Source organism: Meles meles, chromosome 14 (genome assembly GCF_922984935.1).
Source record: "Meles meles chromosome 14, mMelMel3.1 paternal haplotype, whole genome shotgun sequence".
NCBI classification, from domain to species: Eukaryota; Metazoa; Chordata; class Mammalia; order Carnivora; family Mustelidae; genus Meles; species Meles meles.
In genome coordinates, this window is record NC_060079.1 from 64,286,202 (window position 1) to 64,358,290 (window position 72,089).

Sequence of the window (72,089 nt, forward strand, 5' to 3'; positions counted from 1 at the left end):
TATAGAAATATCCAACAGGCACCTAGAAATGCAGGACTGAAGCTCAATGAGAAATTAAAGAATGAAGAAATTGATGAAAGGGTTAAATGTCTGAATTGAATTCAGGGTGCAAACATATGTTGGGGTGATGCAAGGAATAAAGTACAGTGAGGGAGAGCATAAAAATCGGTCAGAGAAGCATGAAGAAAAGAATGTTGGTATAAAATATCATAAGGTCCTTAGAAGAGAATTATAAAAATGGGGAAACATGGATCAATGTCAAATGCTGCAAAGTCAAGGGAAATGGGGATGACACTTGCCATACCTATGTTCAATAGCTATTAATAAATATGTTGAATAAATGAGATCTCATGTGACTTTTGAGAATAACTTTCAAGAAAAGAGGACAGACAGAAATTCAGTTTTAGGTTTTAGCTAAGCCTATGTAGTAAAATGAGTCCCCAGGGTCAAGGTCAAAGATGTGATATGCCTTGCTTTCTGACCGTAGTATCTACTTTGGTATCTGGAAGTTATGGAGGTTAATGAGTAATTGTAGATCATGGTGATAAGTGGAGAATATAGATTTTTTAAAAAAAACTATCACTAAATGACTCCTCTGTGCTAGTACTCTGGTAGATGTTTTAAATATATTCATTTCTTTAACTGTCATGTGTTCCTAAATCCACTCTAAAGATTAGGAAAAATGCATTTACACACTAAAGGTAACGGTTTAAGTTTAAAGAGATCACAAATATTGAAATCAGATTTTAACTTCCCAGGTTTTAAAGGCTATATTCTTTACAATGTGCATGTCACATTTTTTCAGGAGCACAGTAAGAACCAAATGAAGACATGAATAGAGTCGGGGGATGACTTTTGAACACGTAGTGGTGATAAATCAAGGGCTAAGAAGAAGTTAACTGCCTAAAGAAAGAAATAGAAGCATTTTCGTTAGGAAGGACATATAGAGAGACATATATGGAAAGGTAGAAAGAGGGAAGACAGCTATCTGTGTTCAGCTGTCATAATGGATAGCCCAGAAATGCTCTCATGAGTATGAAGTTCCACGGAGAAAGTTGTTTTTAAACCCATATCTAATCCATCCATAGATGAGAAAGTTTAGGAAGAACATGATAAATGCAGACTCAGAGAAAGTAAGGATGAGCAGTGGTAGATGGAATAGCTAAGGGAGCATGTAATAAATTTCTAAAGGAAGAAGCATACCATGCTCCAGATGTCTTTTGTTATGTGATTTTCATGAAAGATGAATTTAAATTAAATATGTAACTGAAATGCAGACAATGAACAAATATGCCTTTTAATCTAAGTATACACATTCATCTATGTCTTATAGATACATAAATAAGAAAGTGGCACATTTCCTCAAACCCTGCTGACTTGCCCTAAAATGGTGACCTATCTGCACACAATAAGATGTTAGATGAAAATAAATATTTATATTATTCAGCATAAATAGTAATAGTGACCTAATTCCAGTATAATTTAATTTTTATGTCATACAAATGTGAAGATGTTAAAACAGTGTATCTGTTTTAAATATATTGTTAAATAAAACATGTAATCTGTTTTTGCTATCTCAAGAATCATTTCAAATATTTGTAAATATTTTATAAAGCTAAATGTAAACTAAATAAAATATATTTTCATATCATAATTAGAAAAAGTTTACATTGATAAATTCAATATAAATCCTAGAATTATTATGCAATTACTTTGCCTGAATGAAATGTCATACTGGATCTTTTTTTTGTCAGTTTCAACACTGACAAAAACTGGATAGCATTTTTCATTTATTCAGTGATGACCATATTGTAAAATGGAAAACTAGCCAATTAATTGCCATTCAGGCTTCTGTCTCTGCAGTGGTGGTGGGCAGAGAAAGGATTAAGTTAAGAAAGGACAACCCAGGGGCGCCTGGGTGGCTTAGCGGGTTAAAGCCTCTGCCTTCAGCTCAGGTCATGATCCAGGGGTTCTGGGATCGAGCCCCACCTCGAGCCCCACATCAGTCTCTCTGCTGAGCAGGGAGCCTGCTTCCTCCCCTCTCTCTGCCTACTTGTGATCTCTCTCTGTCAAATAAATAAGTAAAATCTTAAAAAAAAAAAAAAGGACAATCTAATATTTTCAAATTCTCTTGGATTCACTGCTTAAATATTGAGAATACCTATTATATGGAGATTTCTTTTCTTTATGGTAGCTGTCAATTCCAATTCTTTCACAAAATATCCATATAAAAGGTCTGCAAAATACTATAATGTGATTGCATAAATTGTAAATTGATTCCTATTCCAATGCCTTCTAAAGAATTAGGAGATAAACTATAAATGACTCTTAATCTCACAAAACAAACTGAGGGTTGCTGGAGGGAGGAGGGGTTGGGAGGGGGGTAGGGGGTTATGGACATTGGGGAGAGTATGTGCTATCGTGAGTGCTGTGAAGTGTGTAAACCTGGCGATTCACAGACCTGTACCCCTGGGGATAAAAATACATTATATGTTTATAAAAAAAATTGGAAGGGGAGGCAAAACATAAGAGACTATGGACTCTGAAAAACAACCTGAGGGTTTTGAAGGGGCGGGGGTGGGAGGTTGGGGGAACCAGGTGGTGGGTAATAGGGAGGGCACGTATTGCATGGAGCACTGGGTGTTGTGCAAAAACAATGAATACTGTTACGCTGAAAAAATAAATTTAAATACTGGAAAAAAAAAAGAATTAGGAGATATATATGTATACCCTAATAATAATATACATGTATATCTATTATGTATAATATATGCATATATGTAGAATCTATTGCATATAATTATATATAACTATGCAGAATTAAAGAACATACTGATTAAAATATTAAATGTAAATACTAAGTTATATATTTTGTTTAGCAGGTACAAAGGTTTAAAAACAAGAGAGACCATGGCCAGATCAGACAATGCAGGTCAGGCTGAGACTGGAGCACCACGGCACGGAGTTTGGCAGATGGCAGGTGGCAAGTGAAGAGATGAACCTGGATAGACAAGCAGAGGAGCTTTCTCAGGGAATAAAAACCTCTCCCTCTCACAGTGATCCAGGTATCCCCCAAAAGCCACAGAGATCACAGGTGGTTGAAACTACAAGGCAAGATGCTGTGAAGCCCAGAACAAGAATGTATCCTTTGTTTTCTAAGAATAATGATTCCCAATTAAAAATGTTAAAAATGAAGTCCTATTACATTAAAATTCTAAGAATTGTTGGGGTGCATGGGTGGCTCAGTCAGTTAAGCATCTGCCTCAGGTCATGATCCCAGGGTCCTGGGATCCAGTTCTGCATAGGACTCCTTGCACAGCTGGGAATGTGCTGCCCCCTTCTGCTTGTCCCTCCCCCTGCTTGTGCACTCACTCTCTCACTCTCTCTTTCTGGCAAATAAATAAAATCTTTAAAAAAAAAAAATGTTTCAAGTAACTGTTAAAAATAAAATATTATGGGGGTGCCTGGGTGGCTCAGTCATTAAGCCTCTGCCTTCAGCTCAAGTCATGATCCCAGGGTGCTGGGATGGAGCCCTGCATCCAGCTTCCTGCTCAGCTTCTCCCTCACCCACTCCCCCTGCTTGTGTTTCCTCTCTGGCTATCGCTCTCTTGTCAAATAAATAAATCTTTAATTTTTTTAATTAAAAAAATAAAGTATTATGTATTATATTAAAATTCTAAGAATTGTTGGGGTGCCTGTGTGGCTCATTTGGTTAAGTGTCCATCTCAGGTCATGATCTCATGGTTCATGAGACCCAGCCCCAATCTGGACACAGCATTGACTGTGTGTGACTCCCGGCTGGGAGTCTCCTTGAGATTCTCTCCCTCTGCCCCTCCCCCCACTCGTGCTCCTTCTCTCTCTCTGCCTCTCTGTCTCTCTCTCGAATAAATAATCTTTAAAAAATAAAGGAGGGGCGCCTGGGTGGCTCAGTGGGTTAAAGCCTCTGCCTTCGGCTCAGGTCATGATCTCAGGGTCCTGGGATCAGCCCCGCATCGGGCTCTCTGCTCCTCAGGGAGCCTGCTTCCTCCTCTCTATCTCTCTGCCTCTCTGCCTGTTTGTGATTTCTGTCTGTCAAATAAATAAAATATTTTTTAAAAATAAATAAAATAAAGGAAATAAAAAATACAATAAAATACTAAGAATTGCTGTATGAAATACTCACTTGAGCTTTATCTTATAAAAAGCAGATGTTAATAGCTGTTCAAAGTACATGGCAAGAGAATGATTTTCCGATTTTTTAAGAATTCTTCAGTTAAACTGTACTATCCAAACACCGTAGTATCATTACCCATGTATCTATAGACTTTGTGTAGGTTTTTAAAATAATAAATATCTTAGATATTGATAAACTGTCTCCAGCATTCTGCCAAGATTTTTTGTGTTTTGAGCCTTGAAATGGTGGTTGAAGACATCGATACCTTGGGGATTCAGTTAAAACACTTCAGTAATTAACCAGAGCAAGCTGTCAATGAAGTCAGCTCTGATTAACTAAAGGGATCCTAGAAAGGTAAAGCCTGGATTTAGATAAAAATGTTACATGAAGGAAGCAAATTTGATGAAAATTACCATTTACCTTGTCTTTATAAACTTTTGCCAGCCATTTGACAGCTCTGTCTAACCCACCTTTTACTCACACCCTGTGTCATTCAGTTACCTGAATGTCTCACGTGTCAGCAGGGAGAACTCAGGTTATAAGATTATCTCATTTTTCAGTCTTTTTTTTTTTTTTTTACCTTCTGGTCCCCAGGGGTCAAATGTATAATATCTTATCAATAAGAAATTCCCTATAATGGTATTGTGATACAAATAATGATACTGAGCATTAAGTGAATATTAATACTTTTAACGGGGGATTTGTGGAAACAACACCATAACAGATTATTGAAATTTTTAGCCTTACAATCTAAGTTCTTGGGGAAAATAGCTGGAAGCATGACTTCTTTAACCTTTCAAATTCCAGTGTTCACCTGTACAGCAACAATCCCTGAATTTGTATTCTGTCTTCCATAACACTGGCTGTTATTCATCACAGGAGATAAAGCGCAGGTATTGTCCCAAGGAGAGGCCACAGGATGTTTTCAATTTGCCTGCCTCCCGAAGGGATAAAGGAAAACAAACAGGGTTCCTTGGGGCAGATTCAAAAAATGAAGATGTCTGAGGAAGGCCAAACTTCTGAATAATTATCCAGCTAAGAAAATTCCTCCTTTCTATAGGAAACCTAAAAGGAGAAATTCTATCAGCCTAAGTGACAATTCTTAATCATTAGATGACATACTATTTAGCACAAGTGATTTCCTGTTTGTTACAAATACATTTAGTAGGGGAAAGTGACATCCCCAAGGTAAGATCTGAACCCAGAGCTATAGCTAGCGGCCCCCACCCCTACCCCCTTCAGCGTACCTCAAAACCTAACAATCCTGCCTTTTTGGCTTCTAAGAAAAACCCGCTGGAGGATGTCTCTCCTCTGACTTCTGCCAGTGTAGATGCTGCCAGAAGCTGCATGACAGGGGTTAAATTCCATCCAGGCCCCTAGAGTCCATTGAAGTCACTGCATCCTTTAACACTGAATTAAATGTTGTTTGGCTAGATATTTGTATCTCTGTGCTTTTGCTGGGGGTGGAGGGGAGAAAAGAAAAAAAAAAGTCATACTATTCTGATATCTGCTATGCTTTCAGGAACTCAACAACTTGCCTAATTTTACATAGTCAGTATGTAGGAAGGAAGACAAAACTCTAATTCAAACTGCTGCTTGATTGCTAATACCTCCTATTGCCCTTTATTAGGTGCAGGGCACTTTCTATGTCCTGAAATTTCCATTTCTCTCCTCTCTATTCAGGACACCTGGATCCTATTAGAAACTATGCCATCTACAAGATTATTGACTTTTCAATACTTACAAGCTTTATGACTTTTAAAATATCTTTGGAGGGGCCCCTGGGTGGCTCAGTGGGTTAAGCCTCTGCGTTCTGCTCAGGTCATGGTCTCAGGGTCCTGGGATCAAGCCCCACATTCAGTTCTCTGCTCAGCAGGGAGCCTGTATCCCCCCACCCCCACCCCACTCCTCTCTCTGCCTGCCTCTCTGCCTACTCATGATCTCTCTTTGTGTCAAGTAAATAAATAAATAAATAAAAATCTTTAAAATATCTTTGGATCTCAGTATCATCATCTATTAAAAAATATTGATTAAACTATACCTCTCATATGCATCTGAGCCCAACTTGTGGCTCCAACTCATGACTCTGAAATCATGACCTTACCTGAAATCAGGAGTTGGATGCTTAATCGACTGAGCCACCCAGGCGCCCCTGAAATAAGGAACATTTCAAATGACACCACAGAAGGCTATCTGTACAATCCAGATTAGGAGAATGATCCAAATTCTTCATCAGATATTTCACAAGAATAAAACCAGGAGAGATAGAGACAGAAAAAAGAGAGGATCGAGCCCCACATCCAGCCTGCTTCCCTTCCTCTCTCTCTGCCTGCCTCTCTGACTATTTGTGATCTCTGGCTGTCAAACAAATAAATAAAATCTTTTTAAAAAAGTAAAAGAAAATAAAAGAGGTTTAGAAACATATTAACAACGTGTTATACATGAACTATTTGGATCTTAATTTGTAAAACAACAATAAAATTTGTGAAAAAATATCAAGAAAATTTGGTTTCTTGACAGCACTAAGGAGCTACTCTTAATTTTAAACTGTGAAATGATTTTATTGTTATGCTGAAAAGATGACTATTTATCTTAAAGGAGCACTCTGAAATATTGTGGCTGAAATAAAATGCTGTGTGATATTTACCACAATATGTGTGTGGGGATTGAATGGGGAGGGGTATAGATGAAAAATTTATCATAAAAGTTATGAAAATTATGGAAGACCATGAGTTATGGATATATGTTTAAATTTTCAATAATAAGTGTTAAAATGTATCCACATCATTAAAAGTAAATATTGTTAGGGCGCCTGTGTGGCTCAGCCGGTTAAGCATCTGCCTTCGGCTTAGGTCATGATCCCAGGTCCTGGGATTGAGTCTAGTGTCAGGATCCCTGCTTAGTGAGGAGCCTAGTTCTCACTCTCCCTCTGCCTGCGCTCTGCCTACTAGTGATCTCTGTCTCAAAAATAAACAAATAAAGTCTTTAAAAAAAATTAAATATTGTTGATAAAAAGAGTACATGGGATTTTTACCCTAAAGTTAATTTCAATCTAATTTTAAAAATGATGAATCTGATCTTTATATGCTAAAACTGACAACTTTAAAGACAAAGTCCTTGGGCACAAATAAAGTATTTATATAAGTAGTCAGCATTTGAGTACTTCAGATTTCATTGCCCATATATTAAACAAGACTTTTTACATATTTTGCCTATTTTTCTCTTTATTAACCTGTTTAATCTCAATTTAACCTCCTCTGAAAAGCCCAAAGAATCCTTTACTTCCTTTAGGATATAACAGGAGAAACTTTACTACCACAGCTTCAAGATATAAACTGTAATCATAGATTTGAACTTAACCAAAGCAAGAAAGGCTACATTCTTTCACTCATATTCATTCAATAAAAATTCATGGATCCCTAAGGGACCCACATATTTGCTAATACAGAAATTCAAACTGGGTTTCTTTTTTGTTACTTAACTTCTGGCATAGTTTCCAGAAATATTTTTCAGGGGAAAGTGAAATCTTCCTACTTACAAATAATATTAAAGCTTCACTTTTGTACAAAAGCACACTTAATTTTTTCTAATTTAACTTATTGAGAGCTTCATTTATACATTATATCTTGATATATATCTTTCATGTAACAATTTTTTAAAATGTGAGTCAACATATAATATTCATAAACAAAAATATCCCATTAATACCAATTACCTCTTCCAGTGATCACATATTTTTGTGGCAATGTTTTCAAATTTTGGAGAAAAGTTGCTTTATTCGAATCCTTAAAATTAGGTATTAGACACCAAACCTCTAAAATTATAAGTTCTAATCAATTTATATTTTTAGACATTTTATAATTTTTATTTTTAATGTTATACTAATTTTATAATTCTATACTAATATTGATGGTTATATTAATGGTAAAACAATGATATTCATGTTAGAAAATGTACTATGGGCCCATGTATATTAATTCCTAAAAGACAAGCCAGGCTAATGTTACAATGTTTCCATGGGTTGCACCTGTTTGTCTTTAGGAATAATTATGATGGAAGATGTTTATAATTTATATGAGACTTATCATGAAAGCAAAATTATTCACTATTTGTTTAGTAATTTACATGTGTTTTTTATGCAGTTGGAAGTAATATCAAAGAATTGTTACTGCTTGCTCAGGAATACAGTATCAATCGTATGATTTTTATGTTATTGACACACACTATGAGCTAAGAATTTTAACTGAAAACATAGAGAGAAATTGGGAACATAAATGCTTATAAATTTGTGCATTTTTTTTAAAGATTTTATTTATTTATTTGACAGAGAGAGATCACAACAAGGCAGAGAGGCAGGCAGAGAGATAGAGAGGAGGAAGCAGGCTCCCTGCCGAGCAGAGAGCCCCATGCAGGGCTCCACCCCAGGACCCTAGAATCATGACCTGAGCCGAAGGCAGAGGCTTTAACCCACTGAACCACCCAGGCACCCCAAATTTGTGCAATTTTATATAAATTTTTGATCCAAGGAAATTTTAAATTAGGCCTAAGTAAATTATGGGAAATATATCAAGTAATATCAAACATTTAGCATTGTTTTAAAATTATTGTTCATTATGTAAAAGAAGTCACAAATCTTCCTGTCCATATATTCTAATATCTGATTTTTAGACAAAGCAGTTATTCTAAAACAAGCCTTACATGATGGAATTCACTAACTTCTAAAGATCTAGCAATTTAAAAATGTTTGCATGGGGACGCCTAGGTGGCTCAGTTGGTTAAAGCCTCTGCCTTCGGCTCAGGTCATGATCTCAGGGTCTTGGGATCGAGCCCTGCATCGGGCTCTCTGCTCAGCAGGGAGCCTGCTTCCTCCCCTCTCTCTCCCTGCCTGCCTCTCTGCCTACTTGTGATCTGTCTGTCAAATAAATAAATAAAATCTTAAAAAAAAAGTGTTTGTATGATACCTAGGTGTATTGCCATGGCTATTGTGGACATAATTGTCCAACATTCATGTAAAACTTAATTTGCCAAAACACTGATTCTCAATATGGTTTCTGCTCTGCCGTGACTTGCTCCTTAGCCGTTAATTGGTGTGTGCTCACTTGATACCACATAAATAGCAGAGGAGGCATAATATTAGGTTTGAACAATGGAGAGAATTTTAGGGCTAGGATTTGGAGGAAGTAGTTTCAAGGCCTGACAATTTATTGGACAAGACTTTCAACCTCCTTAAGTCTTGATTTCTCTTTTTTATGACAAAATAATAAAAATACTTAACATTCATGGCTTGTCCACTTATTTATTGGATTTTCATCCAGGTAACATCTACTGATCCCTTATTATAAGCTGCTTATATGTGATACTTGATTTTGGAGACAAAATTATCATTAAATTTTAAAGTTCAAAGAATTCATGTGAAAATAAGCCACTAAGACAAACAAATCCTTATGTCCTGATGTGATAAGTACAATCAAAAAGGTATGCACAGTTTGTCTAAAGCAAAGGGAAGGCAGAAATAAATGTTGTGGGATGGTCAGAGAAAATCTCCCCAAGGGAGATGATATTTTTAAGTTTTGAGGGACATCTGAAGGGAGGAGTTGCTACATAAAGAGGTAGAAAGAAAGCACAGACAAAGCAGAAAGCATGTGAAAAGATACGAACGCCTTTCTTCAGAGCCTGAGTATTGATTCATTGCCTAGATTCAACTTAGACAGTAATATTTTTTTATCAATTCTAAGATGTATATTTTTTCACATTTTTACATCATGGAAAAGAGAGTGCATTTTACAGTCGATGATGTCTTATAATCACTATCAGTCAGGTGACTATTGTTAGAAAGTTGCATAAAAACTTGCATTGATGCCTTCTATTAAGGTCAAGCAAGAGCCAAAATCAATGCATCTCAGATCTGGTGAGACACAGAGAGAGAAATGATGGAGATGGAGATGGAGGGGATAGACAGGGAGAGTGGGAGGGAGACGGAGAGAGAGACAGGGGGACTGAGGAAGAGAGAGAAGAGGCATCTACCGTCTCACTATGAATTTCTATGAATGCTCTCCTATTTTCCTTTTGCTCTTTCTTATTCACGCTGGTTAACTTTTCGGCTATCAACCACAAATAGCTTCTAACAGTCCTGACGGACTTGGATAGGATTTTCAGCTTAAATTACGTGTGGAGGAGAATTTGGTGTACCCTCAGCAAAGTATAAATCACAACTTGAATCTGCAAAATAAATCACAAATTAATTTAAAATGCAAGAGAAAATTCTGTCCCTGCTAGAATGCTGATTTATAAGTACATGTATAATCAACAATTGACACATTTCCCGCTGCTCACACTATGCATCAAATCCTAGGTGGTTTTAATCCTATCAAAAGCAAGGGCTCTTTTTTCCTAAAATACCAACCCCAGAATTTTTTCTCCATTAAATTTATAGCAGCATAAAACAGAATACAGAATATCTTGATTCTTCCATCAATTCATAAATTATTGGAAGATGTTTTTAGTAATTACGGGTCTAATCAACATTTGCTTTTCACTCAGTCTTCTCAAAATTATTGTCTTTTTTCCCATAAGTTGAACTATAAATACATACTCAATACATTTTAATATTTCTTTTTGTATGTTTCACCTAAACATACTCTTATCCTTCTTGAGCTCTTATCCTTCTTGATGCTATTTGCTTCTGAAAATTCACAAAGAAACTTACACATGTTAAGGGTTTTGTAAAAAGGGGCACCTGGATGGCTCAGTGGGTTAAAGCCTCTGCCTTCGGCTCAGGTCATGATCTCAGGGTCCTGGGATAGAGCCTCACATCAGGCTCTCTGCTCAGCATGGAGCCTGCTTCCCCCTCTCTCTCTGCCTGCCTCTCTGCCTACTTGGGATCTCTATCTGTAAAATAAATAAATAAAATCTTAAAAAAAAAAGTATTAGTAAATGATTGTTAAATGTTTAAGTGTATTAGGAAATTTGATTTTTGAAAATATAAACATATAAGCGGTGTTCCTTGATAAAGAGCATATTAAAAGTTGAGAGATTGATAAATTCAGATTGAGAATAAAGATATTTTCTCATTCATTACACAAATAAAACCCACAAACAAATATTAACAGTATATATCTAACCAAATCGTCTAATCTGAAACATATGTAAAGATATCTGACTCTGGGGAACCTGGGTGGCTCAGTGGGTTGGGCCTCTGCCTTAGGCTCAGGTCCTGATCTCAGGGTCCTGGGTGGAGTCCCACATCAGACTCTCTGCTCAGCAGGGAGCCTGCTTCCTCCTCTCTCTCTCTCTCTGCCTGCCTCTCTGCCTAGTTGTGACCTCTCTCTGTCAAATAAATAAATAAAATCTTTAAAAAAAATATATCTGACTCTGATATATAGATAGTAAATAAATTTACAGATATTAAATTTAAAATTTTCATAATTTTTATTTTATCTATCTACTTATTTATTTAGAGAGCAAGCAGCAGGGAGGGGCAGAAGGCGAGGGAGACTGTCAAGCAGGTTCTCCCGTCCCGAGGTGCAGAGCCCCACACGGGACTCCATCTCAAGACCCTGAGATTATGACCTGAGGTGGAATCTAGAGTCTGCCACTTTACCAACTGAGCCGTGCACGTGCCCCCTAAAACTTTTACAGTCTAAAATAATTACAAAATAGGAATGGAATAAGACAAAATACAAAAAATAGCACATGGACCATTGATTATGTACATTTGACGTTGTTTTCACAATTACAAATAAAACCTGCTTGTATGATTAACATAACACGTAATTTTAAAGATAAGGAAGAAAAACAAAGAAGGATCCTGATCAGTTAAGATTTGTTTTGAGGAAATGAGACAATTATATGTGTAGTAATGAAGTATGTATATTTGGGGGGAAGGGGCCTACAGGTGCCATTACATGCCAAGAGAAATTCCCATACAATTCTGCTCAAAAACAAATGCAAGAAATGAGGTCAGATTAAGGGTGAACTGTCAGAGTTTGAGGATAAGCTTCAGAGTTTCATATTAAAATCCCATGAGGCAAAAAGTAAAACCTCCACAGATATCCTGTTCTAAGTTAGGTAGTATGCATTCCAGCACGTTAGAATATTAGGTTAGTAAGATTAAATGTTTAACATCAGGAAACCAACTAATTATTGAGCGTTTCTTAAATTTGACTAGTGAATTAACCCAAATTTCCTTCTTTAATAATTATTTTGCTCTTCAATTTCATTATTTTTTGCTAATATGAGTGCAATAAATTGTTTAAAATAATAATATATTCGCCTACTTACTATGCTTTATAAAGAAAGTGCAAATTTCTTTATAAAGTCGACAGGTGTTGGCAGAAACCAAGCTCTCATTTCATATCTCACTATCAGAAAGGTTTTAAAACAAAGTAACAAACAAACCAAAACCCATTTCAGAGCTTTATTTTGTGAGAACATTCATCAGCCTCTCCTAACACTCTACACTGCAAATTCAAAACCGTCAGGGCACAGAGCACTTTAGAATCACCTTTGCAGACAAGAAAGGGCTTCTAGAAATAACTGCTCCAACAGCGACCTGAATGATTCTGCAGTCTTCCAAAGTTAGCACAGAATGGCGTTAGTAGTCAGCTACAACTCTCCTGGTCAACAAACCAGGATTTACATAGCTCTATATTTCTGAAGGGTTTCTTGTGGCCACAGCCTCCTGCATGATCCAAGGAGTCCTTGGGCCCCAAGAGTTATAGCCACTGTGACCCCAGGCTCCTCCTCTCAAGCATGCTTAAGTTTTGAGCCCTGAGTTATCCTGCATTCTGCAAGAATATGGATGGGGGTATAGGGAACAGAATTTTTTTTTTTTTTTTCTCATTTTATTTATTTTTTCAGCGTAACAGTATTCATTCTTTTTGCACAACACCCAGTGCTCCATGCAAAACGTGCCCTCCCCATTACCCACCACCTGTCGCCCAACCTCCCACCCCTGACCCTTCAAAACCCTCAGGTTGCCCCAACCTCCCACCCCTGACCCTTCAAAACCCTCAGGTTGTTTTTCAGAGTCCATAGTCTCTTATGGTTCGCTTCCTGGGGAGGGGAAGGGAACAGAATTTTAAACAGCAAAATGAAAACAAACACACAAATCCTTCCACTCAGGTTTGAGAAAATAGCAAGAGATAAATAAAATAGGCTTGGGGACTGTGTCTAAACCTGCCTTCTGAATATTGCCCTTAACATATGACCTTGGCATATTAGAACAATATAAATATCTATAAACACCTAAATTTCCAAAATTCAGTAAAATCCGGGTCATTGGATTTTCTCCAAACAAAAAGCATCTATTTTTTTTTTTTTTAAGATTTTATTTATTTATTTGACAGAGAGAGAGATCACAAGTAGGCAGAGAGGCAGGCAGAGAGAGAGGAGGAAGCAGGCTCCCTGCGGAGCAGAGAGCCCGATGCGGGGCTCGATCCCAGGACCCTGAGATCATGACCTGAGCCGAAGGCAGCGGCTTAATCCACTGAGCCACTCAGGTGCCCCCAAAAAGCATCTATTAACTATCATTTTGGTATATTAATAATTGTTATTTGAAATGATGGGCAGATATAGCAAGCACATCACAATCTTCATGTGAAAGTCGACAAGTAACCAAACTACTGGGAGATATTAATATTAGCACAATAAAGTTGTGACCTATAAAATTTGAATTACTGTTAAATTAATGATATTATTAAATATTAAATTAAATTTCCATCAAAGAAGTTACCAAGTATCGAGAACACATGCAAAGCATATTTGCATGCATGTGGCAAGTGTCTTTTAAAATTGGCAGCAATTTTTTAAGTTTAGTGTTTTCGAGATGACATTCATGAGTGCATTTTATGATGATCTGATATTTAAAAATTGATTACACCACATATAGTATATACATTTATCATTTTTCACTTACTGTCTGCTAGTATGCATGTGTGTATCATGTGTGTGCGTGTGTCATGCATCTCCACAGTTATGAGTAGTTATTTCACAGTTTGCTGTCATATCAAATTAATATCTATCAGCAAAATGCACCAAAATCAATCTTTATGGAATCGAACAAAATACCTATGGTCAAAATGTTTTATTCAAGAAGGAACAACTTATTTCCTTATATGTGACTTTCAAGATCATAATCTTGGGCTACAAAATTGCACCTTAACAAAAGTATTTCTTTAATAGATGCATTTAGAAAAAAAAACAAACAACGGTTTCAAAGTGAGTAAGGTTTACTTAAAATATAAATTCAGGGATGATAGAAATCATTCAAAATACACAAGCAAAAGGTATGTATATGCGTATATATATATATACATATATATGTATATATATATAAAGTAGCAATTAAACCATAATATCCCTGATATATATTTGCATACAGACCGACAAAAATTAATAGATAATACAGCAGAACAATAATATGAATTAATGGTATGCATATACAATGTTCTAAATGCATGATAAATTAATTTACACTAGAGTTTAATATGCCTAGTAAATTAAATTGACAGCTACTTTTACTTTCATGTCTGTTAAGCATAGTACTACAGACTTATTTAAAAATAGTCAGATTATTTATTCATCATGAAGACAGTTATAAAAATTGCTTTATAATTTCTTTAGGGTAGTAAACATATTTCATATTCAACCCTGATTTAGTTTTCGTTACAATTTTACTAGAATTCTTTCATTGTTTCTGTTGTAAATTTTAGATTAAAAAAAGAAAACAAGGGGCATCTGGGTGGCTCAGTGGGTTAAAGCCTCTGCCTTCAGCTCAGGTCATGATCCTGGGGTCGTGGGATCGAGCCCCACATTGGGCTCTCTGCTCAGCGGGGAAGCCTGCTTCTCCCTCTCTCTCTCCCTGCTTCTCTGCCTACTTGTGATCTCTGTCTGTCAAATAAATAAATAAAATCTTTAAAAAAAAAAGAAAACAAAAAACTGTAGTTTCTCCTCTATTCTGTCCTCCAGATCTTTTGGAACAATGTACATGCGTGAGTTTTACAAAATTCATCATTAGGAAGTGCTGTCTGGCAAGGATTCCCATTTTCTTATTCCAGTAGCCAAAAAGAGCTTGTGAAATCTGCAAGCCAGCAACCACTTAATCTATGGGAGAATCCTAGTGTTATAAATCCATAACTAATCAGGATCGGCTGATAACGAATGCAACTTGTCTTGAACACGTCTATTCTGAGGGGGAAAAAAATCTACTGCAATCTACATGGCCTTCTCCAAGTCTTTGCTTTATCGAGTAGACTCACACTATGTTGGTGGCTTTAGCAACTAATCATCAGACCTAAAACAACAGCTAATACTTATTCAGTGCTTACAATGTGCTGAGAAGTATGCTAAACATTTTGTGTGAATTAACTCATTTAATCCTCACAACAAATGTAGGTATTAGCTGAGAAAAATAAATTAACCAATATTTTAAACAGTCACTAAAAGGCAGAGGTGGAACCAGAATCCTAGCAAATGTGTGTCTAATGCTCTGTTTTTAGTCCTGCATTATCTGTGAAAAAGATCATCACACAGCGGTTCCTGGGTGGCTCAGTGGGTTAAGCCTCTGCCTTCTGCCCAGGTCAGGATCTCAGGGTCCTGGGCTGGGCTCTCTGCTCAACAGGGAGCCTGCTTCCCCCTCTCGGTCTGTCTGCCTCTCTGCCTGCTTGTGATCTCTCTTTCTCTGTCAAATAAATGAATAAAATCTTTTTTAAAAATTTTTAAAAAATTTTAAAAAGACCATCACACAGTAAAAGGCATCAATGAAATAAAAAAGGACCCATTCCTCTGTGTTGTAAAATATTAAATGAGTATTTTTTTAAAGAGTTCAACCTATTTTTTCCTTAACAATGATTTGAAAGAAATAAATGAAAATCCACTTCAAATTTTTGTTCAGTTTCCTTGTATAAAGTACCTCTCTGAATGACATTTGGGGAAATGTTCTGCATTTTAATTATGTCTTCCATTAGAACGTTATCCAGTTCACAAAATCTCCAAAATATAATGTCCTGATGGTCCATTAGTTGGTATTAGAAATGTACAGTATGAGTCCCCTGATAGGAATAAAAGTACCCAGAGCACACTCTGACGTACATCAATTAACGTGCTTGTGACCAGAATTGTGGGACACCTTCATCACAGGCCAACTTTATTTATCCCCATAAAGTTAACCCATATTTTGGCTTCTCTTCTTCTGCCAGTGAGCACACCTGGTAAGAATACAATATAATAGCTTACCTATTGCTCACATTGTATACTGAAATTCTTCAAGCTTTTCTTTACGATAATCCATTTAGTAGATGTAGATGAAGGTCTTATTGCAAGTGACAGGAAATGTTGCCCCAGTATGGAATATATGGTTGTTAATGTTTTATGTTTATTCTGTGCTTTCCAGAATAAGGTAATTATCAAATTATCTCACGCTTCTGTTCCTTCTGATGTACAACAGGGTGTCAGAAAATTGGGAGACCTAATTCTCCAATAAACAGAGGTGCACTTTGGTGAAAACATTTACACTATCTGGGTCCTTTAAATAAGGAGGTAGTATCCTGTGTTTTCCTGCCACTTTTAAAATTTAATGTGAGTAGCTTTTCATTTTTCTTCATTATTTCTCATTCTCACAACTCTAAAAACATACTCAAAAACTGACATTTAAAAAGCCTCAAATTATTTTGCTTTTATTTTTATTTTCTAAAAGATTTTTTTTTTTTGTTAGAGAGAGAGCACCACGAGCCAGGGGAGGAATGGGGAGGGGTAGAGGAAGAAGGAGAAACAGATTCCCCACGGAGCAGGAAGCCCTACCTTGGGGTTAGACCCCAGGACCCTGAGATCATGACTTGAGCTGAAAGCTGAAGGCAGACCCAACTGACTGAGCCACCCAGGCGCCCCTATTTCTGCTTTCAGATGTGATTTTAAAAATGTTCTTTGAAGTAAATCTTCAATAATTTATTAGATTTTAGGAACCAGATCTTTACATTTTTAGGGACTATTGATCTTCTAAGTGACTCAACAGTTATAAAACTGATACACTTTTAAATGGGTTTCTCCATTCATTTGTAAAGTTGAATAGTTAGCCAAAGATGAGCAAGTCCATTTACTTTCATTTGGACCTCACCTAAACCCTTAAAGAAATAGATTATAACTTTTCAGAATTTTTCTGTTATTTTCAAGAAGTATTGTATTAACCTTTAAAAAATGTAATTAGATTCTGAATGACTTGTCATCACTATAGGTGCATAGAGTGTATATGGCTAAACATTTTCAGCATTTGTCCTGAAACACATGATAATAAATTGGGATAGATCATCTCAAATTGATAACCTTATTGGCAGATGTAGCTTGCTTTTCTAGTACTCTGCTCAACTGTAGTACACATTTCTGGGGGGAAAAATCAGCTTATTCATTTTGTTAAGCATAAATGGAAACACAATATACCTGTTCATGCATGCATTTCTTTAGCTATGCATGCTCACACACACACACACACACACACACACAAACACACAGTCATTGCTGCCTTGCAGATCTGGGTTTGCGCTGCAATTTCTGTGATCCTGAATGTTACGCACCCGCTGCTAGCAGGTGTCTGCAGGTGTTTGCCTACAAGAAGCACATTGACAGTTTGTTGCAGGAAGAGTACTTTCTCTGGTAGTGAAAAAGAGCTGCAAAAGCACCGCAGGCTAAGGAATGTAGGACAATGATGCTTCATGTACTGTGCATGCATAATTATTCATTATCAGTCAGGCAGATTAATCATTCTTCTGTGATATTTTTCCCATGGAAGAACTAGTTATCAAATTCTAGTTTCCACGGATATTGTCAGTGTATTGGAAGGACTGCAGCTGTACTATGAGTCTCATGGACATTTAACTTCTGACAGCTGTGAATGCTTCTTTGTGAATGCAGACATTGCTCTTTGACTCAGAGTTTCTGGAAGAACTCCAAGACGCATTTTCAAGTGTTGCTGCAGACTCTCCGGGTGCATATTAGGAGAAGGTGGTCAGAAACGTCATGAATCTCTACCATGGACAGATACTTGTATTTTTCCCACATACATTTATTTCAGCACAGTTATAAATAGAAGAGGTATAGTCAATGATGAATCTAATATTTATAAACTTTCAATATTTGAAGATTCATAATTGTGTCAAATTGTTCCATGTTCAATTTTACTTACATTGAGGAAACACTGACAAACCTCAAAATTCAAACATTTTCTTTGAGTTTTATGGAGATACCCATGTGGCATTCATGACAAGATATGGAATTCCATAGATATGGAATTCATTCCATATTCATATTCATTCCATAGATATGGAAGACCAATAAGATTAAGGTCAGATGTTGAAAAATAATGAAATAAAATGTAGCAAATATTAATCATCCATGATTAATATTCCCATGAACTTCAGTGGTTTATCAATTATTCAGAAATTTAATTTAGTACTGATATTATCTCATTGTATGTATCCTTTGGAAAATTTAGAAAATTGTGTTATGTCATTTTCCACTTTAAATTATCTATATAACAAATTCATATGGCAAAGGGCTATGGTGTTGTATCCTTAAACTTATGCATGAAAGGATTGAAATGATTCCTCCTCAAGAGAACCGTTTTAGTATTTTTTACTATTGATTTTTTTAAAGATTTATTTGTTTGTTTTAAAGAGGGAGAGAGAGAGGGACTGTAGGGAAGAAGGACAGAGGGAGAGAATCTCAAGCAGATTCCCCACTGAGCACAGAACCTGACAAGGGGCTTGATCTCAGGACCCCAAGATCATGACCTGAGCCTAAATCAAGAGTGAGATGCTCAACTGTCTGAGTCACCCAGGTGCCCCTACCAGTGATTTTTTTCTTAGGAGGTATATAATGTTTGCTTTGACTCCTCGTTTACTAAATATAAAATATATATTAAAAAACTTCTGAAATAGAAAAACCCACTATTAGGGACATTTTCTATTTTAGAAAAAAGTATACTATATGTATTCTAAAATATTGTTTTATGAGCCTTATGTATTCTAGCTACTGTGACAATAATTTCTGGTTGTTAATATTGTCTGATTTTTTTTTTAAAGAATTTTATTTATTTATTTGACAGAGAGATAGAGAGTACAAGTAGGTAGAGCAGCAAGCAGAGGGAGAGGGAGAAACATGTTCCCACCGAGCATGGAGCCTGATGCAGAGTTCAACTGCAGGAGCCTGGAGTCATGACCTGAGCTGAAGGCAGCCACTCAAATGACTGAGCCACCTGGGCCCCCAGTCTTTGATATTTTTAAGGTACATCAACATAGAGACAGTTTATTTATAAGTCTATTTAGTGATCAGTATAATACATATTTTATCATTATAATTTTTATGAGAGTAGTATTATATATTGATGATTTAAAATGTATTTCTACTATTGTCTTTCTCAGAAAACATTTGACATTACAGAAATGATGAATCCACTTAGGAAGTATCTTTAATAAACTAATTACTAGGAATTGATACACATTATTTTCACTTTGCTGTTAAATTAAGGTAAAGTACAAATGGGTGCATCTAAATTAGCAAAGTTAAGTTTAAAAAAAAGGGAGCTGGATACTGAGAGTCCCTATAATTCATATCACAGTATGTTTCTGCTATGTACTGTCTGTATGAAATAATGGAATATCACCAACTATCATTAAACAACATGCAGTTGTTGTAATAATTATATGAAAGAAAGGGACCATCTCATAAAATAGTTACCAAATAGCGAATGACTATATGTATATTGTGGGCACGTACATATTTTGGTTGATTGATTCTGAATTATAAATGGTGTATGGATTGCTTGTGGATGCTTATGTTAACTTTGGCTGGTAAATAAAAGTACAAATTGAAAAACCTTGTCAAACAGATTCCTATTATTTGGGACAAGTCAATTTAAGCCTCCTTTTCTCTAATTAATGGGTTATTTCTAAATGTTACTATAAAAATACTATAATGAAAAACTTTTGAATATAAAAATACCTACAAATAAATGTCAGCACTTACATGTGAACAAGAGACAATATAGTCATTGATTAAAGTCTGTCTTCACAGCAGTCACTACCCATATAATATTACAGTTAAGGACACAGATGGATTGTACAATGAATCATGCTTCTTATACTGGTGATTCAAATCCAAACTGGTTGTTTGTTCACTGGGATACGTAACAATCAATTAAAATTACAGCACACATTGCAATATGTCATATGACAGTAACGATGAATCCAGGGTCACTAGGAAAGCATCATTAGATTGACAGCATGTTTTGGATCCCAGAATAACAATGCATCATGTAATGGTAAACAAAAATTAGCTGCCAGACATCTATTTATCACAAAAGGCACACCATTCATAAGTTAGCATGCTATTATTATTTATTTAAAAGAAAGTAACTTTGCACTTTAAGAAAAAGTAATCATTGTATTTTTCTTCCACAGACACTTTAACACTTACCATCTGGTTAACCAGTGTGGTTATTATAAGGTCCATTGGAGAGAAGCACAGTCACTTTTTATATGTAAAATATGTGATCTACCCAGAGAGTTGTATTCATATGTTCTGCAAAGCCAGATTCAAGAATGGAGTTGAGATCTCTGAGAGCCACTGTAGTGCTCTGGATAGGGTGGCTTCCTCTTAATTTTGAACTTGAGCTATTAAGCAATTCATGCTTCTTATGAACTCTATTGATTTTGGCCACAGAAGAGGTATAATAATGGAAATATAGGTCAATTTTATTATTAATATTTTAGATAAATTGATTGAAAACAAATAAAATTTAATCTCAAAAATAGCATTGATTTGTAACTGGGACTGGTTACTACGCTATTACAGGTCTGTTTCAAATATATAAATATGACTTTATTTAAACTGTGATTTATACAGCTCTTAATGGAAATTAGCGGCCATATTTGCATTCTATAAATTCATTAATTACAGTTTCTTGTCCAAACTCTGCCCACTCTACATGTAGAGAACATCACTGAACTTCAAAATAGAGCTTTGTATTCAAATAGTGGACTGAGAGTTCAAGTGCGGTTTTGTTACTGACTGACAGACTTCTCTGCACAAAAGGGCTATCTAGATAGTTCCTTGATGCAAAATACCCATTTAGGGCTTTCTTTTCCGGTTCTACTAACATTCTGCTGTGTGATCTGAAGAAAGGCACCTTAGAGAGTATTTCATCATACACAAAAGGCACTTATCTTCTAATAAAATTCTATTGATATAAAATAATCTACCTTGCCTTCTTTATAGTGGTGTAATAAGGATGTAATAAGGAATTTTGAAATGTCTATAAAATACCTTGAAATCTTTAAAAGAATGGTACAGGTCTTCAAATGAGTGCAATTTAAAAGAATTGAATAGAGACCCTCAACAGAATGCAAATCAGGCCTCTTGCCAAAAGTAAATCATAATTGTCCTTATTTATTGAGGGTGTCCTAATCACCATCATTACTTATGAGTGCAGCTGTTCGTACTGAATGACTTTCAAGGTATCCCAGAGATTGCATCAGACATACACAGTTTCAGCCTTCTAGGAATTACACTCTATATTTGCATTGCCCAATATGGTAACCCCTACCCAGATGTGGCTATTTACATTTAATAAGTTATAATTTTAAAAGTTAAGATTGTACATCCTGTGTTACACCAGCCACGTTTCAATTCTTCAACAGCCATGTGCGGCTACTGGCTATCATACTGGACAATGCAGATAGGGGTTACTTCCTTCACCACAGGAGAGCATTCTTACAGGGGGCTGACAAATATATGCTACAAGAAATACTATTCAGGGCACCTGTGGCTCTGTAGGTTAAAGCCTCTGCCTTCTGCTCAGGTCATGATCTCAGGGTCCTGGAATCCAGCCTTGCATCAGGCTCTCTGCTCAGCAGGGAGCCTGCTTCCCCCTCTCTCTGCCTGCCTCTGTGCCTACTTGTGATCTCTGTCTGTCAAATAAATAAATAAACATCTTTTTAAAAAAGAAAGAAAAAAAAGAAGCATTATTCAAGTACACAATTCACGCAATAGTATTTCTATATACTATATTCCATTCATTTGGACTGGAGAATGCAGGTGATTTGTCAGAAATCCTCCAACTACCCTGATAGAAGTCAATGAATTACTTTATCTCAAACCTGATATGGTTTAAGACAAAACATTTCCCAAATAAATATTTGCTGAGGGAAAACATTCAAAAATGGACAAGCGTTTCTTGTGTATACAAGGGTTTTTGGAGCTCATTTTTTCCACTCTTTGAGAGATAGCAAACTCCAATTCTTTGCTCAACAAGGACTGATAATCTATTCCAGAAGAAAACAGCAGTTTTGTGCTAGGCAAGTGCTAGATAATGGAAGAGAATGTTCAGATAAGCAAGTTTTCAATGTTGGTTAGAATGGACAGAAAAGTATTTTTTGATGAAGAAAGGATTTACGGTGAATTCTTTAGAACAATAGCTGAAAGAAAAGGGAAGAGCCAGTTAGATGAATGGGCAAAACCAAAACCAAAGTTTTGGAGTTGGGAGAAGTTATTTATTTTGAGGGGTTAGAGAGATTATGGGAGTGTCCTCTTGAATGAAAGATCCCAGCTCATATAAGCTGAACCAAGTATTGTCACTTTAGACATGCTCATTTAAGCAATAGGCTTTCTGAAACTTTGGGGATGAAACTGTTTTTCAGGATGGTTAATTGTTTTTCTTTGAAAACCCAGAAAGGCTACAGAAAATACAGACATGCATAATGCCTGTTTGGACTTGTTTCCTAAAAATGGCTAGAGAGATGCAAGAACCAAGGACCAATAAATCTTAAGAGACAAATCCCAGCTCTAATAGAAAGATACACAGAAAAGCCAATCTAGCTATATAATAAAACTGCCTCTTTTCCTGTGGAATGTGCACATTTCAATGTGAGTATAAGCCAGATGGCAGCAGCCTTTGTTCTAACAGGGCCTGATGATAGTTTGTATACTTAAAATATGCCACAATTACCCACTCACTCATCTTCCTGCCGATAGGAGTAAGATCTGCTGCTGACAATTTCAAGTATAATCACTTATCTTCTCTAGAGAACCATTTTGATCTTTCCCTTCACCCACCACAGCATCAAATAAAAGTAATGTTGCCAGTACACAGCGCGGTTCTGTATAGTGAAAGAAATGGAAACTAGCTTCTATTAATTACTATTCTAATAGATGATATTGGCAGCTAGAACTGAAGGTCACATGTTAGAGCTATGAAGAGAAACCATTTCAACTAACTAATTTACAGTCATATATTTAGAAACATAGTGTCTTCATGGATAGCAATGTGTTCTAGAAAAAATAGTTCTGAGAACTACGGGACAGAGATGAACTTGGTAAAGTCATCTTCCATTCTTCATCACCTCTTACATCATTCTTCCCAGTACAGATTTCCCTGGACTTATGACAAGGTTATGTCCCAATAAGTCCACTGTAAGGTGAAAACCCATTTAATACACTTAACCTACCAAACGTCATATCTTAGTCTAGACTGCTTGAAACATGCTCACAACGCCTAAATAGCTTAGGGTTTGGGTAAAAATGTCTAACACAAAGCCCATTTTATTAAAAGAATGTTGAATACTACCTATAATTTATTGAAGACTATACCGAAAGTGAAAAACTGTGGCTATATGGGCATATGAATGATTGTTAAGTGTATGGGTTGTTTATGGTCATGATCACATGGCTGACTAGGAGCTAAGGCTTGCCATTTCGGTGCCCAGCATGGCAAAAGGGAATTGTACCACATTTTACTGTCCTAGAAAAGGATCGAAATTCAAAAGTCCATGTAGTTTCTACATGCGTATTGTTCACACCATTGTATAGTTGAAAATCCCAAGACAAACCATTGTGTGTCAGGGACCAACTGTAATATCCTTATTTTTCAAGTATATATACTTTTTAAAATTTTTAATGGAAATGTGCATGTAAATTGAAATTTTCAAATAATGAAAAACAGAATGTAGGGTGAAAAATCTTCATTCTACTCAAGACTCCCAGTCTTCTCCCAAAAGGCAAACGCCATTACTGAATTTGCATATCCTTCAGGAAAGTTTCTCTCCTCCCCTGCAACAGTGTATATAGATAATGTTACACACTATCAATAATGACAGAACCATATACTTATATACACTGTTATGAAAGGTAGAAGAGTTTTGAGGGTATAGATGGAGATATACCACTTTCTACTTAGCCATGTGGGCTGTTCTTAGTCATTTACAAACGCAAGCATGTGTTACAATGAACGTTTTCCTATGTATTGTTTTGTGCATTTTATTTTGGTACACATGTAGGCTACTTTCTGAAAAGAAAATTGTTAACAAATGCATCTTAAATTTTGGAAGATATTTCCAACTGGTTCTTCAAAGTGAGGGTTTTAATACATAATCGGTCAAAAGATTATCAAAAATATATCTTATATATTTATAAGAAACTGTATGAGGCAAGGAAGAATATTGTTTATTTTATGCACATCATTCTCTTCTTCCACTGACAGTAAATTTCTAAGACTGTAAATAACAAATTAAGTCTATAAGTGAATAAATAATTTCAGTGAAATTAACCCATTGAGCTAACCATTTTGGGTTTGATAAATATCACTGTATGATAATTTTGATTGTTGTAATTCTAAATGTCCAAACTGATTAAAAAAATGGGCTACACTACAGTTATTTGGCTTATCAATTACATAGAGAAATGATCATAAATAATGACTCATGTTTTCCCCATCAGGAGAAACTTTTCTGCTGTTAGGGATATGTGGTATATATAATTTAAATTTCAAAGATGTTGAAAATATAATTTATATCTGAAAAATGTGTTGTTTACTAAAGAGGGTTGTATATACTTCTTAGTTACTACTATTATGAAAGTAATTAGAGCTAATTTTGATGGAGTCTGGAATCCAGCATTACTTTTTATAACCTTAACTCACCAGGTAGGCTAACAAAAAGAAATGCAAGGTCTAGTTGTTTTAGATTTCAATAATGTTAATTAGTATTTATGAAATATCATTATTATTACCAAAGAATAATCTCTTCAAGGTTACTTCACAAGGGACTATAATTCTGACTACACATTTTAATATTCTAAAAAAACAGTGCAATACACAAATGTAATATGATGAGATATTTTAAGAAACGCACCTAATATAAGAATTCTTCCAAAGAGTCCATAAAACACTAAAATGACAATTCCAGGTAATAATAAATATGAATTCACACAAATGTATGGTCAATTTCAACTGATAGGTATGCTCATTGTGGTTTGAATTTAAATTTTAATGGGGAGGTATCAGATTACGTCCATAATTCCTATTAATTAGTACCAAATACATTACCATACATGAAATGTATTTATGATGATAGTAGATCACAAGCAAATTATAATATGCATAAATATTTCACAAACATTAGACAAAGATTCTCAACTTTTCACATCCAACCACCTCAATCAAATAATGTTTAATGTAGCATAATGCCCTTAATTCTGGACAGATCTATTTGATCAATCATTTCATTTTCTAATTTCCAAAGTGTTTATATAATCCTGTGCATTGAGTATTGTGTGAAAGCAAGTATATATATGACTGTATTTTTTAGTATGGACTGAAACATAGATATGTTCGTTTTTGCAGCCAAAAGTCTTGGGTCTTGGCTCAGATTTGATCACTGTTACATGACTCGTTTATTTCTTTTCTAGGCCATAGTCAATATTCAAAACAAACAGGAGTCCAAAGACAAACAAAGGAAAATTTTCCTTATTTCTATGTTTTTCCTCCCGAGAGTTCTTCTATTTGATCTCTGCCTGTCACAGTTATTTTCTCAAAATTCAGTGTCCTGCAGAGCAGCTTACAGAGACACCTAGCGGTAAACCTTAACGGAAGGTTCTCAGGCTCTTCTTAATACTCAGTTAATGGTAGAGAGTTGTCAACACTTACTCATATGAACCGCAAGAAATAAAGTGGAATATTTTTATGTCAGTGTTTCTAAGAAAACCAGCATCTAAAATAAGTGCAAACATGTTTAATACTTTTAGCTTGACAAAATCTATTTTAATTAGGATAAGAGATTTTTTAAATAAAAGTAATACCAAATCAAAAATTAAAACGAATTTTGATACTTAATACAATTGTGAAGATTTAAGAAAACAATGAAAGAATTAACTAAAATAGCTACTCTACAGCTATTTTGAGAAGTCTGGTAATCGATTAAACCATTTTATACCCTTTCAGAACTTGTATGGAATTTGCCCACAGCGAAAATGATGTCTGTGATAGAATGCCAGAAGTTTCCAACTATACATGATATATAATTTTTAAGTTAAGACACCTTTACACGTTCATTTAAAAGCAATATTATATTTTAAAAATAAAATTTCTATATTATTCATATCATGTTAGACAACGATGACTAAATAAAATATACAGTAACAAGACTTCTGTGGGTGAAGTTTAAGTTATCTGTTTTTATAAGGTAACTGCAGCAAGTGGCTATCATTTAGGGCCAAACATCTCTAAATTTATAGGAAGTTCTTTTATAAGATTTTATTATCATTATCCAATACTACAGATTACTTCTTTTCTCCATCTCTTGCACATGCCCTGAATTTAAACAAAATAAAATTGTTTCAAACAAGGTATGTATGGATTAACTGAAAGATATTTGCAAAACAGAGTGAGAAGAAATTTCAAGAACTGTTGCAAAATCTCAAGAGACTGCAGTATAAACCACCTCTAGAGAACTCCTAATTTCAACAAAGAGACAGGATGTGGGAAGATATGTTTGTATAGATGTCAGAATCTTTATAATCCTATATTTAATCAAGATATTATAACCACAATAGTATACCAAATATCACCAAGGAGATAATATCAATTATGTTTAAGAGGATTCCAAAAATAATTAATTCATAATTAATCCTAAAATAAGGTAGTTAAAAATATTTAAGTGGTAAAGCTACCCAGTTATCATAGAATAGGTACATGTGCACTCAGCCTCCATCAGGCCAATTACTATGATCAACTTTTTTTCTATACCCTGGAAGGACTGCAGGTCTAATATTACAAACACTAGAAATATGCCTATGAATGTAAAGACCCCCCTCCTCCCTCTGGGGAGGGAGGTGCCTGGTTTCATGGAAAGAGACAGGAATACTTACTGTAGAGATGATGCTAGTGGAGTTTAGCAGGTGTCTCTTCAAGAAACTCGCTTTCTATCGGTACTGCATTTATTTAGGGGTTTCCAGCTTTTAGTACACACCAAATGTATTCACAACCATTCTCTCTGAAAGTCGTTCACATTCCCTTGCATCGCTCAGACACACCTATAAATGCAATTATTTAAAAATATAGATATATGTATATATATTAGCGCCCTTGTTTGCAGCTAGGATGGACCACTCCCTCTTCCAGGGTCCTTTAGAGTAAGTGCATGAGACAGAGCAGGGGCTGTATTATTCTAAATGGCAGGAGAAAGGCAGGCGAAGAGCACAGGGCTGGAATCGTCTGTCCCTGACCACCAACAAGCCTGGCACTGTCGGGGTTATTTCCACTCCTCCCTTTTTCAACCCAAGGATTGCACAGTCCTACGCTTGTGCTAAGCACATGGTCCAAGACTCCTCTGTCTCCCATGAATGTGACATCCAAGGGGTGCTCCGATTGCACCGCCCGAATCCAGGGACGCCCTCGCCCTCGGCTGCCATCTATCGGCCACTGAGCGCCCGCTTCGACCCCGGCCCATCATGTCTGCTGCAGCTTGGCTCGCACCAGCGGCGCGACAATAAACAAGTGCACTGGACGGCGCCCCGAGCTGGAGCAGATGTCTCAGAGACCCCTGTGATGCTTACCGTGTTGCCACATTTTCAGCGCCCGGGAGGGAAGACGCGATTTTCTCTGAGTATTTTAGAGCCGCCAGGCTGCCGGGACACGCCACAGGCGTAGAACAACGCTGCTCCCGTCCCCCCAGGCCCCCTAAAGGATGTCGGAGATAGAGAGTTCCAAATAATGACGATCGTGCGCCGCATCTGGGGAAGGGATGAGAAAAACCCCTGCAAATACTGGGAGCGATGAAACCGCCGAGAGGATGCGGGAACCGTACAAACACTAATTAGGGGCCGCGGCGGCGGCGGCGGCGGCGGACTCGGCGAGGGGACAGCGGCGGCGGGATCCCAGCGCGGTGGTCGCCGCTGCGCGGGGGGTGGAGGACGGCGCAGGAGCCGCAGCCGCTGCTGGAGTAGCCAAGGGGCCGGTGCCACCTTTGCTCGCCCCCTCACTACCATGTACAGTGTGCGCTGCAAGAAGAAGGCGGGCGATGCATGCACACCCCCGCGCCCCGCTCCCTCTGGCTAGTCCCCGGGCGTGCGCCACTGACCAGGGGGGAATGTGGTGAAGACAGAGAGGAGGAAAGCCGAGGGGGGAGGGGAGGGGCGGCCAGCGCGAACCCAGGCCGAAGGGTACGTGGAGCCGGAGGCTGCTGGAGGGGGCGGCGGCTGCTGCTGGCTTGGAGAAAGTTGCCCCTTCTGCAGATGGCAACTGTAAGTACCCGCCTGGGGAGTGCGGCGAAGGGTGCCTGGGACCCTGCGATCGCGCGGTGGCGCGGGTGGGAACGAGTGTGCGAGTGAGCGTGAGTGTGAGCGGGTGCGATCGCTCGGCGGGGCTGACCGTCACGTTGGAGGGGCCGGCGGTGCCAGGCAGCCTTCACGTCCCCTCCTCGGGTTCCGCGCCTCCCCCCCTTCTCCAACAGCTCCTTCCCCGCCCCGCCCGGCTCCCGCTCCCGGCCCCTACAGCGAGGCGCCTCTACCTCCGGTTCTCCGGCTCCCCCTCCTCCTCCCATCCCTGCCGGCCGCTCGCGATCGCCCCCTTCTACCCTCCCCCCCCCACCACCCCGCTGCCCACTCCGACTACCACGGAGAGTGGCGGGGAGAGCCGTTTGGGGAGCCCCGGAACCCTTGGTCGCCACCGCGGCGGCGGCCCCGGGCTGGCGGCGTCCGGGCGCCTCTTTCCTTTAGCAGCTTGGACCGCACTGCTCTCCGCCTTCTTGCCCTGCCTGGGCTCAGGAAATCCAGTGCACACCCCAAAGAGGTATTTTGTATAGGGGCGGCTATGATGAGTGGGCCCTGGAGATGTGAGACGGGGTAAGTCGACCGTTTACTTTGCAAAAGACGCTCCTGTGTGTGTGTGTGTGTGTGTGTGTGTGTGTGTGTGTGTGTGTCAGCGGGGTGGCTTTCTTTCCCAGTCCTCCCTCCCCTCCTTCCTTCCCTTTCTCTTCCTTCGCTTTGGGGCGGAGTGGGGGAAGGGAGCCTCGCGTCCTGGAACTCCGGGTGCTTCTGCCTGGGCCGCTGTGGGAGCAGCTGTGCCCAGAGCAACCGGTCCGGCCTGGGTGCTGGGCTCCAGCCCGCGCAGCCCCACTCTTTTTAATGAGGGATGTACAGGGCGATGGTCTAGGATCTAAATTCTTTGGAGCAAACAAATACAGTCCCTCCGCCCCCACCCTCCAAAAAAAAAAATAATAATCTGAGATGTGATAATCTGAGAATGTGTCACGCACCCGCTAATTTACATCAGAGGTGCGTTTCCCAGTCAGAATGTCAGCCTTCCCCGGCTTATTCAACTTTATTTTCTCAAATTTTGGGGCTCCTTTGATGGCAAGGAGGAGAAAGAGAGTGGGGTGAGAGGAAGCTCTTCGACCCCGGCTAACCAGAACTGAATTAAAGTTGTAAACGCTCCAGGTTAATACCGGCTGGACACAATTTGCAATGGGGCTGTCAGAAAGGGTGGGAGGGGAATGGGGGCGGGGAGGCAGTGGGAAGGAGGGGGAGGGGACCCAACCCCCGCTGAATGGACGTGCAGATTTGATCCAGTGGAGATCTGAAATTTCAAGGTAAACGTTTTGCTTTTCATAGGGGGTGTTTTTGCCGCTTTTAAGCCAGGAGGCGTTTGCCGTTGCCTTGGGAGGTCAGAGATACTTGCGAGGTTTATACACTGTGATTCCGATTCGTCTCGACACGTCTGGGTGGCCACACGTGAATGATTCGCAGGCACACTTGCACATGTGCGTGCGAATGCAGGGGCTCTTAATAACGCGGGCTGAATTCGGCGAGGGGAGCAAGATCGAGCCTCCAGGCTTGAACCCATGACTCAGAAACGTCTTGGCTTTAGTTTGGGTTGCTATTTGACATCAGACTTCGGTGGTGGCGAGGCAAAGGCAAGGCTGACTGGAGAAAAGGCATAGGTTCCCAGAGCCCAGCATCTCTATCAAATCCCCGTCCCCCGTCCCCCCACCCCCGCCGCAACCGACACAACACGCACTCACACACTCACACACTCTCTCCGTTTATGTCCTTTTCTTTTTGAGTACCGCTGTCGACCCGCAGTAGGAAGTCGAAGGAATCCTTTAAGAGGACAAAAAAGAAATCGAGAAAGAAAAGGGGGAGGGCTTCAAACTGATTCCTTGAGGAAATGAAATTCGGATATTAAAGCACAGACCTATGTCGCTTGCCGTTCTCCCTCCCTTCATCCTTCCTATTTTGCCTGTTAATCAGCCCGAGTGCCCTTTCTCTTAAGGGGGCAAATGAGGGGGAGGGGGAGTAAAATATTGACGATTAAATGTAACAAACAATTCCAAAGATGATGGGGATGCTAGGGAGGTGGTAGTTTAGTCAAGAGGGTTAGTTTTGCATACCGTGGCAAACAGACGCGGAGCGGGAGGTAAGGGAAGCTTTGGCGCTGGCCCTTGGTTTACTTTTAGCTGATTCCGGGTAAGCGGTAGGAACGTCCTCTTTAAACTCCAGGTATCGGGAGGTGTTCCGGGATTGCGGATGCCTTCGCTGAGTTCTTTGTAATCCAACGTGCAGAACTATTTCTGTGGCTTAAAGATGCGGTTTGGTAGCGTCGCTGACATGATCAATGAGGAGAAGTGGACGCAGGGCGCACTCAGAGAAGCGCTGCTAAGTGGCACCGTGCATGCAATTAGGACACTGATCTTCTTAAAAGCGTGGTAATTAAGTCCACCATCAAAGCGAACGCGCTCTCCTTTTCTCTTTACTCAAAGCTCCTGAAGACAATTGGTGATTTAAGAGCTTCTTCTGGGTCCTTCTGATGCATTATCTTACATCTTTTTTGCCTCTGAAAAGTATTCTTTAGGTTCCCACCCTGGCATTTCCAGCGATGGTTTAAAATAGCCCAAGTATTGTGACTCTTTGCCTTTCTGTGAAATATGGGAGACCTTCACAGTGAACTGTTAACTGAGTAGATTCTGAAAGAAAAGCAGACGGGTTTGGCATAGGTGAGGTGGGGAACCCTGTAAAATGGTGCTTCTTTTCTCTTAAATTAGAACCATGAAACTGAACTGACAGCCATTTTATGTATATTTATGGATTGGTTTTGAAAAGGGGGGAGCAAGGAAAATCACTAAAATGGGACTTTAACCTGCCCTTATCTTGTAGAGGGCAGCATGTTCCTGTTGTACTCATTAGGAAATGAAATCAACCTTTAAATCAAAATGAATATGACATATTAGTAAAGTCTGAAGAATGTCCGTGTTCCACTGGGTGGGGGGATGCCATTCATATCCCCTCCTTCTGGATTTCAGAGCAATAGTATTAGGGACTAGAGAGACTTTCTTACGAATCCCTTCAATTTTTGTCATATTCTGTTGTTTCCTTTTTCTCTCTCTCCCTTGCAGGAGGTAAAATGCACACTTGCTGCCCCCCAGTAACTTTGGAACAGGACCTTCACAGAAAAATGCATAGCTGGATGCTGCAGACTCTAGCGTTTGCTCTAACATCTCTCGTCCTTTCGTGTGCAGAAACCATCGATTATTATGGGGAAATCTGTGACAATGCATGTCCTTGTGAGGAAAAGGACGGCATTTTAACTGTGAGCTGTGAAAACCGGGGGATCATCAGCCTCTCTGAAATTAGCCCTCCCCGTTTCCCAATCTACCACCTCTTGTTGTCTGGAAACCTTTTGAACCGTCTTTATCCCAATGAGTTTGTCAATTACACTGGGGCTTCAATTTTGCATCTGGGTAGCAACGTGATCCAGGACATTGAGACTGGGGCCTTCCATGGGCTGCGGGGTTTAAGGAGATTGCATCTGAACAATAATAAACTGGAACTTCTGCGCGATGATACCTTCCTTGGCCTGGAGAGCCTGGAGTACCTACAGGTCGATTACAATTACATCAGTGTCATTGAACCCAATGCTTTTGGGAAACTGCATTTATTGCAGGTGCTTATTCTCAATGACAATCTTCTGTCCAGTTTACCCAACAACCTTTTCCGTTTTGTGCCCTTAACGCACTTGGACCTTCGAGGGAACCGGCTGAAACTTCTGCCCTATGTGGGACTGTTACAGCATATGGATAAAGTTGTGGAGTTACAGCTGGAAGAAAACCCTTGGAATTGCTCCTGTGAGTTGATCTCTCTCAAGGATTGGTTGGACAGCATCTCCTACTCTGCCCTGGTGGGGGATGTGGTTTGTGAGACCCCCTTCCGCTTACATGGCAGAGATCTGGATGAGGTGTCCAAGCAAGAACTTTGCCCAAGGAAACTTATTTCAGATTATGAGATGAGGCCACAGACGCCTTTGAGCACCACGGGGTATTTACACACTACCCCAGCCTCGGTGAATTCAGTGGCCACTTCTTCCTCTGCTGTTTACAAACCCCCCTTAAAGCCCCCTAAGGGGACCCGCCAACCCAACAAGCCCAGAGTGCGCCCCACCTCTCGGCAGCCCTCCAAGGACTTGGGCTACAGCAACTATGGCCCCAGCATCGCCTACCAGACCAAATCTCCGGTGCCTTTGGAGTGTCCCACAGCGTGCACTTGCAACCTACAAATCTCGGATCTGGGCCTCAACGTCAACTGCCAGGAGCGCAAAATCGAGAGCATCGCAGAACTGCAGCCCAAGCCCTACAACCCCAAGAAAATGTATCTGACAGAGAATTACATTGCGGTTGTGCGCAGGAGCGACTTCCTGGAGGCCACGGGGCTGGACCTCCTACACCTGGGCAACAACCGCATCTCAATGATCCAGGACCGCGCCTTCGGGGATCTCACCAACCTGAGGCGCCTCTACCTAAATGGCAACAGGATAGAGAGGCTGAGCCCGGAGTTGTTCTATGGCCTGCAAAGCCTGCAGTATCTCTTCCTCCAGTACAATCTCATACGTGAGATTCAGTCTGGGACTTTCGATCCTGTCCCAAACCTCCAGCTGCTATTCCTGAATAACAACCTCCTGCAGACCATGCCCTCAGGGGTCTTCTCTGGCCTGACCCTTCTCAGGCTGAACCTAAGGAGTAACCATTTCACCTCCTTGCCGGTGAGTGGAGTTCTGGACCAGCTGAAGTCACTCATCCAAATCGACCTACATGACAACCCTTGGGATTGTACCTGCGACGTGGTGGGCATGAAGCTGTGGGTCGAGCAGCTCAAAGTGGGTGTCTTGGTGGACGAGGTCATCTGCAAGGCGCCCAAGAAGTTTGCGGAGACGGATATGCGCTCTATTAAGTCGGAGCTGCTGTGCCCAGACTACTCTGACGTGGTGGTTTCCACGCCCACGCCCTCCTCCATCCAAGTCCCAGCGAGGACCAGCGCGGTGACCCCCGCGGTCCGGTTGAACAGCACCGGGACCCCCGCGGGCTTGGGCGCGGGCGGAGGGGCATCGTCGGTGCCCTTGTCCGTGTTGATTCTCAGCCTGCTGCTGGTTTTTATCATGTCCGTCTTCGTGGCCGCGGGGCTCTTCGTGCTGGTTATGAAGCGCAGGAAGAAGAACCAGAGCGACCACACCAGCACCAACAATTCCGACGTGAGCTCCTTCAACATGCAGTACAGCGTGTACAGCGGCGGCGGCGGCGCGGGAGGCCACCCGCACGCGCACGTGCACCACCGCGGGCCCGCGCTGCCCAAGGTGAAGACGCCCGCGGGCCACGTGTATGAGTACATCCCCCACCCACTGGGCCACATGTGCAAAAACCCCATCTACCGCTCTCGAGAGGGCAACTCCGTGGAGGATTACAAAGACCTGCACGAGCTCAAGGTCACCTACAGCAGCAACCACCACCTGCAGCAACAGCCGCCGCCACCGCCGCCGCCGCCGCAGCCTCAGCAGCAGCCCCCGCCGCAGTTGCAGCTGCAGCCAGGGGAGGAGGAGAGGCGGGAAAGCCACCACTTGCGGAGTCCCGCCTATAGCGTCAGCACCATCGAGCCCCGGGAGGACCTACTGTCGCCGGTGCAGGACGCCGACCGCTTTTACAGGGGCATTTTAGAACCAGACAAACACTGCTCCACCACCCCCGCCGGCAATAGCCTCCCGGAATATCCCAAATTTCCGTGCAGCCCCGCTGCTTACACTTTCTCCCCCAACTATGACCTGAGACGCCCCCATCAGTATTTGCACCCGGGGGCCGGGGACAGCAGGCTGCGGGAACCGGTGCTCTACAGCCCCCCCAGTGCTGTCTTTGTAGAACCCAACCGGAACGAGTATCTGGAGTTAAAAGCAAAACTAAACGTTGAGCCGGACTACCTCGAAGTGCTGGAAAAACAGACCACATTTAGCCAGTTCTAAAAGCAGAGAAACTCCCTGGGAGCTTTTGCATTTAAAACAAACAAGCAAGCAGACACACACGGTGAACACATTTGATTAATTGTGTTGTTTCAACGTTTAGGGTGAAGTGCCTTGGCACGAGATTCTCAGCTTCAGCGGAAGATACTGAAAGGGTGTGCAACTTCCTTTTAATTTTTACACGTGGGGAAAACATTTGTGTAAACTGGGCACATCACTTTCTCTTCTTGCGTGTGGGGGAGGAGAGGAGAAGGGTTTATGGAGGGCAGTTTGCTGTGCAGGTGACTTGTTAAAGGTCGCGGTTATTTTTGTAGTGGTTGGAAGCGCTAAGAAGGGTGGAAGATGGCAGCGCATAGATTCTACTCTAACTCTTTTGCTCCCTTTCCCTCCTCTCCTCCCCCTCCCCTTTAAGCCATGGGTGGGTCTAAATGGCTTTTGTGGAGAGATTAGCACACCCCAACTTTAATAGAAAGATTGCCCCCCCCCCCCCCCCCCCCCCCGTCTCTCTCTCTCTCTCTCTCTCTCTGCCTCCCTCCCTCCTCTCTCATTACTTTTCCTTTCTTTTTAAAGGATGTGTTTGTATGCATTCTGGACATTTGAATTAAAAACAAAAGTATTGTGATCTGGAAAAGGATCACCATAGATGTGGACAAATCATTAAATTACAGAGCTATATGATCCATAATTGATTAGTCAAAATAACTTATTGATGAAATATACAAATATTTTATTGTAGCACCTATTTTTATATACACATTTAGCATTTCTCTTTCCTTCACTATTTAGCCTATGATTTTCACAGAGGTGTTGCACTATATTAGGAGCTGCATTTCCAAAACTGAAGTGATATCAGGAAGGCATTTTAAATCATTAAACATATGGAGAACTTAATGGGAAAATCGTAAAATCAATGCAACCCACCCAATTGGATCTGTAATTTAAAAACAAATAAACAAGTTGTATCCCAATGGATAAGAGAAAAAAATGAGGGCAATTAATTGGGCCATTCGAGTAAGAATCATGTGCAAGTTTCTGGTTTTATTAGAGAAGACATAAAAGTATTTTTATTAGTCAACCAAAATGATGTATTGATTTGACTACTATTGTAGCCGATTTTTGATTGTTTAACCAAACCCAGTTGCATTTGTACAGATCCACATGTTACTGGCACCTCAGAAGACCAAACGATGGACTGTACAAATCCCTATACAATGTCTTTAACCCTTCTGGGGCAGCAAGCAATGATGATAACCACAAACAGGATCTCTGTAAGATGGGGCTACTGTTGTTACAGTCTCATATGTATCCCAGCACATGTAATTTTTTAAATAGTTTCTGAATAAACACTTGATAACTATATCAAATATGAGGGACTGAAGTAATGATTGCTTAAGGTGCAAAAGAAATAGCTATGTGTGATTGAATCTCCATTATTAACAATTAGGACATAGTAGCTAACTTTCATTCTTAATATTAAAAAATTTGCCCTAATTATCAAATTTGAACATATGTATATATGTATGTAAAATTCACCTTTGCAAATTCAGGGAATTCTGTTTTATCTAAATGTGGCATTAATATGTTTATTAATGAAATTTCAATTGTACACTTTCTTTCCTTACTGAAGTATTCATCTAATACATGGACTGTGGTAAGTAATATACTGCCTATTCATTTTTCTCCCGATGTTAAGTATTTTGCTATGTCGGTATTATTTATTCAGTCTACAATTCCTGTAGTGTCTTAATTTTCCAATATTCCCGTAGTTTTCCTAAGTTTAACTCGTGTAAAACTACCTTCAACAATTATGTTGGATACTTTATCTCAAGTTGATCTATATCCTAAATGTTCAAAAGTTAGTGGGTATAAGCTGTTCACCTCTGAGTAAAGCTTGCCGGTGAATTTAGGTTAATACTTAAGGGTAGGAAATGTTTGAATTAATCTGAAACTTAAAGAGCCATGTGCTTCATCGCTGTTGGTGGATTTTCCCAGAATCTCACCAGAAATGTGTACAAACAATATCAAGGGCTGTTCATGAACTTTATGTTTAAAGAACACTTTCCATGGCATTCTGCCACAAAGAGGCAGCATTCACCCATGAGTAAATTGACAGAAACTGCTTGAATTTGGATTGAACAGGTGCTAAGTTTCCCTGAGGAATTAAAAAAAAAAAATTAGTAATCCTACATCGGTCAAGTGAAATAAACTATCCCCATTCTGTGCAACATTTTCCATTCCAAAATTTTCTTTCAAAGGGGAAAGCAACAATCTTAATAATGCCATGATATTATCATGAAAAGAAAAAAAAAAGTATCTCTTACTCTTCATCTACCTCCTCCATAGTAGATCTGGGATTAGAAAAGAAAAATAAATAATAGCATTTGACTTCACAATTGGGGTTGTTACTAATTTTTCTTTACAATGGGAGTTATTTTTTCAAGGTCAAAATCACTTCCTCAATGTAATATGTAGATATGACAGTATTGTATAAATTATAAAATAGTAATACAAAGTGGAATCTTCCATGTAACTAAGTTTTATTTCTTAATTGATGCATAAAAAGTAAGAGATAAGAATTACATGAAATTCTGAACAATGTAAGTAGCTTCCAAAGAAAGTTTGTTGATGCATTTTTCAAAGATTTACAAAATAATAATATTATTTCAAGCCAGCACTATTGCACATAATCTTGTCACATACACTTTCCTTAGCTCATTTGTACTTCTACTCTTCCTAAGGTGTCCAAACATTTTTTTAAAATCTCAAAAATAACAATTATATGATTTATGAAAAGTGGTTACTTCTAATTTTTGAATTATATTTTTCCCAATTTTATTATAAGGATAAAAGTAAACTCATTCCTGCTCAATAAACTTGAAAATTTTTTAAATGTAGAATTATGAAACTGTGTAGAATTAAAAAATGGATTATCTTTCTCCTTATTCATGGCATCCAGCCAACACGTTAACATATACAATAGAACATAAGTTGTGTGGTTTCGAATATTTGATTTTTGGTTTTTCAGGTTGTTTGCTGAGGAAACAATTAAATTGGGTATATCAGTGGTATATGATTGGATTAAGGAACCCTGCAAATTCTCTCCGTAGAATTTTGGAGAACAATATGTAATGTTTCAGGCATCAATTGAAATTTGGATGCAAACTAAGCTTACTTTTTGTGCTTGTTCCATTTGATATGTTGCAGAATCTCCAACAAATATATTTCCAGGTAGACATTGTGAAATCTTATTTTTGTCTATATGTGAATATAGTGTAAATACTATTCTATGTTAATGTGATAATTTGTATGCTAATATTCAAATTATTTACAGCTAAACTCTTGATTAAAGGTATGTGTTAATCAATTTTAGCATAAATGCACTTGGAACCCCTCTTTCTTTTAGGCAAGATTATCACCTTTACACATGTGAAGTGTGAGATTTGGGTAAATGTCCAGGATATCCAGTCCCTCACCACTGTTGCCTCAACTGCAGTAGGAAAATCGAACAGTGTGCAATGAAAACATCCACACCTAATTTGTAAAAGGTCAGGACTTAAGAACCGAATTTAAGATACCAGTTTCTTGCCCTGTGTCATTAATTCCATCCTTGTTACTAAGTTATGTTGTTAGCAACTTATATTCAAATTAAATATGTATACTTTCTTTCCCTATTCTATTTTTCCTGACTCTCTTCCTTTTCCCCTACATCTCCCTCCATTCTCCCTTCTTTTCTCTCATCCTTTCTCTTCGTTGTTTTGCAGTAGGGCAAGACAGGGAGGGAGTTCAGTCCCTGTTTGAAATGGCACAAACTAGCTTCTTAATTTCAAGAGCTCAGTGGATTATTCCAGGTCACACAATTCCAAATTAATGAAAATAAAACAGATCACAAATACGCTTCGAATTCATTCAGGAATCTGCTCTTGTACTTTTCAGGTGGCTCCAAATTAAGACATTTGCAGGGGTGGCAAAATATTTAGTTAACCAATTTTAAGACTAAATTTTACACTGAGAAAAAAGAACCTAAAAACAAAACAAAAAAAATGGGTTTAAATGTTTAAAGATGGGAGCATTTAATTAATTGATTTTCAAAGGAAATAAAATGTTGTTAAGAGGTAATTAAACTTACCAAATTAACTTTTATTTACGGATAACGTTTCTCAAACCCCTCCATGTTCTCTACCTTTTGGCTACTACAAATATATGTATTTTTGCCAATACAAAATTAAAGAAGGTGGATGGACATTAGTCTTGTTCATAAAAATAATTATGTAACATCTAGATCCAAAGGAACCTTATGTCAGTTAACACTACATTTGACAACTGCTCATTTTGTCGTTAATTTTAATTCAACTTAGTGCCTTTCTATAATTATCCATATATATTTCCATCAGTTCATGTAGCATGTATATGGCATACAAAAATATATATCATCAAAGAGAGCACTGCATACTCAATTTTCATCTGGAGTTCTTTATATTTAAAAAATTTTTAAGTTATTTCAAATTCTGCTTTCATGGTCTATGCTGTAGACATGTTAGACTGAGAGAAATAATTGTATACTGCATAATGTTAGAGTCCGACAACAGTAAATACTCTTTTCTTCCTGTGTATAGCAGACTATTTGGCTTACAAGACACAAGTCAAATATTTCTCATGGTAACTGTACCAGTATTATAAAGTGAATAACTTTTATACTCATTTTTAAAAGAACAACATTTTAAGTTTGAGTAAATTAGGTTTCTTCTTATAAAAAAATTCTGAGGATCAAAACATAAATATTTCATAAAGAATTGGTGTAATGCAAATATTAAATAATTTTACTTTCTCACTTTCTATTTACTGTCAAAATGTAATGATGCATTGCATAATGCTAATTATGTCAGCATACATTTTTATTAGATATCAGGAAGTTCCTTTTATAGAAGAAATGTTCATAGTGATATGTTGATTGGAAATCTTCCAAAGAGTTTTTTTCTTAATTAGGTACATTCTTCAGAATATGAAAGAATATTGTATATTTCTACTACAAAATGAACACACATGTATTTTAAAATTACACGTGTTTCTAAAAGTAGAAATTATGAAACCATGTTGCCAAGGGTAAATGGTTTTCTTTTTTAAATTTAACCTATGAAGAAATTGTATTGTGGCTTTAGGGAATTGAAGGCTCATTAATATCATGGTCCATTTTGACAAACTTATTTATAGATCATTAGATTTTAAGAAATATTTTTAACATATGATACAAATTGAATTCAAATTTAATTTTGATTGTTTAATATTGAATCATATATATGCAAGTAGGAAAATTTGGTGGCTTTTCAGTGTTCTGGAATATGCGTTTTAGATTTTCTTATAAATTTCTTTCTGCCACGAATAATAATTTCTAGCAGTGCCCACTAACACATGTTTTAAGAATTTTATTTTATGCTTCCTTAAAAATAAGACTTAATATTGGATATTGAAACCAAATTTGCTATATATTTTCAATTTGTAATTAGATATGTGCCTGTTTTTGTTGTTGTTTTTAATATTTTATTTATTTATTTGACACAGAGAGAAATCACAAGTAGGCAGAGAGGCAGCCGGGGGTTGGGGGGAGTAGGCTCCCCGCTGAGCAGAGAGCCTGATGATGTAGGGCTTGATCCCAGGACCCTGAGACCATGATCTGAGCCAAAAGCAGAGGCTTAACCCACTGAGCCACCCAGGCGCTCCAGATATGTGCCTGTTTAAAACGTGAAGGGTGGCAGTAAACCCATGTTAATTGATCAACAAAAACTTTTGTCAGATACTCCAGTAAATTTTTGACCAGCATGTTTTATCCATTAGAAGTTCATCCAGCCCGTGTAGACTAAAAATTTAAATATTAAATATAAAAATTAACATGTAAAAATGAATAGTTGATCAATAAAACATTTCACTTGTAATGATACATCTATTTAAATTACCTGTACAGAGGTCATGTTTTTTAATATTACAACAACAGAATACTTTTCTTATATTTACGTCCAAAGGCAAAAGGGTATTTCACTTCTGAAAATACTACTAATTATGGGGAACATATACCTTTTAAATTTATTTAAACCCTGATTTTTAAAATTGGATTTAAATCTCCACTCTCCATATAAAATTCATAGTACATGTTTGTTTTTTTATTACTGCACTCTGCTCTTGATAAAGTTCCCCTAAAGTATACAAATACCCATAGAATTTTTTCTTTGTGTTTTTTGTTTGTTTGTTTCACATTTAGGTAGCAAATATTAAAACAAATAATTATAAGCTAGCACTGTTAAATTGTAAATTAAATTTCATTTCACTCAAATACTATCCTGCAGTTTTATAATTATCTTCAAATTTTTAAAGCTAGTGAGTTATATATTTAAATAGGTACTTACGAATGTGAACATTTAACTGTTCATATATGTCAGAGACTATGTGAAATCATTCACCATACGGCCATCTAAATTCAGTCAGTGCAATGATATTTTTGTTACCCTGTTATGATTAAAGACCCACAAGTCTTAGATGAAAGTTAAGTATCTTCTTAGAAATTTTAACAGGAAAAAAAATTAGAAGATAAATATTGAGTATTTGGATTCTAATCTTAACATATCTTCTTCAAAGCTAACAAAATTGTATATACAGAAAACCATTTAGGAAGGGTCTTTGTATGGAATTGCTAATTCCATAAAGTTTACATGATCTTTTGACCTATAAGTTAACTATGAACTCTGTCTTCATTTAAGAATTTTTACACTTGAGTCCTTTTGTCACGGTATGGCTTTTATCTATTCTTTCCTTTAAAAAGTTCAGTTTTAAACATATTGACAATGCTCTCTATCGTTATGTTTAATTCTTGCAACGTAAATCATTTACCTCTCAAAAATTTTTGAAAGAAAAAGTTGTTATATTTCTCCAATTTGCTTACATGAATTTTAAAGTTATCCTCAAATTAATGACATCGCTTCAGAATGTTAAATTAAAAATATGATTACCTCACATTTTTCCTAATGTAACAATAAAGCACTATGTCAGCATGACTTAATGTAAGTGGGAGGATGTGGATATTAAACTGTCAATATGGACTTGTCATCAATTAACAATCAGCTTTGAAACAAAACATCTAAATATGAGGTGAAATTTTTCTTTGAATGTTAACGTACTTGAAATTACACACACTGATTAACTGAATAGCACATATAGTTTACAAAATGCCATTTTCATGCATTTATAAATAGTAAAACAATGCTCGCCAAGGCTAAATCCTGAAAAAATCTCTCTTTTATTTGATCAGACAATTTTATTTCCATTTAAAAAGTAAATTTGAATCTAAATGCCTTTAGGCTGGATAAGCACCCCTCCATATTGTCTTAACCTAGCAGCTTCATATAATATCATATTATCTTCTTGACCATGAGGGCATTTGAGATTTTACCAATATTTAAATAAAATTTGTTCCTCCAAAATTACAATTTTTATATTGCGGTCCTGGATTTTCAGTCAATGTTCTCTAGGAGCTCAGTTTATGAATGCCTTATATATATATATATATATATATATATATATATATATATGAAGTAGCAGATTTTATGTAGGTTTATACTATAGAAAATTAAGTATAGGAAAAAGCCAGAATGAGCAATTTCACAATCAGGAAATCGGTTTCCTATATATATGAATGTTCTATTAGAAATGTAAAAAGATTTACAGTGACTTCAAGTCTCCAGAGCCAATTTTGCAAACTGCCCTGACTCTCTCAGGATCTGGGACATCCTATTTTTTTTTAATATTTTATTTATTTGACAGAGAGAAATCACAACTAGGCAGAGAGGCAGGCAGAGAGAGAGGAGGAGGCAGGCAGAGAGAGAGGAGGAAGCAGGCTCCCTGCGGAGCAGAGAGCCCAGTGTGGGGCTGGATCCCAGGATCCTGGGATCATGACCCAAGCAGAAGGCAGATTTAACCCACTGAGCCACCCAGGTGCTCCGGGACATCCTAAAGGGAACTGCAATATTAACTTATGAAGTATGTTATTACAGAGGGAAAATTATAATCACAGTTCATAACAGAAGCTTTTCCCCAAATGTCTAGCTGCTGATGTACTTGAAAACAGTGCAAAAGGTCAATTCAATGAAAATATGTCAAACATCAAATATTACGAGAATCGCTTCAAGGTTGGAAGATACAACTTGGAAAATCTGATCCAATAGATTTAGGAGCAAAATTTTTAAAAGAGGGAGACAGAATTGCCAAGACTACTTTTTCACTATGAGAAAAGAAAGTAATGACTAGAGGAAAGATATTCTTCAGTATTGCTAGTGATAACTTGTTTGAAATTTGATGTATATCTAGAGGAAGCAAATTGATGTCTATTTAGAGGATGAAAGAGATAATATATGAGATTCCCAAACCTTCCAAATCTGTTTTTAAGATTTTTTTTTTTTTTTAAGACCAAACACTGACATACTTTGTAAAGAAATTTTGGATTTCGTCTTTGCTGTTTTCTAACACAACATGAATCAGCTTTGATATATTAATATACTGTCCATTGAAATTTTTTTACTATTGATTTGGTTTAATAATCATGTAATCTTAACTTTTTCCTTTGTTGAAAGTTTAATAAGCTGCACCTGAAATAACAACATAATACTTGCCTGTTATTTATTTTATATCAAATGGTAGCCAGTGGCAACAGGCAGAAAGATGATTCTAAAATTCCAAAATATGTTCCTTTTTCCATTACAGATGGTTTGTCCTTTGGCAACTTTCTTTGTGTCTCTACCTTATTTTCAATTTGTAAAAATTAATATAATGTGTGTGGTTTATGAAGAGCTTAAAAAATTCAGATTTCCATTGTCTTTACTGGGTGTATGTCAACTGTGATTCTTTCTAAAACTAATAACATGTTAATTAATTATCACTGCTATTTATACTACATATCTATAAGTGGTATGATTATGTCTTTCAGATAAAATCATCTTTTTTCTCTTTCTAATATATTAATTTGAACTGTATTTTTTAAATTTCTCATTAATTGTATATGGTTTTTGGTTTTATAAAATTAAGTGGTCATTTGTAGATATCTTTACAGTAAATTTAAAGGTACAAGTTCTTTGAAAAGGGTAGAATTTGGCATAGTTTTTTTTGGCTTAATGACATATTCTTACACTTTGAAATGGTTAAAGCTTTCAGGATATTTCAAAAGATATGATTGATATTTATTTCTCAGAAAAATTGAGGGCTGTTTCTAAATTAGATGGTAATTTTTCTTACATAGGCTTCATTCGTTTGCATTTAATACATTTTGAAGTTAAGTGTGAGGTAATTTCCATTATTTTGTTTTTAATTCAAACAATCTTGGAAATAATTATTTTTTGTTAGATAACATTCCATAATAAATGTCATAGAAAGATGTATCAATAATACGAACCACATGTAATATTTAAGGATCTTTGGCTTTTTTTTGCAGTTAATTACAAAAGATAGAATAAATATGTATATGGCGTTCATCATTTTAATGTTCTAAATTTAGTAACTGCTCTTTTATGTCATAATTAATAACATAAATGGTACTAATTTTCTTTTATCTATTGTGGCATAAGTTTGGCTTTTAATCCAAATAATGAAATTATTTACATTCTCAATATTTTAATATACTATTACAAGTGCTATTTACTAGTCTCTGTGGCAATCTGAGTTCTTCCTCAAATGCTTCAAGGAGTTTTTATACATTATTACATACAGAGAGCTCTAATGTTTAGAATTTAAAATGGTGGTAATGACAAATCCACTATAAACAAATCTACTATAAACATAATAATTAAATCACTACCTTCCCTATTAAGAAGAGAACAAAAACTCAAGTACATTAAAATAATGTCTTGAAGGATACTGGAAATGTAGCAAATTGACATTCGGACCTGACAAAAAGGCCTTATTAATATCATCTTACAACATTTATATTGTTTTTTACAAATACTGTTTACAAATACTATTCAGCGCAGCAGAGGTTTCATTAATCCAGAATTATTTTGATCAGAATGTGTGTGTCTAATTTGCTTGCACAATTCATATAAACAAAGAAACAGAGGAAAAATGGATACTTGTCATAACAAATGTATCTATCAACCAGAACTAAAGGTTGCATTTAATAGGCACTTCCCTCAGAAATTAAGGAATATGTATTTATAGATGTCTAAGGATTAATGTGAATTCAGTGAACACTATACACTTCCTAAATTGTTTATCACAACACCATTTACCTTGGTATAAACTTCACGGATAGCTAAAATATCAATAAGAATATTTGTTGACTGTTTAGTAGCTTGACATGCAAATATTTATTAGAAAACCTTTGGAGAATGCTGGTAAATTTACATAAATTTATAATAATAAGCACTGGAAATATTTTCCATAAGACTCCATTTTTAGTCTCCTTTTCTAGTAAAGATCTGATAGTTAAGGAAAAATGGAAATAGGTCTTGAGCACTGAGACATAAAACATCCCAATTTTAAATTTTAATTATTAATTTTATTTTGTTGGTATACTTGGCTGTTTTTTTTTTTTAATAATTAAGCAAAGAAATGACTGCTGTTCTGCATGGACGTTACTGTTCAGAGCCTACTTTAATGGAGGGACTGGTGAAATTTTCAGGGATTTTACAGATATGCTCCTGGTGTTTTAAGCTGGTGAATTGTTTATCTATTTAGAAAGCTTTTCTGGGCACTATGTGTTTTCCCCTGGGTATGAGAAAATCAGTTCATCCTTTTAATGAGAATGTTACCTCCAGAGAACAAGTAATCCAGAAGGAATAATACATTCCTCAGGGCAGTTACCTACACAGGGATACATTTTTCTCTAGGGATGACTGTGTGTATATTTTAGTTGGAAAGTTTTAATATTTTAAAATATTATTGCATTTAGTCCTAAGGCACCATGACTATAGGATAGAATATTTTTGACATATTTTTCTGAACTTTTTTAGACATCAATTATAATTTAGGATTTTTTATTTATTGCTTAAATGTTAGCTGTCTTCATAGTTGAGGTTAAAATAACAGACAATTATTAATATGTGCTTTACATATGTTGCTAAACTTGGAGACAGAGAACAAGAGGCTTTAATGCACTATTTTAGAAGTCTTTAAGCTGTTTTGATGCCAAAGTGTAAATTCTGTCTCTCTTTCTTACTTCATTTTAACTTTGAGCAACTCTTGTATGATGAACAATATATTCTTGTGGTTACTTTGAACGTCTTGGAGAATTTGTGGTTTAAGAATATGAAGCTGTTTGACTTTGTAGCCACATGTTTTAATCCCTCAACATTATATTTAAAATTCATATACTTCAGAATTCTTTTCTATCACTATTTTTGTCCATTAAAGCCTATTGGAATAGAACTACAAGACTTTTCGGATTTTAAATACTTCACTACTTTTTTCTTTTACAAATTCTTGTAATTCTCTTTCCAAATAAGGACCCATTAGATATAAATTTATGTAATATTAAATCATTAAGCTATGTTGATATTTTCCTTTTGCTTGTAAAATATACACTTTAATAACCAATTACAGTAAATTACTCCATTTTAGAAGACATAACAATATTATCCAAATATTCCATAGAAATTTGATGATAAATGTGAAAAATGAATTTCATCTTAAGAGGACGAGCCTTGCGGAATAACGAGGAATAAAAACAAAAGAAGGACCTTTTCAAAATATTTAACATTATCAAAATGAAACTTGAATTTTTGTATTTCGGAAAGTTTTTTTCTTCCCACTACTATCTCTCATTTCATGATACCAAATCAGTTTTCTGTTACTAATGTTCATTAAAATCTGTAATTTGAATTGCTATTTATTATGTAAAAATATAACCACTACTTGTTATTTAAAATAAATAAAAATAATAGGTAAATGTATTCAAATAAATAGGTTTGATGTAGCTATGCTTTGTCCATTCAAATAGTATTTAACTAAAATTAAGATCAGTTATTTTTGAATGAATTTTATAAATTAGAAGTGTAAAATCTATTATATATGTTTTATATTAAAGTTGTTTTACCATATGCTAGAACATAGTACTTGTAAAGAGAAAAAACATCGTTTTTTAATAATTTCAATCCCTTTTTTAAACATTTGAACTGTGATTCTTTAAACAATACTGATAATGCAGATTTTTATGTACCTGTCTTTTTCAATGGGAATGTGGGTACTCTTATGCATAATTTAAATACTGTCTTAATAGTTTAAATTACATTTTGGTCATTGAATTGGGAAAAAATGACATAACACCTAAACAACTAACTGAGAAAATTTAAGATAATCATATTGGGAAAAATATTATATCATGTTAGGCACATTTTTGTAAAGTAACTTAAAAAATACAACCACACACATATTGGCAAAAATTGCATATTTGTATTAGAGTTAAACAATGTGTAAATATTTTCTTCAATTTTTATGGTAAAATTTCTATTTGCAAATATTTTTAAAATAAAATTGCATTAAAAGTCTACTCTATTTGGTACAAATAATACTAAAGGCATTCTTGCATTGTCAGAGAATGAAGACAGACTAAAGAAAATAAGTAATTTTTATTTTAAAATAATTTTTAAAAATACAGCATGTGATAAATTTAACCTATATCTGATTTCTAGGCATTTTGCCTGGTGGTTCAATTAGTAGTATGTCTTTTCACATACTCTTCATATTCATTTATTTTAAATCATGCTAATATTGATAGACATGCCAAAGATAATTCCTTTAAAAATGTAATTTCAAAGTAACCAAAAATAAACAAAAAAAAAAAGGAAATTAGGCAGTTATTTATGAGCAGTATGTACCACAGCTATGACAAATTTGTAAATATGCAAAGGAAAGAGCAATGTTTGGTTTAGTTTTGCTCCCAGTTTATTATATTCACTTCTGTAGATACTCTTCATTTGAAAATTTTTCTACAAAACAGGGAATTTCCCATATAGATAAAATGGGACAACAATGAAATAAAGGAAAATAAAAAATGGTTACAGTCAAACTAAAGCAATTTTCAAAATAATTAAGCTTAAATTGGTTTTAAGAAGTTCTGAATTTAGTATCTATCAGGTAGTAAATAAATAAATACATAAATTCAATAATATGTAAGAATTTTGGATAAATAATTTTAAACTAACACTTAATCCCGCTACATCATTATGGTTGTAACTTTGCTTTTAGCTTCATATTTGAAATATTAGAAGTATTAGACAAAATTTCATTTGGTGTGATTTTCTTCTAATGAATCATGTTGTTATTACTGCTGCTATGTTTTCTCTTTAGAATCATTCTATAACTGAAACTCCATGTAGGTCTTACCACCTGGACCTGTTGTTGCACTAGATCTATAGGTGCTGTGAAGAAAATCTCCTTTAAAAAAAAAAAGTGTCTAAGACCAATATCAATTCAGTCATGAACTCTGAATATCTGCGTATCGTCTTATGTATATATTTTTGCATATTTGGATAGTGCCATTGTTTTATAACTGGGATGGTACCATGTATTAAGTACGATTTGGGGTTGGGGGGAATCTCACACTTTTCCCCTTTAATTTTTTTATTTCCTGATGGATATAGAATTTTGGTGTAAAACATTCTGTATAATGAGTTATTCACATGAACCAAATTCATGCTTGTGCATTCTTGTTGGGCTTCATTCCATGACGCAGTATTATGGTTTAGGTGGTTTCAATTGACTGTAATTCATGGATCTTTTAAAAATTTACCTCTTTGTCAAGATTGCCATATTCTTTTTATGCGCTGTATATAAATACCATTGCCTGATAATTTTTTTGTAATTCAGTGAGCCAGATAAAGAGCTAATCAAATAACGTAAGGATATGGCATCTGTCTATATAGGAAAACCAAAAATAATTTTAAGTGATTACTCATCCTTTTACACCATTAACAATATTCAATTCAGTGAAAACACTGCACACTGTGATCACTCTTTAAATGGCTGATTTTGTGTTTTGAAAATTTTTAAATTTACATTGTTCTAGTTGTTCATAACTTCAAAAATTCACTCAATCTGGTTGGATTTAACCCAAGAAAACTGTGAAGTAGATAAATAACATCTCTCTTTCTGTCTTGTTCTCTATTTTGGCTTGCCTTTTAACCTGCAGTTCACCAAGCAAGTTACAATCATGTCACTTTCAACTTGTTTTTTCCGAAGTGTTAATTTGTTTCTGATCTTGTGCTTCATGAGAGTGATATTATGATGAATTAACTCAGAGATCAAAAGGATTTTCAAGGCTGTTACACATACCTCTACCTAGGAACCCAAGTGTGGTGTCAGCAGTGATAGAAGATGGTGGGACAGGAAGCCATACTTAACACCAAAGACAGAAACTATGCAGATGAGCCTGATCAGCTTACTTGGGTGCCAACCCTGCCAATCACATAGAAAATGTACCCTCCTAGAGGAATAATAACTACCCTGTCCTTTTGTGGTTTATAATTTCCCTCTTGGTTAAAAAAAAAAAAAAAAGAAAAGAAAAGAAAGAGTTGGGGGAAGATATAGACAGGACTTAAGCCAAGAAAAGACATTTTAATCAATAAATCTGATTAATTCTATTATATGTCAATGTCTTTTTAAAAACTTTGTTTTAAACTGTTTTGTTTATCATGTTGATGATGCAGGATAGTAATAGGAAAACCAAGTGCATCTGCAACAATTATTAACAGTTATTTCCATATATACTATCAAATTTATTCTGACAGCCTATAGTTTTAAAAATTGCCAAAGGAAATATGCATAGTTGTCTTTTTTTGTTAATTGACTGATAAAACAATTATGTATATTTACTTAATAAACTGCAAACAGTTGAAATACATTTGGGTATTATACTATTCAGTTATTATTTATTGGTACAAGGAAATATATTATTTCTATCTCCAACATATAATGCAATTTCATGAGAGAAATGTCCCAATGAACAAGTAATTTTTTCCTTTAAAGTTTCCCTTTTAAATCTAACTTAAATAGCTTCTTAAATCTAACTTAAATAACTTAAAAAGAGTTAAAACATAACTCTTCAATAGTAATATAATTCTGTGATTCTTTTCCTGATTAAAACAGATTTTATGTATATCCTTTTTAAGTTTGATCTAAATCACAGAAGTGCTTTTAGTCTTCAATTGGGATTTTTCAAAAGAAAACCTAAGCTGAGGGTATTAAATATCTTTCTATAAAATAATCTAACAAGGATGATAAAATGAGTACTCCTTACACTTTTAATTTTAATACTTCAAGATCTTAAGTATCTTTAACCTAGGTTAAAACACTCCAGTGAACAACTGCTAGAGATGAATTTGCATCATCAGCAATTTTGGTCAACTGATACAATAAACTTATCTCTTGTGTTTCCAAAAATGAAGGAAAGAAGCAAACAATTTTTTTTAGGTTACGATCTGTGCATTTGTGTTCATTTTATGCAAGTTTTGCAGGAAGAGTTGCTGATTTCACCAGTTTTTTTTTTTTTTTCTTCTCTTATATTTTCTACGGCATTGTGATTGTTTTCATTACAAACCTGTGGAAGATTTGAAGGAGGGGGTAGCATAATCTTTTAACAATCCTTTTATCCCATCAATCACCAGCAGAAAACAATGCCTAGAAGACCTGTGAGCTGAAATCTTCACTGGTCATGTCCTCAAGTAGTGGGGCTTGCAAATGTCGCAGTGGTGGGCTATGCCTTCTTAAAAGCATATGTGCTTGTTATCTGATTTGAGGGATGGGAAACAAGATGTTAGCAATAGCCACTCATCTTCAACTTTCCTTGCCAAATTCACCAATATTTCAAATGATGGTTTGGGTCCAGAAAAAAGTAAGTATTGAGTGAGTAAATGTAGTCACATCTGCCTTAGAAGGTTGTTTTGTTTTTGTTTGTTTGTTGTTGTTTTAATCTCTCCATTTCTACGCTTTTTACAAATAATGTAAAACTAAGTGTTATATAATGGAGATAAGACAAAAGAACAAAGCCAATGAAATACTGACTTCTTACTGTGAATTAGTCTCCATTTTCTGTTGTCTTGCTTTGTTTGACACGATATATTTCTAGTGTGTCACCTGAGGATTATTTTTAACTTTCTTTCTTGAATAGTTATTTATTTGCATATTTCACATTTTCTCTACTACTTATCTTAAAAAAATAAAAACTATTGTTTAAATTATTGAGGTATCCAAAAATATTCCTTATTATATAATTCCAGATCATTATCATTATTCATTTTACTCTACATAAACTACACTATTGTGGTTAATGATTCAGTATATGAAATATCGTTTCCTTTCTTTATTTCCTGTTTTGTATTTTGGTACCTTACTTGCTATGTACTATTTTAGTTTTCCTTTTCCTTGATATTTTGCTTAATGTAGAGGTTATTTTTATTACAAGATTTACATGATGATCTGAAAGTCCTTAGTAAGTTAAAAAAATGGAAAAAATAATATTTTGAAACCATGTATTTTGTTAACGTTTTACTTTTCCTATATGTGTCTTGATTTTGTGTGTGTGTGTGTGTGTGTGTGTGTGTGTGTGTATAAAACAAAAACTTTGAAAATTGGGAAATTTTATTCTTTATTTAATTCTGTGTCTTCTCCTCTTGAAGCCTAAACCAATACTTAGGAAAGTAATGTAAAAAGTATCACATACCTGTGGAAGTTACATTGTATATTATGGAAGGGTAATTCTGTTGTGTATTTTTCCCCTGGGTGCTTTTCTGTTATTTTATTCCCCTTACCTCCTAAAATTAGTGAAATTTGGGTTACAGATACAGATGACTATTTATTTGGATGATTGATTTTTAAAGCTACACTAAACTATGAACTACCTAAGATTATATATCCTGACAATTTTAATAATCTGAGTCACTCAAGCATCTTACTTTGGAATAGCCACATAAGAAATGTCACCGCAGTTAGGTGTTTCTTGGACCCAAGCATTTTCTACCCCTGCACTGAAAATTGCCTCTTCCCCTCACTCCATCCTCGAGAATGCTGCCCAGGATGCTTCCTTCACCTCCTAGACATTCACAGATTCCTTGGACTGGTGCAAGGTGGAGCAAAATGTATTTAACAAGAAACAGAGAGAGAGAGAGAAGAAAGAAGGGGAAGGAAGGGGAGGGAGGGAAGGAAAGGTATTGGAAAAGGGAACTCTCTCTACCACTGTTTTCAGCAACCAGAGGACTGTGCTTGCCTGCTTTCCAGTGCTTGCTCCATGTCTCCATTGACAGGTGCCAGAGTGCCCTGATTGTGGGATCCTTCCTTGATACTGCCTTCTGACATGCAGATGGGTTTTGTCTCTCTGTTTGTTGCTGGTTCATTCATTAGGAACTTTGTGTCTGTGAATGGATATGTTTGTTTTTACTTCTCTATACAGAAAGAGACTGGCAGGTGAAGAAGAAAGGTAAACTTCAGCTTTCTGTTTCCCTAATAGGACGAGGGATGATAGATAGATAGATAGATAGATAGATAGATAGATGACGGATAGGTAGAGAGATAGGTAATCAGACAGATGCCCTGTGGATTTGTTTCAGGTAGGTGAGACACTGTGTATTTGTATGCCATTACAGATCTTCCTGGACTTGCAAAGGGGCTATTTTTCAATAAGCTTTTTTATACATTGAAAATATCAGAAGATGAAAATGCACTTAATACACCTAACCTGGTTATCATTATTGTTTAGCCTGGCCTATTTTAAATGTGCTCAGAACACTTAGCCTACAACTGGGTGAAATCATCTAACACAAAGCTTATATTATAATAAAGTGTTGAGTATCTTGTGTAATGTATTGAATACTATACTGAAAGTGAAAAACAGAATGACTGTAGGGGAACAGAAATGGCTGTCAGTGTATTATTAGTTGTTTACTTTCGTGATCATGTGGCTACTGCTGCCCAGCATCAGCAGAGAATAGCACATACAGTTAGCCTAGACATAGAGTGAAATTCAAAACTCTTAAGTATGGTTTCCTCCGAATCCATTATGACTTTGGCACTATCATAAAGTCAAAAAAATATAAGTCAAACCATCCTACGTGAGGATTGTCTCTGGTGAGTTAGAAACTCTCAACAGACATACAGAATAGTGGCTGGGGAAAGTATTAGTAAGAGGAAAGAAATTGTACAACTATTGGTTGACCTAGGATATGTTGTCTTTATGAGTCTCATTTTATTCTCTGTTACCTGAAGCTGCTGCTCTACTACTAGTCACTGAGCTGAACATTCATATCCTGGATTTGCACGTCCACTTCTCCAGTTTCACCCACTCTTACCTACCTTGAATTCCTTCTGCAGGCCTTGAAGGGCGTAACTACTTTGTTCAGATTGGAGAAGCACCCTCTGACCCTCCCATCCCCCCCCCCACGTTTTACCTTTGGTGAAGGCAGAACTTAACAACCGGTGATCTGACTGGAAATATGTTCCCGGTAACTTAGATCTTTTATTTTGTTTTTGAACATGGTTATATACACTTCATTGGAAATGAAGTGTACCCAGTGTAGTAAATACTTAAGGAGCATCATAGATTAGTTTGTGTTTATTAGTAGTATAAAGGCATTTTTTATAGTTTGATTTATAATGGAAAAAATATCAACTTCAAATACAGACTATGGCCCATAATGTTTAAAATAACCCATTTATAAATTCATTTTTGTGCATTAATCAGTTCACAACTTTGGATTTAATCCAATGTACGAGTGACAAAAGCAATAAGAATATATGTATGTAGAATTTAAATTGTTTGTGCTTTTCATATAGTGTTGAAATGTTGAGGGTTTTGTTCCATTTTGCTATTTTTGTAATCATTGGTGGGAAGGTAAAGCCAATGACACAGTTAAGAATACACAACCTTAAAGACGCTTCATCATTGTATAAAGACATGGCTACAACATTTTATGCAGTTATATGTAGATTCCAGTAGAGTGATTTGAACACTTGCAATAGGTACTCTTCTGTTTTGAAAAGTGCACTAAGAGCAATCTTCATGAATTTCTTTCTGTTCAGACAAATACATATAAATCTAAAGAATACTGCATCTCTGAGAACGGCTTTTTAAAATACTGATTTGATTTTTAAACGAAGGCTATGTTATTAAGCATTCATTAAAACACGCCTCTATCTCATCAGTCCTTAAGAAATGATCATGGCCTTGTACATTGCTAGTTAGAGGACAGTAACTGCATTTGGACACCCTTACTATCTAATGACTTAACTGGGTCACAATTAAGGCAACCACCTTACTCACTGAGCTGGGCTGTGAATGCATTTGTAACTAACTATCTACTGTTACCGTGAGGTTACATTGTTTCTATAATGTGAGTGAGGCAGAGAAATTTTGTAGGAACCTTTTTCAGCTAGTTTGAAGCAGAATATTTATGCCTATGAAATGACAGAAGCAGACAGATTTGCTGACAAGAAAGAATGGTTGCGTTTTGTGAAAAATAACTGTATTGGAGACCACAGGGCAAAGAAGAAAAATTGCAGATAGTGAAATACCTTCTGAAAATGAGAAGACAGCCACCAAACACCAGCAAACCACACAAGGCAGTAAAACATACAAGTGACAAGTCCAATGACTGTCATTCTGACCACTTTCAGAAGAAGCAACAGAATAAAGCAACTAGAAGGTATGTTATGTTCAATGTTTACCCATTACTCTTACTATTCAAAATATGCAGGTCCTCACAATCAGTTGGGACATAAGGGTAAAGTAACCAGGAGCATTACATTTGTCAAGTGCTCACAAGTGAGAGTAGTCCTTTTTAGAAAGTGGCCGGTTTTGATTGACCTTTTAATATACTGAGCAGATTTTATATTCTTTCATTTTGAATAAGCACATGAATGAACAGGTCTTGTCTTACTAAGTTAATATTCATTGAACATCAAGGAAATGGTACAGGCATGCATGTTAGAATCACAATAAAATAAAACCAGTCATCATTTTCAAGACACTAGCTAACTGGACAGGCACCCATACCAAAAAAACATGTATTTCCAGTATACCAGGATATAAATTTATAATTTCTTATAGTAACTTCAAGTTGTTAATCTAGCCAAAAGATTTACCTCTAAAGTAGTAATCAAATATTAATGTATATATTGATCATTATGGATAATTTTTTAAGACTTCAGTTAATTTGTACATAACACTGAAACTATACTGTATATATTTCCCTGTTTTCTGCTTATTCTCTGTTCAAATTCATCTTTACTAAAAAATTAGTAAAAACTCATCTTCACTCAGATCTATAGAAAACACTGTTTTTATTTATTTGAATCCGTTGTTTGTCTTAAGAATCACAGTTCTTGTGCACATTTTAATTTTCTTTCTTTTACCCATAAATAATTAAGTTTATTTAGAATGTGGTGTCCTTAAGTACTCAGAAAGTGAGTACCAGACATGACAACAATCACAGACATTGTGGCCCGGACCTCATGATAAGTAACTAACATCTGGAAAGCAAATAACTATATAGACAGAGACAAAGTGAAAGTGTTTATTCTCTTTTTCTTCCCCTCCTCCTTCTCCTTCTTGTCCTTCTACTTTGCCTACTAAGTGCCTACTAAGTGACTGCAAATAATTAGTTGATTCTAGTTATAAGAACAGTTTGCAACCAGATAAGACTTCATCGACTGATGTACCAGGCTTAATAAAAATGATTAAGGTGGGCTTTTTGGTTTATTTGCTTGTTTTTTGTAGCTAAATCATTCAGACTAAAGATATCTAGGGTCTTTGGAATGTTTCATTTGTGATTTCAGATCTTGCTCTGGTTTGAGCTGCATGAGTATAGCACATACATTTTTTTTTTAAATTTTTTTTAAAGATTTTATTTATTCATTTGACAGATGGAGATCACAAGTAGGCAGAGAGGAAGGCAGAGAGAGAGGAGGAAGCAGGCTTCTGGCCGAGCAGAGAGCCCGATGTGGGGCTCGATCCCAGGAAGCTGGGATTGTGACCTGAGGTGAAGGCAGAGGCTTTAACCCACTGAGCCACCCAGGTGCCCCAGCACATACATTTTTAATAAAGATTTTATTTACTTGAGAGAGAGAATGAGTGAGAGAAGCAGACGCCCCACTGAGCAGGGATCCCCATGTGGGGTTGGATCCCAGAACCCTGGGATCATGACCTGAGGTGAAGGCAACCAGTTAACTGGCTGAACCACTCAGGCGCCCCTGCATTTTTTTTTTTTAAATAAAAATTTCCAGAAAGTATTTGGTTGTTCAAATATGTATGATTATACTCTTCAATTCAATGCATAGTAAGATATTAATCAAATGTTAATTCCCTCCAAATCTGAGAAAAACTTCAAATTTCTGTTAATTTATATAGATTTGGCCCAAATCTATATCAAAAATTGTAATGGCTAAAATTCAAATAATACTGGGAATTTTATTTAATAATAGGAGGTAAACTGTTGAAAATACATCAACACAATTGTCACAATCTTAAAATTTTCCTTTATATGCGTTTGATATTCTAGAGAGATGAACTTCATATATAAAATATTCCATATTACAATTTTTACTAAAATCTTTTAAGTTAAGCACTTTTTTTTAAAGAATCATGAGTTATCAGGAATTGTACCAAACTATTTTTGATAGTTTGTATCCAAAGTCGTATATGATTGTAATAAACGCAGACTACAATATTCTTCCGGATATAATTAGAACTCTTTACTATCCTTTGCCAAAAAAATGTTCCCTCTCTTAATTCCCCCTGAAAATACTACACATTAATGCACTTGTTGGCAGTGAAAATCAGTAGAGTAACATAATGTGGTATTGCAGTAGGTTGCATTTTTATATTTATTAACATTCGTCTATACTCAAAGTCTTATTTCCTTTGGATTTGGGCAATTTCTTTTTACGAGATAAAAGAAAATGTGTCATAAAGTTAATTTCCACATCTAAATTGCAGGGTTATTGGTCCCTGAAAAATAAGATTCTTTTAATAGGAAATTTACCTATAGTAATAAAGCCTTAAAGCTCTCTTTGCGACTAATTTTTAGAAAGTCAGCAATAAGGAAAATGATTATAGTATAGCAGCAATAAAATGTACTGTATAGATTTAGTCAATATATGATGCAATATGATATAGCTTACTTATTTTTTATGGATTAATATAATACTTCCCTTCCTAGGAAAGGGCAACCAGAGGAAGAAATGGAGAAAAAAAATAAAACAAAAATCTGCTCACAAGCATCTGGATTCCAAAGTTGATATTGTTTTGTGCTCAAAATCTTCAGGTTTTATTTTAAGACCCAGCATTTAGTAGTCATGCTGTACACTGGAAATACTCTTTGATTTATATCAATATATTTTATAAAGATGTATTACATTCCCAACACGAGCCAGGCACCGTGAATACAGCCATGAAAAATCCTGGAGTTGTCTCTGTCGCTCTCGTGTTTTCAACCCTTATTTCTCAAAGTGTACTCTCCACGTGGAACCTGATGCCTTATAGATTTCTGCATGCATGATCTCTCCTCATTTTATGAGTAATCTAGTCTCACTTGTGGTGGTAAAATGAATGAGAGAGAAGTTACATTTCTCAAGGTCACCCAGCCAGTGATGAAGTCGGGATGAAGACGTGATTCCTTCAACTTCAGAATTATTTTTTTTTCTTTTTTAATCCTATGAATGCTAACACCTAAAAATAGGTAGAAAAGTAGATAGGTACAAAGATAACTGTGAGATCTCTTACACAAAGAAAAAGTAGTTTGTGAGAATACAAAGGGGGAAGATATACTACATCGTATCCTGGAACAGGGGGTATCCTCAAATGCTTCAGAAATAAGTCAAGATTTTGACAGAAGAGAGCAGGAAATTCTGATGTATAGTAATAACCACACCATGGACAATCCCAAGGGTAGATCTGAGAGTAGGCTATTCAATATTAGTATTAGTATTAATTAGTATTAGTATTTGTGCCCATATTTGTATTTGTATTCGTATTAGTGTAGTGATGTGATTTGCAGAACATTCTGGAAAATCAAATTATTTTTAAAAAGTGAAAAGCCTTGAAGCAATCAATGATGACCAATTAAAAGATTTTGAGCAGGGTGCTGACATAATTTAGACTTTTATTTAGGATAATAAATCTTGCAGAAGAGGGCAAACTAGCTAAGAAAGGAGAAACATTGGAGAAAAGAACTCCTGGTTGGGTAAGTATTTCAGTAACCCAAGAGTGAAACCAATAAATAAATAAATAAATAAATAAATAAATAAATAAATAAATAAGAGAGAGGAGAAGGAAATGAGAAGACATTTCACAAAGATAATATATAAGAAAGTTTGAACAAAAGAGTGCATTTACCGGAACTTAAACTCCATGGGCAGAAAGCATTTGTTGGTCTCTCCTACATTGCCAGCCCTCAGATAAGAATCTGGCACAAAGGACAAAGTAATCAGGATTTTTTTAAATGATTTTATTTATTTATTTGAGAGAGATAGAAACAGAGCACGCATGAGTGGGGTGCAGGACTGGGGAGGCAGAAGGAGAGGGAAAGAGATAAGCAGACTCCCTGCTGAGCAGGGAACTCAATGCATGGGGCTCAATCCCAGAAACTGAGATCATGACCTGAGCAGAGGTTAGACACTTAACCCACTGAGCCACCTAGACAACCCAGGAAATATTTTTAAATTAATAAATGTAGTGAGTGAAGGAAAGAGACTAGTAAAATGTAAGTGAACTTGGATGGCAATTTTTGACACAGGGTGCTGAGATGTTTTTGAAATACATCTTCTTGATTCCAAATTTTGATGTTCATAATATTCTTCTGAACACTCTCATTTGCTGATCAGTTTTTAAAACTCCCTTTGACTCTTGTTGGGTTTGTGTAATTCTACCAAAATTAGAGAATAAAGAATGGTGAATTTTTTTTTTTGGTAGTTTTTAAATAGTTAACTGTTAGCTGAAAAATTCCATCATCATGAATTGCAGATCAGGACAGTGGTTTATAAAAATACCCATTAGAGATGCTTGCAGTCTTAACTGCTGGCAAAGACACATAACTAATTTTTGCATGTACTTTCCTTATAATGGAGAAAAGCAGATTAAAAGATTAGCATTTTCCAGTGAGTGGAAAATACAATAAAAATGTTCAATGTAAGGGCCACTTTGATAAACCACTCTGTTGCCGCCAAGTGTATGCACCCCGAAGGTTGTCAAAAATGTGAATGTACAACTTTGGGTTAGCACGATTCCTTCAGTGTTCTTTTGGGACTTAAAAGATTTCATTCCCTAGAAGAGTTCGTGTAACATAATCCATGTTTTTCTAGTAATATAAGACTTCCTGTATCAAATTTTCCAAAACTAATTTCTGAGAACACATTTTATAGGCTAAGTTAGATAGGTCCTTACTTTAACTGCTCACCTTCCTGAAGAGGATGGATATACAGAGGCAGAATTTATTCATAGAGCTAGAGTTGAGATTCCCCTGGAAGGGTGCTGCTCCTTCACATTTCTATTACCCCTGAAGCATTGTTTAATCTCTTGTGCATCTTGCGTCTTATAAACAAAATGACAATAGAATCAGGTCTCAGCACCTGAAAATGAAGGCGTCCCTGCAAAGACCTTATGATTTCTTGTAGGAGATACAGATCTAATTGCTGTGCTCTCGCTAGCTGGCCCCATTTTCACTCCTCACGTGGAGCAGAGACACATATGCAGTTTCCTTTCTTCATGCCTGTGTAGATGTGCCCCTCGGCACTCATCCTGAGTGAGGAACCAAAATTAAAAATGGAATATAAATTTTCCCAGGCTTATATTTGAGTCTCAAACGGAGACAGAAAAGACAGCAAACTCTGGAATGATTAGCAACACTTAGATTTTGAATTTACAGAACATCTACCAAAAATCCAGAGCACAATGTATGCGTTGTCATAGTTTCTTGGGAAAGAAAATAATTATGAGCTGAAATGTTTTCATTTTGCCTGAAGAAATTCATGACTTGGTGCAAACACTGACCAGAATTTGGAAATCCAGGAGAGGTATTTGTTTAACTAGACACCTTCAGGTCAAGGTCAAGAGTGCCATGTTCCTTGGCCAGAACACTAATGTTTCATCCCTCTACTCCTTTCTCTTCTATATATCTTTTTGCTCTCTCTACTGAATTTCTACTTTCAGTCTATAAACCTGCTCACATCCTATTTGTATGAATTTTTAAAGCTTTATTTTATCTAATTACTCGTCTAGCTATTGTCTCTCTCTTCTCTGTCCAATTAAACCTTATTTTTAAAGCCATAATCTGCCATTTTCTTCTTAATTCTTGTCCATTGGTTTGATTTTTCCCTCAACCTAGGTCAATTAGATTTATGACTCTATAGCTGTTTTGACAATGCCGCTGCTCAAGTGACTAGTAATAACCTTTTTTTTAAACCCACTATACATAGTTTACATCTAGTGGAATTCCCTGCTGCATTTGACACAGTTAATTGCTCTCTTGTTTCATGAATATGTCTGGTGCATTTTCAGCTACCTCTTATGATTCATAGTACATCTGTTGGGTCACTTTTTCTATCTCCATATTGAATATCACTTGTCCTTCTTCCCCTTAATGTTGGTGTACTCCAGATGTCTAAATTCATTCTTCTAATCTATCTTTTCTCTCCAATTTATTGTTCTCAAGGTTTTGAGTCACCTAGGGAGCTTACTAAACTTGTGATGCTTTGGAGAACCCCCATCCCACCATCATCATTCTGATCCATCTGGTCAGCAACTCTTGTCATGTGAAAGAGAATCCAGGTCCCTTCTCTTGTATGTGTAGTCTACCACTGCCGAAAATGTAAAGGGGGCTTGTAAAGTAGAATCAACCCATACTAGATGCTTTTGTTTACCCTTCTCTTTCTTTATATGCTGCCATTTTATTTTTTGGATATTTCTCAAATAATGCTCTTTTATCTTTAATAATATTGTTCAAATTTATGGCAATACATATGTTTTTTTTAATTATGGTAAGATATGCATATCATAAAACTTACCATTTAACCACCTTTAAGTATGTATGTCACTGATAATAAGTACAGTCACATTTTTGTACAGCACCACCACCATGCATCTCTACAACAATTTTCATCTTCCCAACTGAAGCTCTATACCTGTTAAACAGTAACCTTCTGTTGTAATTTTTTCTCTCCCTTTGCCTCCTACAACCACCACTCTACTTTCTGTCTTCATAAATTTAACTACCCTAGGGACTTCATATAAGCAGAATCATGTAGTATTTGTCCTTTTGTGACTGGTTTATTTCACTTATACTAAGCTCTTCATAGTGTATCCATGCTGCATGTGTCAGAATTTCCTTCCTTCTTAAGGATAAATAATACTCCAGTGTGTGTGTGTGTATGTGTGTGTGTGTGTGTGTGTGTGTGTATGTGTGTGTTGTAGTATATTTTGTTTATCCATTCATCTATTGGTAAATACTTGATTTGTTTCCACCTCTTGGCTACAGTGAATAAACCTAGTATAAACATAGATGTACAAATATTTGTTTGAGTCCCTACTTTCAATTATTTTAGGTATATGCCCAGAAGTAGGATTACTGAATCATATGTAATTCTATTTTTAATTTCTTGAAGAAATGCTGTTCTGTTTTCCACATCAGCTACAACATTTTCCATCCCAACCAGCAGTGCACAAAGCTTCCAATTTACCTACATCCTCACCAACATTTGTGTTATCTTTTATTTTTGCTTTTGTTTTAGATACTAACCATCTTAATGGGTATAAAGTGGTTTATCATTGTAATTTTGATTTGCATTCCCCTAATATTACTGATGTTGAACATATTTTCACAGGTTTATCAGTTATATTTATGTTTTCTTTAAAGAAATGTCTATTCAAGTGTTTTACTCATTTTAATTGGATTTTTAAAATTGTTGAATTGAAAAAGTTCTTTATATATTCTAGATAATAATCTTTTACTAGAAATATACTTTGCAGGTATTTTGTCCCATTTTAGGACTTATCTTTTTACTTCATTGATGGTGTCTTATGATGCCCTAAAATGTTTATTTTGATGTGCTCCTCTTTATATATTTTTGTTGTTGTTATTGTCTGTGCTTTTGGTAGTCATTCTTCCACACCTTTATCAGATATTTATTGTATAAATTATAAATCCAGTCGTGTCATTCTCATGATTAAAAACTCTCTGACATATCTCCTTTTCCTGTGGGAAAAAGGCTAAGATCTTTAAGATGGTAAATAAGATTTTCATCGTTCAGGCTCTTGCCTCACTTCTCCACATACTCTCCAACAGCATTAAGGTATTGCCATCTGGCCTTTTGTGATAGTGCTCCTTTCCCTAGAATCCCATTTTCTCTTCTTGTTCATACCTTAGGGAAGAAGTCCTTCCCTTTAATACACACCTTTCTAAGCATCATATTCAAATAGGGTCCATTTCATGTGCACCTTAAATCTGATGGTTATCTCTTACAATGATTTTGTCATCCTTAATAATAATAATGGTTTTCTGTCATTTCTCTATGCTAGAACATGACCTTCCCCAGGAGAGGGCTATGTTTTATTCACCTTTATATCCCCTATGCCTTAGCATAACATTAGGCTGAATCCTAAATGCGTGGCTATGATTAAATGCAAACTTAAGGGGCATTGTAGTTTTGAGATAAGTTGAGGTGAAAGAGGTTAGGGAAGGGGAAGTGGGGGAACTATTTTTTTTTCTTTTTATTTATTTTTTCAGTGTAACAGTATTCATTCTTTTTGCACAACACCCAGTGCTCCATGCAAAACGTGCCCTCCCCATTACCCACCACCTGTTCCCCCAGCCTCCCACCCCTGACCTATTGAAGGGCAGAAATCTCTTAGGAAGGACAACTTTTAAGAGTGCAAGAAGCATTTGAGAGTAGTTAGAGCTTATGAGTGAGGAATCAGGAGAAAGGCAAGAGAATGTATATGTATGTAGGATCAGAGAAAATTTGAGGAGGGTCATCTGACTTTGGACGTCAAGAACGTCTAGGAAAATAAAGTATTTCTTTCTGGGCTAAATGCTAAGCAGAAAAAAAAATGTTCAAAAATAGCATAGCTACGTCCCTATTAGGAAGCAAAAATTGCTGTCAGCAGCAGTCAGTCAGCAACAGCATCCATGGATGGATTACCTGTAAGACAATGAAATTATGACCTCAGAGAAAAAAATAAATCCCGACTCAGCCTTGAAAGCACCTAGAAGAAAGGACACACTGCCATTACGCCACTCACACCCATGTCAGTGGGGACTCATTTCTTATTACGATATACTCATTAAGATTAAAGTAACAGATGAAAAGAAACACTATGATAGAGATTCTTGGTTTTTCAGATGATTTTATCCAATACTAATCTCAGGCTGCATTTATTCCAGATAAAATCTTCCAATTCTGGAAACAAAACAGAGCAGTCTTCCGGTAAACTATTTTAAATATAATACCATCATTCAGATTTTTTTTTCTGATTTCTTAAAATGGCAGGTATTTTCTGTTGTGTTGCTTATACTGATACTTGAAATAACTACTTCATTTCAGACATTTTGTAATACAGTATCACTAGCTTTGATTTGTTCTTTTAGTTTTGACTTTGAAATTATATGGTTACATGCAGGAATAGCATGTCCTCTTGTGCCTTTCATAGCTGGCAAAACTATATTGTTTCCCCTTACAGTTGGATCAAGGACTACATTGAACTTATAGTTGTTTATTGTACTATGTATGATCTAGTTCCACAATGAACTAAAATACTGAAAAATAGAAAAATCATGATATAGCATTTATCATAAACTTGATTAGAATAATAAAATCACATAAGATAGTTTTATAGTATATTAGGTAAAGTATTCAATCTTCCTTCATTTACCAAACCCTAAAAAATCTTCAAGAAATGGCACCCTTCATTTGAGTACCTCTGTTCTATTTGGCGAGTGACCTGAAATATCCCCAGGAAATGATGTTAGCCTAACAGTAGTCTTCTAAAAGTGGAGAACTATAGCACTGATACTTCTAACATCTTAGCAATAATGCTCAGAGTAATATGAGTATATCTGCATATCCCTTTAGTTATTTTAATAATTTCAATCTGAAGTATTTATTTTAGTTGTTATAGAAATGTCATTTTTTTTAAAGAAAAACAAATTTTATTCCAAATATTTTAACACTCTGGACTATAAAAAGGTCTAAAACAAACTATTTAGAGGAGTGTAATCAGGGCACCTGGGTGACTCAATCGGTTAAGCATCCAACTCTTGGTTTCAACTCAGATCATGATTTCAGGATCATAAGCCTGCTTAAGATTCTCTCACTCTCTCTCTCTCTCTCTCTCTCTCTCCCTCTGCCCCTCCCCACCCCTTGTATGTGAACACACTCTCTCTCAAAAATAAATAAAATAAAATAAAATACAATAAGAAGCAGGAGGAAGAAGAGGAGGAGGAGGAGAAGAACAACAACAACAAGAAGAAGGAGGAGGAGGAGGAAAAGAGGAGGAAGGGAAGAGGAGGAGGGGAGGAAGAGGAGAGGGGAGGAGGAGGAAAAAAAAATGGAGGAAGAAGAGTGTAATCCATTAGTAGAATAATCAATCCATTGTGGCCAAAGGCTATTCCAGAGCAATATCTTTTTAGTTGTCTGTGTGATTCTTATAGCAACTTTTGAGTACTTCAGATATAGCAGCTTTTTTTCTTTCAACTTTTGATTTAAATTCTAGTTAGTTAACACACAGTATACTACTACTTTCCGGTGTAGAATTTAGTGATTCATCACTTACATACAACACCCAGTGTTCATCACAAGTGTCCTCCTGAATACCCATCACCCATTTAACCCATCCCCCCGTCCACCTCCACTCCAGCAACCTTCATTACTTTCTCTATATTTAAGAGTCTGTTTTATGCTCTCTTCCCCTGCCACTCCTGCCCTGTTCATCTGTTTTGTTTCTTCCATTCCACATATGAATTAAATTATATGGTTATTTCTCTTTCTCTGACTGACTTATTTTGCTTAGCATCATGCTCTCTGGCTCCATCCACATCATTGCAAATGGCAAGATTTCCTTTTCTTCGATGACCAAGTAATATTCCATTATACACACACACACACACACACACACACACACACACACTTATTTGTCCATTCATTAGTTGATGGACATTTGGGCTTTTTCCATAATTTGGCTATTGTTGATAATGCCATTATCAACATTGGGGTTCATATGCCCCTTTGAATCAGTATTTTTGTATCCTTTGGATAAATACCTGGTCGTGCAATTGCTAAGTCCTGGCATAGCTCTATATTTAAATTTTGAGGAACCTCCATAGTGTTTTCCAGAATGGCCCTCCAGTTTGCATTCTCACCAGTAGTGTAAGAGTTCCTCCTTCTCTGCACCCTTGCCAACACTTGTTATTTCCTGTGTTGTTAATTTTAAGTATTCTGACAGATGTGAAGTGATATCTCATTATAGTGTCAATTTATATTTCATTGATGATAAGTGATGTTGAGCATCTTTTTATGTGTCTGTTAGTCAACAGTATGCCTTCTTTAAAAAGTGTCTATTAATGTCTTCTGTCCATCATTAATTGGATTATTCATTTTTTGCGTGTTGAGTTTCATGAGTTCTTTACATGTTTTAGTTACTAATACTTTATTTTGTATGTCATTTGCAAATATCTTCTCCCATTTTGATGGTCGCCTATCCGTTTTGTTGATTGCTTCCTTTACTGTGTAGAAGATTTTTATCTTGATGAATTCAAGTCCGTTTTTTCCCCTTGCTTCAGGAGACGCATCTAGTTAGAAGTTGCTATGGTCGATATCAAAGAAGTTATTACCTATGTTCTCCTCCAGGATTTTAATGGCTTCTTATCCCACATTTAGGTCTTTCATCCATTTCAAATTTATTTTTGTGTATGGTGTAAGAGAGTGGTCCAGTTTCATTCTTTTGCATGCTCTTGTCCAATTTTCCCAACACCATTTGTTGAACAGACTGTCCATTGGATATTCTGTTCTGCTTTGTCAAAGATTAGTTGGCCATGTAGTGTGGGTCTATTTCTGGGTTTTCTTTTCTTTTCTTTGTTTGTTTATTTGTTTGTTTAAGTAGGCTCCATGCCCATTGTGGAGCCCAGTTTGGGTCTTGAACTCACAACCCTGAAGTCAAGACCTGAGCTGAGGTCAAGAGTGAGGTACTGACTGAGCCCCCGAGGCACCCCCATTTCTGGATTTTCTCTTCTGTTCCACCAAATTTTATGTCTGTTTTTGTGCCACTACCACACTGTCTTGATCACTACAACTTTGTAATATAACTTGAAGTCTGAAATTGCGATGCCTCCAACTTTGTTTTTTGCTGTTGTTGTTTTGTTCTGTTTTCTGAGTTTGCTTTGGCCATTTGGGGTCTTTTGTGATTCCATACATATTTAAGGTTTTTGTTCTAGCTCTGTGAAAAATGCTGGTGGTATTTTGATAAGGATTGCATTAAATGTGTAGACTGCTGTGGTTAGTATAGACATTTCAACAATGTTAAAAGACGTTTTAATGTTATAGACTTTTTGTTGTTGTTGTTATAGATGTTTTAACAATGTTTAACAATGTTCATTTTAACTGTGTTCTTCCTGTCCATGAGCATGAGATGATTTTCCGTTTCTTTCTGTTATCTTCAATTTCTCTCATGAGTGTTCTATAGTTTTCAGAGTACAGAAATTTACCTTTTTGGTTAGGTTTATTCCTAAGTATCTTATAGTTGTTGGTGCAACTGTAAATGAGATGAATTCCTTGATTTCTCTTTCTGCTGCTTCATTATTGTTATATAGAAATGCAACAGATTTCTGTGGGTTGATATCATATCCTGTGATTTTACTGGATTCATGTATCAGTTCTAGCAATTTTTTGGTGAATTCTTTTAGGTTTTCTACATAGAGTATCACATCATCTACAAACAGTGAAAGTTTGACTTCTTCCTTGCCAATTTGGATGCTTTTTAGTTCTTGTTGTCTGAAGGATTGTTCATGCATTTATGACTGTATCTTTTCTCCATGAACATTATTTGGTTCATGCAATGTGTCAGATAGTACATTAAAAATTGGGAAAAAGAAATCAATGCAATTTCAGACCCTAGAAGCTTGCTTAATAATACTCGGGTGGACATAAGCAAAAAATTATTATTGTTGTTGTTGTTAACATGAGAATCTATTCTACTAGATATAAAGGAAAAGGGGGAGAGAAGAAGGAAAAACCAACTTTGTGGGATAGTTGTCTGCTGAGTTGCATGCATCTTGAACAAATTGCAAGTCTTAGTAGTTTTTGCACTTTTATAGTAACTTTGTATTTTTTATGACTGTAATCTTTCTTTCTGTCTCTGTTTCTATCTTTCTCTCTCTTTCTTGTTGTTGTTGTTGTTGTTTTAATTTTGGAAACATCAGTGATATTCTTTTAGCCCCTTTATTTCCAGGCTAAAAAGACATATAGTCATTTTAGTGTCTTATCACTGAGTACCCCATCTATTGAATTATTTAAATTTCTTTCTTTAAAATTCCCTTAAATGAGTTTTTAAAGTTTTTTATTACACTACATTGTTTTAAAATGTTCAAATACTAGGGGCACCTAGGTGGCTCAGTGGGTTAAGCCTCTGCCTTTGGCTCAGGTTATGATCCTGGGGTTCTGGGATCAAGCCCCGCATCGGGCTCTCTGCTCAGCAGGGAGCCTGCTTCCTCCTCTCTCTCTCTGCCTGCCTCTCTCCCTACTTGTGATATCTCTCTCTGTCAAATAAATAAATAAAATCTTTAAAAAAATAAAATGTTCAAATACTAAAATAACTATCATTGCAGAAATGGATGTCACAATCAAGTACAGTGAAAGAGTAGCATCTGTTATGAGCTGCCTGACCTCTATATGGTCCTAGAAGGTCTAGGCTAATTTTAATTAAAGTCATATCCATATATCTGTGCTCACCTACCAATTTCCAAAGTTAGTTATTCAACATAAATTCCATTTTGATGTGTTCATATGATATCCTGAAATTTAAAAATCTAAACAAATCGAAGTTGCTTATTTTTTATATTATATGTTTATAACATATAATCCATATATCACATAGAACATTGAATGATGCTATGCAAAAAGCAACATACCTTACATGCCAAGATATTTTAATTTAGTTTGACTTGTAGATGATGGCAGAGTGGTAGAAGAGTATCACAGCTATTTTAAGAATGCAATTTTCTTAAAAATTTAAGCAAATTTATTATAGAACTGTTCATATCGTATAGGCAAATGGTCTAACAGGTATTGAGCATTTCTCATATATCACAAAACAAGCTAAATGCTTTGCAAAATTATTTCATTTTATTCTTACAAAAACTTCTGTACATTTATCTGCTACCTCTGTTTTGTAAAAGAGAATTGAGAGTTCGAGAAGTTAAGCAACTGGAAAAACAAGGTCAGGAGCAAACTAAAGCTATTTAGCTCTAAACCTCACCATGATTCTGCCATATTATTGTCACTAGTAAGGAGTTACTCTATTAGTGAGAAAACAAATTTTCTTTCAATTTCTTTTGTTTTTGAAATAAAAATCTTACAGTAAGGAAGGAAATAGGGGTTGTTGGAAGGTCTGGGGTAGTCTGCTTTTCGTGAAGTTTGTGAGGACACTACTTGAAAGGTTGCTAGACTATTGATAAGAGGTACACAATGGGATCTTCACATTTGAAGACAAATATTCCATGGTTAAACACCAAGTCAGTAAGTCAAAATGAAGGGGGAAAAAAAAAAGCAGAGTAAAAGTCTACCAGGCAATACCTGAAGTGTTAGGAACAATATAAATTTAAGTAAACTCTTTACTATAATTAAGTTATTAATTAAATTGATTTGAGAAACATTGGAAGATATAGGGAAAAGAGTGTCTCAGATATATAAAACCCATTTATAAGTGGAAAGAAATTTTAAAAATTTTAGGGAAGAATAAAGACCAGTTAAATTTCCAAAATTAAAGGAATCAAAATATTCAAATCTGCAAATAGTGCATTATTAGCACATATATACACACAAAATAAGTCAGAAAAAAGGCCTGTGTTTATTAGGAAGAATATATGTATTTCCATTTACATTCTATACCCCATTAATTCCTTGTTTAATTTATTGTGGTTTGTCAATACATTTCTACATTGCTTGGTAAGTGATTTTGAGATATATATGTCCTTTACATGTCAAATTCTAATCATTATATACTGAGAGCTGCTTCTTGAAAAGATGACATGATGAAATACCTTATCAATTCTCTTTAAAAATTAGGCATTAACTCAAACTGAAAGGGTTAAAAAAAAAAGAAGGAAGAAAATTTGAAAAGGTTGCACCAGAGGAAGGTCTGACAAGCCACTCAATCATCTTCAATTTCTGCGTGGAATCATATTAAAAATAAGATCTCCAAAATCAAGAAGGGTGATTTGTATTAGGTAAAAATTTTGTTAATAAGGTTGTCTTCCATTCAACACCTTCAAACAATTGTCAGAAATTGGTTAGTATTATTCAGGGATAGGAAGGCAGCAATTTAGGAATTGAACATCATTCTAAGTTAGAGTGCACCATAAAATCAGTTAGCAGTGATGCCTTCTTTAAATTTTAAAGTATATGTATAACATTTTGTGATAAAATATATTTTTAATTGCTCTGCCTGGTTTAGAAATTGACAAACAACTAAACATAGGTTCTAATCTTAAAATCTCTATCTAGTGAGGATCTATTAACCCATTAATGTGTCAATACAACTTATAATAATAATTATTATATCAATATCTATATTTGTCTTTATTAAGTGGTACTATGTTTTTATGAAACTGCATATAAATAAATTTGAAAACATTTAAATCACTTTTGACCATAAGTATTAATTTTGTTGATAATTATTGAATGTTTGCCAAATGCCAGGCACCATTATAAGCATTTAAAATTCACTATACAGTTGTGACTATTAAATAAGAATAGAACCCACTAACAAAAAGAGCTATTATTATCCTCATTTACCATTAAATAACTTGGAGACAGTATCATTCTCTTAAGTTCACAAAGAAATTAATTGACAGAGACAGTGCTGAAACCCACATCTGCCTGCCCCAAATGTTCTACTTTTAAGTATTTCATTATATTGATGTCAAATTTTATTTTATGTTCTTATAATCCTGCCCACATGATTGCTTACTTTAAATTGCTACCTTTCTGAAGCATAAAATTCCATTTTATATAGAGGAAAGCAATAGAATTGATGAACTGCCAATGAAGATTATGCCAAAAAATATTTTCTCCCCAAGAGTGTATACATTTATACTGCTCTTTCCTGTGTCATCAGTGTTCTCTTTGTGACCAAGGACATAATGTAGAAGTAGCACGACCCACGTTATATTGAAGTTGTGATTCTATGGCTATTGGACAATGGAAATTTAACTATGATGGAGATGAAACTCAAGACTTTACTTATATTAACATTATACTGTAGTCCACAGGGACTTTTTTTAGTACAAACATTCTAAGATACTCAAAAAATTATCCACTTACTTGTTAGACCAAGGACAAAGTGCATGAGGTCCACACATCATCCATGTGTCATCATCTTAAATATACTACCACTAGAGTCTTTGATAATATTTTTGAAATTCTAAGAAGAAAAATTTTGAGAACTTGCATATCTTCTTTATCAGGTAGCTTTAGGAAGGAAAGTTTCATAAATTTCAAAGCTCTTAAAATCTGAACTTGTTCAAATAAGTATAGTTTATTCAAGACTATAAGGTTGGCTGAAAATGTAAAAAAAAAAATAGATATTTTTAGTGATTTAAATATTCATGATTTGAAATTAAATGTTCAGCTTAATTGCTTTTTACTCCATAGGGATTTCAATAATCTGTACATTGCTTAGTACATTTCTGCATCACATAGACATTCATAAAAACAAGAATGTAAATACATCTTGGTGTTATATATCCAAATAATTCCCAGTCTTGCTAGAAGGTATTTGTGCCTTTAAAAAGGAAATGAATTGTCAAAGAAAATATCCAAGTTTTCCTGAATCTGCTAGAGAACCATTGTATTGAAGGTTACCAAACCTTCACATTTTATCTTGAATGTTTGAATTGAACCACTCTCTGAAAGGAAACAAATTTCATAATTTACTACCTACTGTTAGGTGATATTTGTGGTTTTCTTTCTTTAAAACGTCAAGAAATTTTCTTTATTTTTAATATTATTCTCTACACTGTGTTTCTTTCCTCTTAACCAGTTTTTTAAGCTAGCGGAATTTACATGAAGTATTTATATATTCTGTCATGACTTGTCTGTCTCTTCCCACACCTGTCACTTGTCTGATTAGATGAACAGATAGATGACTTTGTCTTCTTCATTACCTTCTAGAACACCTTCAAATTCTCCTAGAATAACCTACTGGGCTTGCATCAGGCTGTATCGTGTACTGTTCTGCACTTAGCTGCTCTCCCCAATTTTCTCTTTTCCCACCCATTTTCATTTTCTGGTTCTCACCATGGAGTCTATTCTTTCTCTTAAGACCTTAGTAACTCTCTGGAAATGACTCTGGTCTAAGAATTTAAAGCCCTTCTTCTTTTCCTCTAAAATTGAAACATTGAAACTAACAGAAAAAAGTAAGATTCTCTTGAAAAACAAGATTATTTTTCTAATTCACACAAAAAAGGAAAGAGAAAGAGAGTTCAGGGCAAAGAAATTTTTTCTATGACTTGATATAAGAATAAAAGAACAAAGATGTCATATATCTAGATGTGCATCTACATATATTCATGTATTATTGATCCTTCATATATATATATATATATATATATATATATGTTACATACAGGTTTTAAAAAATAATACAAGTTAAAACATCAAAACATAAGCAATACAATATCTTCTCTAATTAGAAGCAAAATTATATGTACTCATACTCTTTTGTTCTTTGAATATATTTTCCCACTCTTCTCCTCTAATGATTGCTTTTCATTTTGTAGTATAATATTTTCTGTCTTTCCTGGTATATTTTATTTTACCATAAACTAAGTTTTATTTAAAAACTACTTTTCCAAATCATTAACAAAGTAGTTAAGTAATAGATTTCAGACAAAATCACAGGAGCAGACCAACCAGAATTTAGAATTTATAATTTGTCTCTGGCACAATTTCATATTTAATTTTGCCACCATCATTGCAAGTAATAACTTACAAAACACAGTAAAAAAAAGTTTAATAATATTCTCTAAATAGATTTCATGATCAAATACAAATATATAAATTTCTAGTATACACTTAGAAATATATATACACTTAGAAATATATACACACTTAGAAATACATATA

The 72,089-nt window shown here is 36.0% G+C and overlaps 1 protein-coding gene across 2 annotated transcripts; it reads left to right on the plus strand.

Moving 5' to 3' along the window:
- The first annotated feature begins 28,614 nt into the window (after window positions 1-28,614).
- Window positions 28,615-37,270, plus strand: SLITRK5 (SLIT and NTRK like family member 5). Of its 2 annotated transcripts, none has more exons than XM_046028158.1 (2): window positions 28,615-28,714; window positions 31,864-37,270. In XM_046028158.1, exon 2 carries the CDS (start codon window positions 31,872-31,874, stop codon window positions 34,746-34,748), a length of 2,877 nt encoding a protein of 958 aa, XP_045884114.1. In that variant the 5' UTR covers window positions 28,615-28,714; window positions 31,864-31,871; the 3' UTR covers window positions 34,749-37,270. The 2 variants fall into 2 exon arrangements, with proteins under 2 accessions (XP_045884114.1, XP_045884115.1); XM_046028159.1 differs by lacking the exon at window positions 28,615-28,714 and adding an exon at window positions 29,179-29,314.
- Window positions 37,271-72,089: the final 34,819 nt, after the last annotated feature.

What these genes read in the sequence shown, in the direction of transcription:
- SLITRK5 (XM_046028158.1), top strand. Translation starts at nt 31,872, where the DNA reads ATGCACACTTGCTGCCCCCCAGTAACTTTGGAACAGGACCTTCACAGA.